This window comes from Pezoporus flaviventris, unplaced genomic scaffold, assembly GCF_033815535.1.
Source record: "Pezoporus flaviventris isolate CSIRO_AGI_PZ_B2104156 unplaced genomic scaffold, CSIRO_AGI_Pfla_v1 ptg000181l, whole genome shotgun sequence".
Lineage (NCBI taxonomy): Eukaryota > Metazoa > Chordata > Aves > Psittaciformes > Psittacidae > Pezoporus > Pezoporus flaviventris.
In genome coordinates, this window is record NW_026892729.1 from 42639 (window position 1) to 98581 (window position 55943).

Consider the following 55943-nt stretch of genomic DNA (forward strand, 5'->3'; position numbering starts at 1 on the left):
TACTGGGATGGGTCACCGGTGCCTTACTGGTTATACTGGGATGGGTCACCGGTGCTTACTGGTTATACTGGGATGGGTCACCGGTACCTTACTGGTTATACTGGGATTGGTCACCGGTGCCTTACTGGTTATACTGGGATGGGTCACTGGTGCCTTACTGGTTATACTGGGATGGGTCATTGGTGCTTACTGGTTCTACTGGGATGGGTCACCGGTGCTTACTGGTTATACTGGGATGGGTCACCGGTGCTTACTGGTTATACTGGGATGGGTCACTGGTACCCTACTGGTTATACTGGGATGGGTCATTGGTGCCTTACTGGTTATACTGGGATGGGTCACCGGTGCTTACTGGTTATACTGGGATGGGTCACCGGTGCCTTACTGGTTATACTGGGATGGGTCACCGGTGCTTACTGGTTATACTGGGATGGGTCACTGGTACCTTACTGGTTATACTGGGATGGGTCACCGGTGCCTTACTGGTTATACTGGGATGGGTCACCGGTGCTTACTGGTTATACTGGGATGGGTCACTGGTGCCTTACTGGTTATACTGGGATGGGTCATTGGTGCTTACTGGTTCTACTGGGATGGGTCACCGGTGCTTACTGGTTATACTGGGATGGGTCACCGGTACCTTACTGGTTATACTGGGATTGGTCACCGGTGCCTTACTGGTTATACTGGGATGGGTCACTGGTGCCTTACTGGTTATACTGGGATGGGTCACCGGTGCTTACTGGTTATACTGGGATGGGTCACCGGTGCTTACTGGTTATACTGGGATGGGTCACTGGTACCCTACTGGTTATACTGGGATGGGTCATTGGTGCCTTACTGGTTATACTGGGATGGGTCACTGGTACCCTACTGGTTATACTGGGATGGGTCATTGGTGCCTTACTGGTTATACTGGGATGGGTCACCGGTGCTTACTGGTTATACTGGGATGGGTCACCGGTGCCTTACTGGTTATACTGGGATGGGTCACCGGTGCCTTACTGGTTATACTGGGATGGGTCACCGGTGCTTACTGGTTATACTGGGATGGGTCACTGGTGCCTTACTGGTTATACTGGGATGGGTCATTGGTGCTTACTGGTTCTACTGGGATGGGTCACTGGTGCTTACTGGTTATACTGGGATGGGTCACCGGTGCTTACTGGTGATACTGGGATGGGTCACCGGTGCCTTACTGGTTATACTGGGATGGGTCATTGGTACCTTACTGGTTATACTGGGATGGGTCACAGGTGCTTACTGGTTATACTGGGATGGGTCATTGGTGCCTTACTGGTTATACTGGGATGGGTCACTGGTGCTTACTGGTTATACTGGGATGGGTCATTGGTGCCTTACTGGTTATACTGGGATGGGTCATTGGTGCTTACTGGTTATATGGGATGGGTCACCGGTGCTTACTGGTTATACTGGGATGGGTCACCGGTGCTTACTGGTTATACTGGGATGGGTCACTGGTACCTTACTGGTTCTACTGGGATGGGTCACTGGTGCCTTACTGGTTATACTGGGATGGGTCACCGGTCCTTACTGGTTATACTGGGATGGGTCATTGGTGCCTTACTGGTTATACTGGGATGGGTCACCGGTGCTTACTGGTTATACTGGGATGGGTCACTGGTCCTTACTGGTTATACTGGGATGGGTCACCGGTGCTTACTGGTTATACTGGGATGGGTCACTGGTGCCTTACTGGTTATACTGGGATGGGTCACCGGTGCCTTACTGGTTATACTGGGATGGGTCACTGGTCCTTACTGGTTATACTGGGATGGGTCACCGGTGCTTACTGGTTATACTGGGATGGGTCACTGGTGCCTTACTGGTTATACTGGGATGGGTCACCGGTGCTTACTGGTTATACTGGGATGGGTCACTGGTCCTTACTGGTTATACTGGGATGGGTCACCGGTGCTTACTGGTTATACTGGGATGGGTCACCGGTGCTTACTGGTTATACTGGGATGGGTCACTGGTCCTTACTGGTTATACTGGGATGGGTCACCGGTGCTTACTGGTTATACTGGGATGGGTCATTGGTACCTTACTGGTTATACTGGGATGGGTCACTGGTGCTTACTGGTTATACTGGGATGGGTCACTGGTCCTTACTGGTTATACTGGGATGGGTCACCGGTGCTTACTGGTTATACTGGGATGGGTCATTGGTACCTTACTGGTTATACTGGGATGGGTCACCGGTGCCTTACTGGTTATACTGGGATGGGTCACTGGTCCTTACTGGTTATACTGGGATGGGTCACCGGTGCTTACTGGTTATACTGGGATGGGTCACTGGTGCCTTACTGGTTATACTGGGATGGGTCACCGGTGCTTACTGGTTATACTGGGATGGGTCACTGGTCCTTACTGGTTATACTGGGATGGGTCACCGGTGCTTACTGGTTATACTGGGATGGGTCACCGGTGCTTACTGGTTATACTGGGATGGGTCACTGGTCCTTACTGGTTATACTGGGATGGGTCACCGGTGCTTACTGGTTATACTGGGATGGGTCATTGGTACCTTACTGGTTATACTGGGATGGGTCACTGGTGCTTACTGGTTATACTGGGATGGGTCACTGGTCCTTACTGGTTATACTGGGATGGGTCACCGGTGCTTACTGGTTATACTGGGATGGGTCATTGGTACCTTACTGGTTATACTGGTTATACGTCACTGGTCCTTACTGGTTATACTGGGATGGGTCAGGATCGATCCCTCCGCTCCCGGTGCGGAGCCGCAGCGCCGGGGCCGGTGCCAGCCCCGTTCCCGGTCCCGGATTGGCTGCCCCGCCCCCCGCCCCCCCCCCATCCTCCGGCTCCTCCCCCCCCCCCTTCCCCCCCCCCCCCCCCCCCCCAAGGGTTTTAACGGCCCCGGGAGGCCCCGGCCCCAACCCCGCAGCCGCCAGCACCGGAACCGCAGCATGGGGGGGGGCCGGGGGTGAGCCCGCACCGGGGACAGCGGGGACGAAGGGACGGGGAACGGGAGCGGCGGGACCATTGGGACACCGGGACACAGGAACGGGAGCAGCGGGATGGGGAACGGGAGCGGCGGATGGGGAACGGGAGCGGCGGATGGGGAAGGGGAGCGGCGGGACACAGGAACGGGAGCTGCGGGATGGGGAACGGGAGCGGCGGGACCATTGGGACACCGGGACACAGGAACGGGAGCGGCGGGATGGGGAACGGGAGCAGCGGGACACAGGAACGGGAGCAGCGGGACCATTGGGACACCGGGATGCGGGGATGGGGACCGGGAGCACCGGGATGCGGGGACACCGGGATACAGGACCGGGAGCACCGGGATGCGGGGACACCGGGATGCGGGGATGGGGACCGGGAGCACCGGGATGCGGGGACACCGGGATACAGGAACGGGAGCCCCGGGACACGGGGATGGGGGAACGGCGACACCGGGGACAACGGGGACACGGGGGACAACGGGGATAGAGGGACACAGGAACGGGAGCCCCGGGACACCGGGATGCGGGGAAGGGGAACGGGGACACCGGGACACAGGGAACACCGGGATGCGGAGATGCAGGGACACAGGAACGGGGACAACGGGGGACAACGGGGATAGAGGGACACGGGGACACAGGAACGGGAGCACCGGGATGCGGGGGACAGGGACAGAGGGGTGCGGGCTGCATGGACACCGGGACACGGGGATGTGGGGACACAGGAACGGGAGCACCGGGATGCGGGGAACGGGGGCACCGGGATCGGGAGCACCGGGATGCGGGGATGGGGACACCGGGATCGGGAACACCGGGATGCGGGGATGGGGACAGCGGGATCGGGAGCACCGGGATGCGGGGATGGGGACAGCGGGATCGGGAGCACCGGGATGCGGGGATGGGGACAGCGGGATCGGGAACACCGGGATGCGGGGATGGGGACACCGGGATCGGGAGCACCGGGATGCGGGGATGGGGACAGCGGGATCGGGAGCACCGGGATGCGGGGATGGGGACAGCGGGATCGGGAGCACCGGGATGCGGGGATGGGGACACCGGGATCGGGAGCACCGGGATGCGGGGATGGGGACACCGGGATCGGGAACACCGGGATGCGGGGATGGGGACACCGGGATCGGGAGCACCGGGATGCGGGGATGGGGACACCGGGATCGGGAACACCGGGATGCGGGGATGGGGACACCGGGATCGGGAGCACCGGGATGCGGGGATGGGGACACCGGGATGCGGGGATGGGGACACCGGGATCGGGAGCCCCGGGATGCGGGGATGCGGACAGCGGGATCGGGAGCCCCGGGATGCGGGGATGCGGACACCGGGATCGGTAGCCCCGGGATGCGGGGATGGGGACACCGGGATCGGGAGCACAGGGATGCGGGGATGGGGACAGCGGGACCGGGAGCACCGGGATGCGGGGATGGGGACAGCGGGATCGGGAGCACCGGGATGCGGGGATGGGGACAGCGGGACCGGGAGCACCGGGATACGGGGATGGGGACAGCGGGATCGGGAGCCCCGGGATGCGGGGATGCGGACACCGGGATCGGGAGCCCCGGGATGCGGGGATGGGGACAGCGGGATCGGGAGCACCGGGATGCGGGGATGGGGACAGCGGGATCGGGAGCACCGGGATGCGGGGATGGGGACAGCGGGATCGGGAGCACCGGGATGCGGGGATGGGGACACCGGGATCGGGAGCACCGGGATGCGGGGATGGGGACACCGGGATCGGGAGCCCCGGGATGCGGGGATGAGGACACCGGGACCGGGAGCACCGGGATGCGGGGATGAGGACACCGGGATGCGGGGATGGGGACAGCGGGATCGGGAACACCGGGATGCGGGGATGGGGACACCGGGATGCGGGGATGGGGACACCGGGATCGGGAGCACCGGGATGCGGGGATGAGTGGGGGGGGGGGAAGGGGGGGGGGGGGAGGTTTGGGGGTCCCTTGGGGTGGGGGGGGAAGCTCAGGGTCCCCCCCGTGTCCTCCGCAGGGCCCCGGCGCTGGCCATGGGCGTCCTCCTGCTCCTGGCTGCGGTGATGGGAGAGGGTAAGGGGGGGGGGGGGGCACCCATGGGTGCTGCGGCCCCAAGGCTGCGGGGGGGGGGGGGGGGGGGGTCGGGACCCCATCACCCCCTCCATGGGTCTCCCCCTCCCCACAGAGCCCTCGAGCACCCTGGGAGCGGCGCTGTCGGCAGAGGGGCAGAGCCCAGGTATGGGGGGGGGGGGGGGAGCTGCTATGGGGTGGGGGCAGAGGGGGGGTGCTGTGGGGCTCATGTGTGACCCCAACCCCCCCCCCCAACCCCTTCTCTTCCAGAGCCCGTGAGCCCGGCCAAGATGGAAGCTTCCGGAGAGAGTGAGCAGCGGGATGTGGGGTGTGGGGTGTGGGATGTGGGGTGTGGGGTGTGGGGTGTGGGGTGTGGGGTGTGGGGTGTGGGATGTGGGGTGTGGGGTGTGGGGTGTGGGGTGTGGGATGTGGGATGTGGGGTGTGGGGTGTGGGGTGTGGGGTGTGGGGTGTGGGGTGTGGGATGTGGGGTGTGGGGTGTGGGGTGTGGGGTGTGGGGTATGGGGTGTGGGGTGTGGGATGTGGGATGTGGGGTGTGGGGTGTGGGGTGTGGGGTGTGGGGTGTGGGGTGTGGGATGTGGGGTGTGGGGTGTGGGGTGTGGGGTGTGGGGTGTGGGGTGTGGGGTATGGGGTGTGGGGTGTGGGATGTGGGATGTGGGGTGTGGGGTGTGGGGTGTGGGGTGTGGGGTGTGGGGTGTGGGATGTGGGGTGTGGGGTGTGGGGTGTGGGGTGTGGGGTATGGGGTGTGGGGTGTGGGATGTGGGATGTGGGGTGTGGGGTGTGGGGTGTGGGGTGTGGGGTGTGGGGTGTGGGATGTGGGGTGTGGGGTGTGGGATGTGGGGTGTGGGATGTGGGGTGTGGGATGTGGGGTGTGGGATGAAGGATGCGGGATGCAGGATGCAGGATGCAGGATGTGGGATGAAGGATGAGGGATGCAGGACCGGGATGCAGGATGCTGGAGCGAGATGCAGGAGCGGGATGTGGTATTTGGAATGCGGGATGCAGAAGTGGGATGTGGGATGCAGGATACAGGATGCAGAAGTGGGATGTGGGATGGAGAAGTGGGATGTGGGATGGAGAAGTGGGATGTGGGATGCAGAAGTGGGATGTGGGACGCAGGATACAGGATGCAGAAGTGGGATGTGGGATGCAGGAGCTGGATGTGGGATGCAGGATGCAGGATGCTGGAGCAAGATACAGGAGCGGGATGTGGATATGGAATGCAGGATGCAGAAGTGGGATGCAGGATATGGGATGCAGGAGGGGGATGGGGAAGCATCCGGGGGGTGCTGGGTGGATGGGGCCCAGCTTTGGGGGGGACGTTGGGGTCTTGGCCCCTCCTGACCCCCCCGGTGTTGCCCCCCCCAGGTGATCTGACCACCTCAGCCCAGCGCCTGGGCACAGGTAGGGGTGGATGGGATGGGATGGATGGGATGGATGGGATGGATGGGATGGATGCGATGGGGATGGGATGGGATGGGATGGGATGGGATGGATGGGATGGGATGGATGCAATGGGATGGATGGGATGGATGGGATGGGATGGGATGGATGGGATGGGATGGATGGGATGGATGGGGTGGGATGGGATGGATGCGATGGGGATGGGATGGGATGGGATGGGATGGGATGGATGGGATGGGATGGATGCAATGGGATGGATGGGATGGATGGGATGGGATGGGATGGATGCGATGGGGATGGGATGGGATGGGATGGGATGGGATGGATGGGATGGGATGGATGCAATGGGATGGATGGGATGGATGGGATGGGATGGATGGGATGGGATGGGATGGGATGGATGGGATGGGGATGGATGGGATGGGATGGATGGGATGGATGCGATGGGGATGGGATGGGATGGATGGGATGGGATGGATGGGATGGGATGGATGGGATGGGATGGGATGGGATGGATGGGATGGATGCGATGGGATGGATGGGATGGGATGGATGGGATGGATGCGATGGGATGGATGGGATGGGATGGATGGGATGGATGCGATGGGATGGGATGGATGCGATGGGATGGATGGGATGGGATGGATGGGATGGGATGGATGGGATGGGATGGATGGGATGGGATGGGATGGGATGGATGCGATGGGATGGGATGGATGCGATGGGATGGATGGGATGGGATGGATGGGATGGGACGGATGGGATGGGATGGATGGGATGCAGGCCCCCCCTGCACTGCACATAGGCCCACGCAGTGCCCGCAGTGCCCCATGGCCTGCACTGGGGTCCCCATCCCCGCATTCCCCCCCCCAGGAGTCACCTCCCTGCGCCTCGAGGACCCCCAGCGCTCGTCCTCCGCCCATTCCGGAGCTCGGGAATCCCACGGCAGCGACTCCTCCAGCCTGGACGCCCTCAACAGCGGCTCCTTCGCCGTGGACACCCTCGCCGGGGGGGGCCGGGGAGGTGGGTGCTGGGGTCCCCATTGGGTGCTGGTGCATGAACTGGGGTCCCCATTGGGTGCTGGGGTCCCCATTGGGTGCTGGGGTCCCCATTGGGTGCTGGGGTCCCCATTGGGTGCTGGTGCATGACCTGGGGGTCCCCATTGGGTGCTGGGGTTCCCATTGGCACCCATTGGGTGCTGGGGTCCCCATTGGGTGCTGGTGCATGACCTGGGGGTCCCCATTGGGTGCTGGGGTCCCCATTGGCACCCATTGGGTGCTGGTGCATGACCTGGGAGTCCCCATTGGGTGCTGGGGTCCCCATTGGCACCCATTGGGTGCTGGTGCATGACCTGGGGGTCCCCATTGGGTGCTGCATCCCCATTGGGTACTGGGGTCCCCACTGGCACCCATTGGGTGCTGCGTCCCCATTGTCACCCATTGGGTACTGGGGTCCCCACTGGCACCCATTGGGTGCTGTGTCCCTATTGTCACCCATTGGGTACTGGGGTCTCCATTGGTACCCATTGGGTGCTGCATCCCCATTGGGTACTGGGGTCCCACACTGGCACCCATTGGGTGCTGTGTCCCTGTTGTCACCCATTGTGTACTGGGGTCTCCATTGGTACCCATTGGGTGCTGCATCCCCATTGGGTACTGCATCCCCATTGGCACCCATTGGGTACTGGGGTCTCCATTGGCACCCACTGGGTGCTGGGGTCCCCATTGGGTGCTGCATCCCCATTGGGTACTGGGGTCTCCATTGGCACCCATTAGGTACTGGGGTCTCCATTGGCACCCATTGGGTCCTGCGTCCCCATTGTCACCCATTGGGTACTGGGGTCCCCATTGGCACCCATTGGGTGCTGGGTAACTACCGACAGCCATTGGGTGCTGCGTCCCCATTGGCACCCATTGGGTACTGGGGTCTCCATTGGCACCCATTGGGTGCTGGGGTCCCCACTGGCACCCATTGGGTGCTGACCCCCATCTCTCGCCCTCCTGCAGGTCCCATCATGGATGTTCCAGCCCAATCCAATGAATCAGAGGAGGGTGAGGCCCCCCCCCGCACCCAGCACCCCCAAACTGGGGCTTGGGACCATCCTGAGCACCCCTGGGGGTGCCCCATTGTTGGGGGTACCCCATTACTTGGGGCTGCAGCATCATTGGGGGTGCCCCATTGCTGGGGGTGCAGTATCATTGGGGATGCCCCATTGTTGGGGGTACCCCATTACTTGGGGCTGCAGCATCATTGGGGGTGCCCCATTGCTGGGGGTGCAGCATCATTGGGGGTGCCCCATTGCTGGGGGTGCAGCATCAGTGGGGGTGCCCCATTGGCCAGAGGTGCCCTATGAATTAGGGGTGCCCCATTACTTGGGGTGCAGCAGTAGCTGGGGGTATCCTATTGCCCCACAAGTGTGGGGTGCCCCATTGTTTGCAGGTGCCCCATTAGCTGCGGGTGCCGCATTACTTGGGGGTGCCCCATAAGTGGAGGGTGTCCAGGGTTGGGGGGGGGGGGGCACCCCCAGTTCTTGCCCCCAGCCCCTCTTTGCCCCCCAGGACTGGAGCACGACGTGGACTCGGAGGAGGCGCTGACGTCCCAAGGTGGGAGCAGGGGGACACTGGGGGGGGGACATTGGGGGTGACATTGGGGGTGACATTGGGGGTGACATTGGGGGTGACACAGATGGGGTGACATTGGGGTGACAAGGAAAGGGTAACACAGGGAGGTGACACAGGGGGGGGACATTGGGGTGACGTGGGGATGGTGACACGGGGGGGTGACATTGGGGGTGACACAGATGGGGTGACATTGGGGGGTGACATTGGGGTGACACAGATGGGTGACATTGGGGTGACATTGGGGGGTGACACAGATGGGGTGACATGGGGATGGTGACACAGGGGGGTGACTTTGGGGGTGACACAGATCAGTGACAGGGGGGTGACATTGGGGTGACATTGGGGTGACACAGGGGGTGACACAGATGGGGTGACATTGGGGGTGACATTGGGGTGACATTGGGGGTGACACAGGGGGGTGACATTGGGGTGACACAGATGGGGTGACATTGGGGGGTGACATTGGGGTGACATGGGGATGGTGACACAGGGGGGTGACTTTGGGGGTGACACAGATGGGTGACACAGGGGGGTGACATTGGGGTGACAAGGAAAGGGTAACACAGATGGGGTGACATTGGGGGTGACACAGATGGGTGACACGGGGGGGTGACATTGGGGTGATATGGGGATGGTGACACGGGGATGGTGACACAGGGGGGTGACTTTGGGGGTGACACAGATCAGTGACGGGGGGGGACATTGGGGGTGACATTGGGGTGACACAGGGGGGGGACATTGGGGTGACAAGGAAAGGGTAACACAGGGAGGTGACACAGGGGGGGGACATTGGGGTGACGTGGGGATGGTGACACGGGGGGGTGACATTGGGGGTGACACAGATGGGGTGACATTGGGGGGTGACATTGGGGTGACACAGATGGGTGACACAGGGGGGGGACATTGGGGGTGACACAGATGGGGTGACATGGGGATGGTGACACAGGGGGGTGACTTTGGGGGTGACATAGATCAGTGACAGGGGGGTGACATTGGGGTGACATTGGGGTGACACAGGGGGTGACACAGATGGGGTGACATTGGGGGTGACATTGGGGTGACATTGGGGGTGACACAGGGGGGTGACATTGGGGTGACACAGATGGGGTGACATTGGGGGGTGACATTGGGGTGACATGGGGATGGTGACACAGGGGGGTGACATTGGGGTGACACAGATGGGGTGACATTGGGGGGTGACATTGGGGTGACATGGGGATGGTGACACAGGGGGGTGACATTGGGGTGACACAGATGGGGTGACATTGGGGGGTGACATTGGGGTGACATGGGGATGGTGACACAGGGGGGTGACATTGGGGTGACACAGATGGGTGACACAGGGGGGTGACATTGGGGTGACAAGGAAAGGGTAACACAGATGGGGTGACATTGGGGGTGACACAGATGGGTGACACGGGGGGGTGACATTGGGGTGATATGGGGATGGTGACACGGGGATGGTGACACAGGGGGGTGACTTTGGGGGTGACACAGATGGGGTGACACAGGGCGGTGACATTGGGGTGACATTGGGGTGACAAGGAAAGGGTAACACAGGGAGGTGACATTGGGGGTGACAGGGGATGAGGGTGACATTGGGGGTGACACTGGGGGGGTGACACTGGGGGGGTGACATGGGGAGGGTAACGGGGAAGTGATATTGGGGGTGACAGGGGAGGAGACACGGGGGGGTGACAAGGATGGGGTGACAAAAGGGGGTGACACTGGGGGTGACATTGAGGGGGTGACACTGGGGGTGACATTGAGGGGGTGACATTGGGGGTGCCACTGGGGGGCTGACCCTGCTCCTCCCTCCCCAGGGCTCTGAGGCATCCGGATGTCTCTGCTGTCACCTCCTCGGCCTCCATCCCCTTCCTGCTGCCCCCCCACCTTGCTCCCTGCCCCACATCCCCAAGCAGCCCCATAGCGGGGCTCACTTGGGGGGAGGGAGGGGGGCATGGGGGTGGCCGGACCCCCCCGTGTCCCCCTGTGGTTGCGGGTGGAGCATCCCCGAACCCCGTGGTACCCAATAAAGGTCCCTGCAGCAGCTCCTGGTCCCCAGTGGCATCGGGGGGGCAGGGATGGGGCTGCCCCACAGCACGGGGCTGGGGGGCACCGGCGCGGCTCCATCACCACCACGGTCCCTTCTCATCCCTCCTTTGGCCATGGGGGGCTCCATGGCCTCCCCAGCCCCACTGCTGGGGGGTGCCACCATCCCCACGGCATCTCCTATCCATCCCCATTGCCCCAGCCCTTGGGTACCACAGCCCCACTGATGGGGGCACCGTCCCCATGGCATCTCCCATCCATCGCCATTGCCCCAGCCCCTGGGTACCACAGCCCCACAGATGGGGGCACTGTCCCCATGGCATCTCCCATCCATCGCCATTAACCCATCCCTTGGGTACCACAGCCCCACAGATGGGGGCACCGTCCCCATGGCATCTCCCATCCATCCCCACTGACCCAGCCCTTGGGTACCACAGCCCCACTGATGGGGGCACCGTCCCCATTGCCCCCACCCTTGGGTACCACAGCCCCACTGATGGGGGCACCGTCCCCATGGCATCTCCCATCCATCCCCATTGCTCCAGCCCTTGGGTACCACAGCCCCACTGATGGGGGCACCGTCCCCATGGCATCTCCCATCCATCCCCATTGCCCCAGCCCTTGGGTACCACAGCCCCACTGATGGGGGCACCGTCCCCATGGCATCTCCCATCCATCCCCATTGCCCCAGCCCTTGGGTACCACAGCCCCACAGATGGAGGCACTGTCCCCATGGCATCTCCCATCCATCCCCACTGACCCAGCCCTTGGGTACCACAGCCCCACAGATGGAGGCACCGTCCCCATGGCATCTCCCATCCATCCCCATTGCCCCAGCCCTTGGGTACCACCGATGGGGGCCCAGCACCATGATCCCAGCCCCGATCCAGCCCATTCCCATGGATCCCCTTGTTTATGGGATGCAGGAGCCGGGTCCTGCCCCTGTCGCATCCCCACATCCCCGGCCCCCCCCTGGAAGCACCGGAGCCGTTCCATGGATGGGGTTGGTTGGGGCCCAAGGCCTTTCATGGATCCATGGACTGGATCCCAGCGCCCCCAATGGGGAAGAACTCCCCAAGATCCCCTCAACTCTTCCCTCTTCCTCCTCTCCGGGCTCCCCTCGGGTACCGGAGCCGCTCGCGCCGCCGGACACCGGGAGGATGCCGGAGCTGATCCCGGTCCCTCGATCCCAAGGGAATCCAATCCCGTGCGGGCTGGGGCTGGGCTGTGCAGAGCTCTTTATATCCAGGTACAGGGCGAGGCCGCTCCGGCGCCAGCCCCACAGAGTCCGTGCTCGCGGCGGCACCGCGGCATTCCCGAGGCCGGGAACAGAACCCGAGCGGAGCCTTGGGCTGGGCCAGACGGGATCCAGCGCTGCTCCTTCCGGCCGCCACCCGCATCGCCGGGGGGCAGGAGACGGGAATGGGGGGGACGGGACCCCTTTCCTTAGGGAAAGCTCAGGATCCCTTAGGGAAAGCTCAGCATCCCTTAAGGAAAGCTCAGGATCCCTTAAGGAAAGCTCAGGATCCCTTAGGGAAAGCTCAGGATCCCTTTCCTTAAGGAAAGCTCAGGATCCCTTAAGGAAAGCTCAGGATCCCTTAGGGAAAGCTCAGGATCCCTTAGGGAAAGCTCAGGATCCCTTAGGGAAAGCTCAGGATCCCTTAAGGAAAGCTCAGGATCCCTTAGGGAAAGCTCAGCATCCCTTAGGGAAAGCTCAGGATCCCTTAGGGAAAGCTCAGGATCCCTTAGGGAAAGCTCAGCATCCCTTAGGGAAAGCTCAGGATCCCTTAAGGAAAGCTCAGGATCCCTTAGGGAAAGCTCAGGATCCCTTAAGGAAAGCTCAGGATCCCTTAGGGAAAGCTCAGGATCCCCTTTCCCAAGGGAAAGCTCAGGATCCCTTAAGGAAAGCTCAGGATCCCTTTCCTTAAGGAAAGCTCAGGATCCCCATTCCCAAGGGAAAGCTCAGGATCCCTTTCCTTAAGGAAAGCTCAGGATCCCCATTCCCAAGGGAAAGCTCAGGATCCCTTAAGGAAAGCTCAGGATCCCTTAGGGAAAGCTCAGGATCCCTTTCCTTAAGGAAAGCTCAGGATCCCTTAGGGAAAGCTCAGGATCCCCATTCCCAAGGGAAAGCTCAGGATCCCTTAAGGAAAGCTCAGGATCCCCATTCCCAAGGGAAAGCTCAGGATCCCTTTCCTTAAGGAAAGCTCAACATCCCTTAGGGAAAGCTCAGGATCCCTTAAGGAAAGCTCAGCATCCCTTAGGGAAAGCTCAGGATCCCCTTTCCTTAAGGAAAGCTCAGCATCCCTTTCCTTAGGGAAAGCTCAGGATCCCTTTCCTTAAGGAAAGCTCAGGATCCCCATTCCCAAGGGAAAGCTCAGGATCCCTTAGGGAAAGCTCAGGATCCCTTTCCTTAAGGAAAGCTCAGCATCCCTTAGGGAAAGCTCAGGATCCCTTTCCTTAGGGAAACCTCAGGATCCCTTGGGGAAAGCTCAGGATCCCTTAAGGAAAGCTCAGGATCCCTTAGGGAAAGCTCAGGACCCCCATTCCCAAGGGAAAGCTCCCCCATTCCTCACTCTCCCCCCCCCCAGCAGCCTCCCCCCGGCCGCATCCCGTTCCCCCCCCTTTCCACAGGCGCATCCCATGGGATGCTGCTGTCCGGCCGCCGCTGCGGGGTGTGGGGGGGGGGGAGATGTGCAGGGTCCAAAGCCGGTTCCGAGCCCTTCCCGGTGCCAGGATGAGGCCCCGCAGGCCGGGGCTGTGCAAAGCAAGGCCTGGGATTCCCTTTGGGGCCGAGGCGATTCCCTAGGAGACAGCGGGGTCCTTGGGCTTGGCCTCGGGCCCGGCCAGCAGGGAGAGGGCGGGATCCTCCGGGTACCCCTCGCCATCCGGGCCATAGGGACCCTCGCCCAGCTCGAAGAAGATGGGAAGGTCCCCGGAGCCCACGTCCACGGCGCTGGAATCCACCAGGAAAAGGGGCTGGGCGGTGTAGTGCACGAGCTGCTTCCCTATGGAGAGAGGGGAAGGATGGGATGGAGCATCCCGAAGGACTTCCTTCATCCCGCACCAGCATCCTCAGGGGAACCATGGGATGGAGCATCCTGAAGGACTTCCTTCATCCCGCACCAGCATCCTCAAGGGGAAGGATGGGATGGAGCATCCCAAAGGACTCCCTTCATCCCGCACCAGCATCCTCAGGGGAAGGATGGGATGGAGCATCCTGAAGGACTTCCTTCATCCCGCACCAGCATCCTCAAGGGGAAGGATGGGATGGAGCATCCCAAAGGACTCCCTTCATCCCGCACCAGCATCCTCAGGGGAAGGATGGGATGGAGCATCCCGAAGGACTTCCTTCATCCCGCACCAGCATCCTCAGGGGAACCATGGGATGGAGCATCCCGAAGGACTCCCTTCATCCCGCACCAGCATCCTTGGGGGAAGGATGGGATGGAGCATCCCGAAGGACTTCCTTCATCCCGCACCAGCATCCTTGGGGGAAGGATGGGATGGAGCATCCCGAAGGACTCCCTTCATCCCGCACCAGCATCCTCAAGGGGAAGGATGGGATGGAGCATCCCGAAGGACTCCCTTCATCCCACACCAGCATCCTTGGGGGAAGGATGGGATGGAGCATCCCGAAGGACTCCCTTCATCCCACACCAGCATCCTCAGGGGAAGGATGGGATGGAGCATCCCGAAGGACCCCCTTCATCCCGCACCAGCATCCTCAGGGGGAAGAAGTCCCAGGATCCCATCAATTCTTCCCACCCCATCAACTCTTCCCTCTTCCTCCTCCCATCCCATCGACTCTTCCCTCTTCCTCCTCCTCCCTTCCCATCAACTCTTCCCTCTTCCTCCTCCTCCCATCCCATCAACTCTTCCCTCTTCCTCCTCGTCCCATCCCATCAACTCTTCCCTCTTCCTCCTCCCATCCCATCGACTCTTCCCTCTTCCTCCTCCTCCCTTCCCATCAACTCTTCCCTCTTCCTCCTCCTCCATCCCATCAACTCTTCCCTCTTCCTCCTCCTCCCATCCCATCAACTCTTCCCTCTTCCTCCTCCTCCCTTCCCATCAACTCTTCCCTCTTCCTCCTCATCCCATCCCATCAACTCTCCCCTCTTCCTCCTCCTCCCATCCCATCAACTCTTCCCTCTTCCTCCTCCTCCCATCCCATCAACTCTTCCCTCTTCCTCCTCCTCCCACCCCTCCCTCCCTTGTCCCAGCCCCTCTCCAGGCTCCCTGCAGGACCCTTCAGGCTCTGGAGCTGCTCTCCTCCAGGCTTCATCCTGCTCCATCCCATCATCCCCACCGCAATTCCCACTGGACCCCGGGATGCTGCCGGTACCTGCGTCCGCTGCGCCGGCCTCGCTCTCCGTGGGTTTCTGCTGTTCCTGGGATGAAAGGAGATCCTGGATCTGTGGGGCAAGAGTGGGGATCTCAGCGCCCAGCCATGGACCCCAGGCACGCTCAGCACCCCCAGGTGTGCTCCGAGGAGATGCTGAGGTCCTCAGAGGTTGTGGGGAGCCCCGAGGGATGGGGATGCTCCTGCTCCCGGCGTGCTTCCATGGATCCCCTCAGGGAACCCTGGAATGCCTTGGGATGGAGGGAGCTTAAAGCTGGGGGTGCTCTCAGCCCCTGTGTCCAACCTGGGATGGAGCACCCCAAACCTCTCCCTTCAACCCATGCCAGCGCCCCAGCACCCTCATGGGAAAGAACTCCCCAAGATCCCATCGACTCTTCCCTCTTCTTCCTCATCCCATCCCATCAACTCTTCCCTCTTCTTCCTCCGCCCATCCCATCAACTCTTCCCTCTTCCTCCTCATCCCATCCCATCAACTCTTCCCTCTTCTTCCTCCTCCCATCCCATCAACTCTTCCCTCTTCTTCCTCATCCCATCCCATCGACTCTTCCCTCTTCATCCTCCTTCCATCCCATCAACTCTTCCCTCTTCTTCCTCATCCCATCCCATCAACTCTTCCCTCTTCCTCCTCATCCCATCCCATCGACTCTTCCCTCTTCTTCCTCATCCCATCCCATCAACTCTTCCCTCTTCTTCCTCATCCCATCCCATCGACTCTTCCCTCTTCTTCCTCATCCCATCCCATCAACTCTTCCCTCTTCCTCCTCATCCCATCCCATCAACTCTTCCCTCTTCTTCCTCATCCCATCCCATCGACTCTTCCCTCTTCTTCCTCATCCCATCCCATCGACTCTTCCCTCTTCATCCTCATCCCATCCCATCGACTCTTCCCTCTTCCTCCTCCTCCCATCCCATCAACTCTTCCCTCTTCCTCCTCCTCCCATCCCATCCCTCGTCCCAAGCCCCTCTCCAGGCTCCCTGCAGCCCCCTCCGGCCTCCCCTTCCGCAGCAGAGGGGCAGCCATGGGGCCAGCCCCATCACCCCACAGATCACGGCCTGCTCCGGCTCTTGGGAGGAGCATCCTTGTCCGGCTGCTGATGCCCAAGGACCCAGCCCTATGGCTTCGGGAAGCCTCCCATCCGCATCCCTGCTCCATCCCATCACCCCCGGAGAACCTAAGCTCATCCACAGGCACCTTCCTGGGAAGTCCATGGAGCTCCCCGGAGCACTCAGCCCCCCCCCGGCACGGCAATGAGCTATGGGGCAGCCCCGGTGTCCGTGGGCCGGGCTCCATCCCGCATCTCCTCCCGCGCACCACGGGGGGTGCTGAGCAGCTCAGGACCCCTGTGCTGTCCCCCCCCCCGGTACTCACGCTGGCCAAGCTGCTGTCCAGGTCGGGCAGGTTCATGTCCGTGACCGTCATGGAAGGGCTGAAGAGCTGCCGAGAGGGAAGAGGGCTCAGGGCCGGGAGAGGAAGGAACCGCGGTGGGACAGGGACATGGCCGGCTGGAGCCAGCGTGGGGGGGAAGCAGGGGAGGGAGGACCCAGCCGGAGATCCGGTTGGAGATGTCCAACCCATCCATTGGAGATCCGGTTGGAGAGGTCCAACCCATCCATTGGAGATCCGGTTGGAGAGGTCCAACCCATCCATTGGAGATCCAGTTGGAGATGTCCAACTGATCCATTGGAGATGTCCAACCCATCCATTGGAGATCTGGTTGGAGAGGTCCAACCCATCCATTGGAGATCCGGTTGGAGAGGTCCAACCCATCCACTGGAGATCTGGTTGGAGAGGTCCAACCACAGTCCAGTTGGAGATCCAGTTGGAGATGTCCAACTGATGCAGTTGGAGATCCAGTTGGAGATGTCCAACCCATCCAGCTGGAGATGTCCAACCAATCCATTGGAGATCCAGTTGGAGATGTCCAACCCATCCAGTTGGAGATGTCCAACCAATCCATTGGAGATCCAGTTGGAGAGGTCCAACCCATCCACTGGAGATCTGGTTGGAGAGGTCCAACCACAGTCCAGTTGGAGATCCAGTTGGAGATGTCCAACTGATCCATTGGAGATGGCCAACCAATCCATTGGAGATCTGGTTAGAGATGGCCAACCAGTCCAGTTGGAGATCTGGCTGGAGAGGTCCAACCCATCCACTGGAGATATGGTTGGAGAGGTCCAACCACAGTCCAGTTGGAGATCTGATTGGAGATGTCCAACTGATCCATTGGAGATAGCCAATCAATCCATTGGAGATCCAGTTGGAGATGTCCAACTGATCCATTGGAGATGTCCAACCAATCCATTGGAGATCCAGTTGGAGATGTCCAACTGATCCATTGGAGATGGCCAACCAATCCATTGGAGATCCAGTTAGAGATGTCCAACCCATCCAGTTGGAGATGTCCAACCAATCCATTAGAGATCCAGTTGGAGATGTCCAACCAATCCATTGGAGATTCAGTTGGAGAGGTCCAACCAGTCCAGTTGGAGATGTCCAACTGATCCATTGGATATCCAGTTGGAGATGTCCAACCCATCCGGTTGGTGATGTCCAACCCATGCAGTTGGAGATGTCCAACCCATCCGGTTGGAGATGTCCAACCCATCCATTGGTGATGCCCAACCCATCTGGTTGGAGACGTCCAACCCATCCATTGGTGATGCCCAACCCATCTGGTTGGAGATGTCCAACCCATCCATTGGTGATGTCCAACCCATCCATTGGTGATGTCCAACCCATGCAGCTGGTGATGTCCAACCCATCCGGTTGGAGACGTCCAACCCATGCAGCTGGTGATGCCCAACCCATCTGGTTGGAGACGTCCAACCCATCCATTGGTGATGCCCAACCCATGCAGTTGGAGATGCCCAACCCATCCAGCTGGAGATGTCCAACCCATCCATTGGTGATGTCCAACCCATCCAGCTGGAGATGTCCAACCCATCCATTGGTGATGTCCAACCCATCCATTGGTGATGCCCAACCCATGCAGTTGGAGGTTTCCAACTGACCCAACTGGAGGAGCCCCTGGTCCCCGCGGGCCCGGACCGGAGGCGCTCTGGAGCTCCCGTGGGAGCAGGACTCACATCCAACAAGGCGCTCGTGTCCACGCTGAAGCCGTGCGTGCTCAGCATGGTCTGGAGGTTGTCCAGGTTGGAGTCGATGGTGTCCAGGTGGTCGTTGAGCTCATTCCTGGCCACAGGAGAGCGGGGCCGGGGGTCAGGGAGGAGGAGCCTTCCCCCCGGCCCCCAGCCCCAGCCCCTGCAGGCCTCCTCCCTCCCTCCATCTCCTCCGCAGGAGCCTTGGGACCCTTCCGCCCCGGAGCTCCATGGATGAGGAGCCCGAACGGATGAGACCCGGACGGCCTATGGGTTCCTATGGGTTCCTATGGGTTCCTATGGATCCCTATGGATTCCTTATGGATTCCCTATGGATTCCTATGGGTTCCTATGGGTTCCCTATGGATTCCTATGGGTTCCTATGGGTTCCTATGGATCCCTATGGATTCCTTATGGATTCCCTATGGATTCCTATGGGTTCCTATGGATCCCTATGGATTCCTTATGGATTCCCTATGGATTCCTATGGGTTCCTATGGGTTCCCTATGGATTCCTATGGGTTCCTATGGATTCCTATGGGTTCCTATGGATCCCTATGGATTCCCTATGGATCCCTATGGATTCCCTATGGATTCCTATGGATTCCTATGGGTTCCTATGGGTTCCTATGGATTCCTATGGATCCCTATGGGTTCCTATGGATTCCTTATGGATTCCTATGGATTCCCTATGGATTCCTTATGGATCCCTATGGATTCCCTATGGGTTCCTATCGATTCCTATGGATTCCTTATGGATTCCCTATGGATTCCTTATGGATCCCTATGGATTCCCTATGGGTTCCTATGGGTTCCTATGGATCCCTATGGATTCCCTATGGATTCCTATGGGTTCCTATGGATTCCTATGGATCCCTATGGATCCCTATGGGTTCCTATGGATTCCCTATGGATTCCTATGGGTTCCTACGGATCCCTATGGATTCCCTATGGATTCCTATGGGTTCCCTATGGATTCCTATGGATCCCTACGGATTCCCTATGGGTTCCTATGGATTCCCTATGGATCCCTATGGATCCCTATGGATTACCCCAGCTTTGGGTAAGCACCAAACCTCCTCCCCATCACCTCCTGGTTGTGGATCCAGGACAAAGGGAACAAACCCTCACCCCTAAAGCAACTTGGGGGGGGAAGTTCCACAGGGATCGCAGCTGGCCTGGAAACCCCTTCCCATCGGGATGGGCAACAGGGACACGTTTGTTCCTCAGGAGATGGGGCTTCCGGGAAGGATGGAGAGCACCAAAGCTGCTGCCATGATGTATCCGGGGGAGGGGGGATAACGCTTCCCACTGCATCCCAACCTGGCCATGGCCCTGCCTGGATGCAGGCAGCTCCCAAACATGTGGTGGGACACGAGGGAAGAGGCACCGTGGTCCCATGGGAATCACCGCCCACTTGAAGGGCAGGATGAGGCCAGCGGGGAAAGACATCCCATAAACCCTTGTGTGGCCCCGAAGCCAGCAGCTCGGGGGGCTGCTGCTCCCGTTCCCCAACCCAGGAAGAGCGTGGAAAGGCAATGGGAATGTGGTCCCCCCCTCCCCTTCCCGGCCAGCATCACCTCAAGGGATGGGAAGAGCTTCAGGTCCCGTTGGCCACAGCTGCCTTGAGCGGGCCAAGGAGGGAGGGAGCTCTGGATCCGTAGGGATGGGGGTCAGGGAAGGTCCCTGCTGTGCTCCCTTCCCCTTGGGATGCTGACCCCCGCCGTGCTCCCCAATGGAGCGAGGAAGAGGAAGGAGCAGGAGCTGGTCCCAAGCTCGGGGGAAAGGCCAACGGCTCCGGGTCATGGGAGCATGGAATGGGATGGGTTGGGATGCTGCAGACCCCGAGCAGTGCCAGCAATGGGGCAGCCCCCCGGGGCCCACCATGGGGAAGGAGCTCATCCCGGGCTCGCTCCTCACACCCATGGCCCCAGCCCCACACATGGAGCTAGCAAGGAAACCCTTCAGCTCACAGCCCCCTTGGCTCCTGGCAAGGGCCCCCTGAGGCTCCTCAATGGGGGGGTTTGGGTCCCCCCGCTCAGGTATTCCCATCACAAAGAGCCCCTTTCATCCCCGGAGCCGGCGCTCCTCAAAGGCTGCTGCTCCCATGGGGCACAAAGGAGACCTTGTGATGGGGTGGGAGGCTCACAAAGAGGCCATGCAAGCCCTCATGGAGGGGGGGTTTGGGGCTCCCCTTCTCTGATGAAGCAGGGAAGCACCGGAGCGTGGTACCCGGTGATGGAGAGCCAGGGAGGCTGGGCTGATGCCAACCTCATGTTTAACCAGGCCAAGGGCAAGGTCCTATAGCTGGGGGGTTGGGGGAGCCATCCCAGGGCCCAGCTCCAGGTTGGGAACAGAAGAGATCCAGAGCAGCCCAAGGAGGTGCTGGTCCATGAGGAAATGAACAGGAGAAGGGTTCAGTGGGAGCTTGAGCCCAGAAAGCATCCGTATCCTGGGCTGCATCCGAAGGAGAGGGACCAGCAGGGCCAAGGAGGTGATCCTGCCCCTCTGCTCTGCTCGGGGACACCTCACCTGGAGCACTGGGTGCAGTGCTGGGGTCCTCAGGACGTGGGGCTGGTGGAACAAGGCCAGAGGAGGCCACGAGGATGCTCAGGGGTGGGAGCAGCTCCTGTATGGAGCCAGGCTGAGAACGTTGGGGCTGTTGAGGTTGGAGAAGAGGAGCTGGGGGAGACCTCAGAGCAGCTTCCAGTGTGTGAAGGGGGCTATAGGGATGCTGGGGAGGGACTCTTCATTAGGGACTGCAGGGACAGGGCAAGGGGTAACGGGTTCAAACTGAAACAGGGGAAGTTTAGATTGGATCTAAGGAGGAAATTCTTTCCTGTGAGGGTGGTGAGGCACTGGAATGGGTTGCCCAGGGAGGTTGGGAATGCTCCATCCCTGGCGGTGTCCAAGGCCAGGCTGGACAGAGCCTTGGGTGCCATGGTTTAGGGTGAGGTGTCCCTGCCCGTGGCACGGGGTTGGAACTGGCTGAGCTTCAGGTCCTTTCCAACCCAAACTGTTCCATGGTTCTATGCACTGGGAGCACTTCCCGCCCCCCCCCCCCCCCCCCCCCACATCCCAGGGAAGCAGGAAACCCCTGGGAATTCCAAGGGAATTCCAGGTCTGGTGTCCCAGGATCCGGGCACGGGGCTCCTGTGGCTCCCACAGGGAGCAAGGGATGCTTGGGGAGCTCCGAGCTCACTGAGGCCTCATTCCCTAGCAGGGAGCTGGGACCATGGGAGGGGTTCTCCTCCAGCTCCAACCCCTGCCAGGGCAGGGACCCCTTCCCCTGGAGCAGGGTGCTCCGAGCCCCTGGGTCCAACCTCCCAAAGAGCAGTTGGGATCCCAAGCTCCCTCCCATGGGAATGTGGAGGGCAGCTGGGATGGGCAATGCAGAGGCCAGGGAGGGACAGGGCACGCTCGGGGCAGTGATTCCAAGGCACCTCCACCTGAGCCCCATTGAGCTGAGCCGTGGGTCAGAGGAGGGGGTTCTGCCCCTCTGCTGTGGGGGGACCCCACTGGGACACTGAGGGCAGCCCTGGAGGATGCTGCGAGGGCTGGAGCAGCTCTGCCCTGGAGCCAGGCTGGGAGCAGAGAAGGGGAGAGCTGAGAGCAGCTCCAGGGCCTGAAGGGGCTGCGGGGAGCCTTGGGACAAGGGAGGCAGGGATGGGAGGAGGAGGAAGAGGGAAGAGTTGATGGGAGCTTGGGGAGTTCTTCCCCATGGAAGGGGTTGAAGGGAGAGGTTTGGGATGCTCCATCCCTGGCAGTGCCCAAGGGCAGCTTGGACACAGGGGCTCGGAGCACCCTGCTCCAGGGGAAGGGGATGGGCTTGGAGCTGGAGGAGCCTCAGCCCTGGGGCCTGGCCTGGTCCATACCCCCCACCCCCGGGCCCCACAGGCACTCACTTGTCGAGGCAGGCGACGCTGAGGCACTTGGGCTGCGGCTGCGTGGGGCTGGCGCTGGCGGCAGCCGCGGCGCTGGGCTCGGGCTCCTGCAGGAAGGAGTCGATGAAGGTGGAGGGGAAGAGCGGGGTCTCCAGGGCAGGAGGCTGCCCGGGGCTGGCCTCCTCTACCTGGGGGCTGCGGCTGGGGCTGGGGGGCTCCTCCTTGATCCGCACCACGGGGCTGCTCCTGCAACACAGGGGTAACGGTGAGCAAGGGAAGCCTCATGGAGCTATAGAACATCCCCTAACCCCCCCCAGGAACCAGCTGTGAAGGAGCATCCCTGCTCTGAGCCTGAGCCCATGCAGCATCATCACCAAGGGTGCCAGGACATCGTCAGCACCAAGGGTGCCAGGACATCGTCAGCACCAAGGGAGGTACCAGGACATCATCACCACCAAGGGTGGGTACCAGGACATCATCACCACCAAGGGTGGGTACCAGGACATCATCACCACCAAGGGTACCAGGACATCATCACCACCAAGGTAGGTACCAGGACATCATCACCACCAAGGGTACCAGGACATCATCACCAACAAGGGTACCAGGACATCATCACCAACAAGGGTACCAGGACATCATCACCACCAAGGTAGGTATCAGGACATCATCACCACCAAGGGTACCAGGACATCATCACCACCAAGGTAGGTACCAAGACATCATCACCACCAAGGGTATCAGGACATCATCACCAACAAGGGTACCAGGACATCATCACCAACAAGGGTACCAGGACATCATCACCACCAAGGTAGGTACCAGGACATCATCACCACCAAGGGTACCAGGACATCATCACCACCAAGGGTACCAGGACATCATCACCATCAAGGGTACCAGGACATCATCACCACCAAGGTAGGTACCAGGACATCATCACCACCAAGGGTACCAGGACATCATCACCAACAAGGGTACCAGGACATCATCACCACCAAGGGTACCAGGACATCATCACCACCAAGGTAGGTACCAGGACATCATCACCACCAAGGGTACCAGGACATCATCACCATCAAGGGTACCAGGACATCATCACCACCAAGGGTACCAGGACATCATCACCACCAAGGGTATCAGGACATCATCACCAACAAGGGTGCCAGGACATCATCACCAACAAGGGTACCAGGACATCATCACCATCAAGGGTACCAGGACATCATCACCACCAAGGTAGGTACCAGGACATCATCACCACCAAGGGTACCAGGACATCATCACCACCAAGGGTACCAGGACATCATCACCATCAAGGGTATCAGGACATCATCACCACCAAGGGTACCAGGACATCATCACCACCAAGGTAGGTACCAGGACATCATCACCACCAAGGGTACCAGGACATCATCACCACCAAGGGTACCAGGACATCATCACCATCAAGGGTACCAGGACATCATCACCACCAAGGGTACCAGGACATCATCACCACCAAGGGTACCAGGACATCATCACCATCAAGGGTACCAGGACATCATCACCAACAAGGGTACCAGGACATCGTCACCACCAAGGGTGCCAGGACATCATCACCACCAAGGTAGGTACCAGGACATCATCACCACCAAGGGTACCAGGACATCATCACCACCAAGGGTGCCAGGACATCATCACCAACAAGGGTACCAGGACATCATCACCACCAAGGGTGCCAGGACATCATCACCAACAAGGGTACCAGGACATCATCACCACCAAGGGTGCCAGGACATCATCACCACCAAGGTAGGTACCAGGACATCATCACCATCAAGGGTACCAGGACATCATCACCACCAAGGGCATCAGGACATCATCACCATCAGGGGTATCAGGACATCATCACCAACAAGGGTACCAGGACATCATCACCACCAAGGGTACCAGGACATCATCACCACCAAGGGTGCCAGGACATCATCACCACCAAGGGTACCAGGACATCATCACCACCAAGGGTGCCAGGACATCATCACCACCAAGGTAGGTACCAGGACATCATCACCATCAAGGGTACCAGGACATCATCACCACCAAGGGTACCAGGACATCATCACCACCAAGGGTACCAGGACATCATCACCACCAAGGGTGCCAGGACATCATCACCACCAAGGGTACCAGGACATCATCACCAACAAGGGTACCAGGACATCATCACCACCAAGGGTGCCAGGACATCATCACCACCAAGGGTACCAGGACATCATCACCATCAAGGGTACCAGGACATCATCACCAACAAGGGTATCAAGACATCATCACCATCAAGGGTATCAGGACATCATCACCACCAAGGGTACCAGGACATCATCACCATCAAGGGTACCAGGACATCATCACCATCAAGGGTATCAGGACATCATCACCACCAAGGGTACCAGGACATCATCACCATCAAGGGTACCAGGACATCATCACCATCAAGGGTATCAGGACATCATCACCACCAAGGGTATCAGGACATCATCACCACCAAGGGTGCCAGGACATCATCACCACCAAGGGTGGGTATGAGTGACCACATGGGCTATGTTGGGGTGAGTGTTCCTGGCACGGCAGGCAGTAAATGGCTTCTGTGGGTGATTCAGCCCCACAGGGGAAGGGCCAATGCCAGGAACAAGCCAGAAAGAGGAGGCAAAAAGGAGCTGGGAGACCCCAGGGAGCCTGGAGAGGGGCTTGGGACAAGGGAGGCAGGGATGGGATGAAGGCAATGGCTTTAACCTGACAGAGGGGAGATGGGGATGAGCTCCTGGGGAAGGATCAGAGAACCATGGGATCAGCTGCGTTGGAAAAGCCCTTTAAGCTCACCCAGTCCAACCATTCCCAGCCCTGCCAAGGCCATCGCTGCCCCATGGCACTGAGGGGGTGTGAGCACTCGCAGGGCCGGTGCCTGCAGCCCTGCCCCGGGCAGCCTCTTCCAATGCCTGAGCACCCTCTGGGGCAGGAATTGTTCCTCAGCTCCATCTAACCCTGCCCTGGGGCAGCTTGAGGCCGGTTCCTCTTGTCCCATCCCTTGCTCCTTGGGAGCAGAGCCCAGCCCCTCCTGGCTCCATCCTCCTGGCAGGCACTTGGAGGGAGCCATCAGGTCCCCCCTGAGCCTTCTCCACACTAAACCCCCCAGGTCCCATCCCACCCATCCCATCCCATCCATCCCATCCCATCCCATCCCATCCCATCCCATCCATCCCATCCCATCCATCCCATCCATCCCATCCCATCCCACCCCATCCCATCCCACCCCATCCCATCCATCCCATCCCACCCCATGCTCCCCGCAGCTCCCAAGCGATGGAAGAGGAAGGTACCTGCCGTCGAGGCTGCCGCTGGGGGATGCTGAGGGGCTGGACTGGGCGAGCTCGGTCACGTCGGAGATGATGGGACCGGAGTTGGCTGAAGAATCCGGGGAATAGAGGTTGGAGCCACTGTATGCTGGGGAAGAAGCCTGCAATGACAATCACAGCAGTCCCAGCGTGAAGCACCGGGCACAGACCGGGCACTGCCCCAGGCTGGGAGGTGGAGCAGGAGGAAGCACATCACAACAGCCCCAAACCCCATGGGAGAAGGCATCCAGGGGGCCAAGGGGATTCCAGGTTAAAGGATGCACCCTGGGAAAACAGGGGGGGGAAAGTAGGGAACATCATGGTCCATCCTTGAAGTGAGTGCGGGTCTCCCATTCCCTGCTGTGCTGGATTAAAGGAGCTTTGGGATCGCAGGGAGACCATGGGGCCCTCAGCTCCCTCCTTCTTGAATTCCTAAGGGATAACCCCAAGGGATTGCATCTCATGCACAGCAGGAACACGGGGGATGCTCTGCAGGCTCTGTGCTGCAGGGTGGAACATCCCGCTCTGCTCCTGCCCCACCAGTGGCAGCGGAATTCCTGCCTGGATAAACCAGGGAGCACCGGTGGGAGCCACTCCAGACACAGCTCTGGGTGGTGGCTTTTGGGACACCAATGGCTTCTGCGTGTCCAAGGGTGGATTCGGGAGCACAGAAAGGGGAACCAGGAGGTGGCAGGAGCTGCATGGATGTGATGGCAGGAGCTGCATGGATGTGATGGCAGGAGCTGTATGGATGTGAGGGCAGGAGCTGTATGGATGTGGTGGCAGGAGCTGTATGGATGTGATGGCAGGAGCTGGAGGGATGTGATGGCAGGAGCTGTATGGATGTGATGGCAGGAGCTGTATGGATGTGATGGCAGGAGCTGGAGGGATGTGATGGCAGGAGCTGCATGGATGTGATGGCAGGAGCTGTATGGATGTGGTGGCAGGAGCTGCATGGATGTGATGGCAGGAGCTGTATGGATGTGATGGCAGGAGCTGCATGGATGTGATGGCATCAGGGATGTGATGGCAGGAGCTGCATGGATGTGATGGCATCAGGGATGTGATGGCAGGAGCTGCATGGATGTGATGGCAGGAGCTGCATGGATGTGATGGCAGGAGCTGCATGGATGTGAGGGCAGGAGCTGCATGGATGTGAGGGCAGGAGCTGCATGGATGTGATGGCATCACGGATGTGATGGCAGGAGCTGCATGGATGTGATGGCAGGAGCTGTATGGATGTGATGGCAGGAGCTGTATGGATGTGAGGGCAGGAGCTGTATGGATGTGAGGGCAGGAGCTGTATGGATGTGAGGGCAGGAGCTGTATGGATGTGAGGGCAGGAGCTGTATGGATGTGAGGGCAGGAGCTGTATGGGTGTGATGGCATCAGGGATGGGATGGCAGGAGCTGGAGGGATGTGATGGCAGGAGCTGCATGGAGGCAGTGCCAGGAGCTGGAGGGATGTGATGGCAGGAGCTGCATGGAGGCAGTGCCAGGAGCTGCAGGGATGTGGTGCCAGGAGCTGCATGGATGTGGTGGCAGGAGCTGCATGGATGTGATGGCAGGAGCTGCATGGAGGCAGTGCCAGGAGCTGCAGGGCTGTGGTGCCAGGAGCTGCAAGGATGTGGTGGCAGGTGCTGCATGGAGGCAGTGCCAGGAGCTGCAGGGATGTGGTGGCAGGAGCTGCATGGAGGCAGTGCCAGGAGCTGCAGGGATGTGGTGGCAGGAGCTGCAGGGATGTGGTGGCAGGTGCTGCATGGAGGCAGTGCCAGGAGCTGTAGGGATGTGATGGCAGGAGCTGCATGGAGGCAGTGCCAGGAGCTGCAGGGATGTGATGGCAGGAGCTGCATGGAGGCAGTGACAGGAGCTGCAGGGATGTGGTGGCAGGAGCTGCATGGAGGCAGTGCCAGGAGCTGCAGGGATGTGATGGCAGGAGCTGCATGGAGGCAGTGCCAGGAGCTGCAGGGATGTGATGGCAGGAGCTGCAGGGATGTGATGGCAGGAGCTGCATGGAGGCAGTGCCAGGAGCTGCATGGAGGCAGTGCCAGGAGCTGCATGGAGGCAGTGCCAGGAGCTGCAGGGATGTGATGGCAGGAGCTGCATGGAGGCAGTGCCAGGAGCTGCATGGAGGCAGTGCCAGGAGCTGCATGGAGGCAGTGCCAGGAGCTGCAGGGATGTGATGGCAGGAGCTGGAATCAGGCAGCCTCAGCAGGAGCGAGCCGGAGCACCTGCTCTTCCCATCCCTGGGACAATGCAGCAGGAGCTGGAATTGCTCCCGGGGCGGCTGCGGATGCAGTTGAGGATCAAAGGCCCTTTGAAGGAAGAGATCAGAGGAGGGGAACACAGAGCTCCCAGCCAGGGTGGTCCGAGGGCAGCGGGGAGCCAGGAGAGCCCTCATCCCTCCAAGGGCTCCGGCTGCTGCCCACAGCCGGCCAGGGAACGGCCTGGATCCACCTGCGTGGCTCCTCAGGGCACGCACGGACATGGACCAGGTCCAAGAGAGCCTCTAAAATGGGACCAAGGCCACCACAGGGCGGGATGTGGGGGGCTGAAGTGAGGGGAGCAGGAGGGACCAGCGCCCAGCGCCTCCCTCCTCCCCATCAGCTCCAAGCGATGGGGATGCTGCAGGGCACGGGATGAGGCTTCGCAGACCTTGTGGTACCCAGAGGACACAGCCCTGGGCTCCCTGGGGGGCAGTTTGGGGCACCCAAAGCATCGTGTGGTGTCCCAGCAGGGTTTAGGGGGAGCCTGGTGAGGGCTCGGGGCCTGTGTGAAGGGGTTTGTGCCTCAAGAGGATGGGAGGGCCCAGACTTGTGGGATCACGGGATGGGTTGGGATGAAGGGAGCTGAAAGCTCCTCCAGCTCCAACCACAGGCAGGGACCCCTTCCCCTGGAGCAGGGTGCTCCGAGCCCGTGTCCAACCTGGCCTTGAGCACTGCCAGCAATGGGGCAGCCCCAGCTCCCATGGGCAGCCCTCAGCATCCATTGGGAAGGATGCTCCGGAGCATCCATCTCCAGAGATGCGGGAAGAGCCGAGAGCAGCTCCAGAGCCTGAAGGGGCTGCAGGGAACCCGGAGAGGGGCTTGGGGCAAGGGATGGAAGGGATGGGATGAGGGGAATGGCTCCAACGGCTCTTGGGCAGCAGCAATTCCCATGAGGATGGGGGGGGGAAGCCTGGCATGGGTCGAAGGGCTTGATCCGCGGGTCCCTCCCCATGGATCCCTGGGTCCGTGGCCCCCCTGCAGGGGCAGGGTACTCACTGTGTACGGGGAGGAGCCGTGGACGTGCTCCAGGGAATACTGGCGGCTGTACTTCGGCATGGAATGTGCTGAGCTGCCGTCGTTGAGCATCAGGGGGCTGCAAAGACATCGCCAAGGCCCGGGCTCACCGCGCCGCCGGGGCACGGCTCCTGCACCCACCTAAGGTGGGACACAGGGCACGGGAGGCATGGAGCGGGTCAGGATGAGGCCGTCCCATGGAGGAGCAGGATGAGCCCCTGGCTGAGCTGTGCAATTCAATGGAGCACCAATGGGAAAGGCGCTGGCAGCACCATCCAGCCCCACGGGACGCAGGGGATGAGGAACGGGCACAGGAGCTGCCACTTCCCACATGGACGAGGGGAGAAACATCATGGAATGAGGCTGGGAATGACCTTCGAAGCTCATCCAGTCCAACCATTCCCAGCCCTACCAAGGCCACCACTGTGCCAGGGCACTGAGGGCCTCGTCTCCATGGGATGGAGGCAGGGATGGGGCAACCCCATCTTCCTGCTCCGGTGCCTCACCCAAGGAGCCCATCTCATGGGATGGATGGGATGGGATGGGGTGAGCAGGACCTGCTCAGCTCAGTGGATTTGAGGTGAGGGACAACAGGAGAACCACCCCTAACCACGAGGAGAGCAAAGGAATTGTGCTACTGGGATAAACCCACGTCACTGGGATCGGCTCCAAGCAAATGAAGCCGGGGCTGCCCTTAACCTCTGAGGGCATTGGGATGGTGATGAGCAAGGGGCAACCCAACCACAGCAGGTCCGGGGCTGCTCTGGATGCTCCAATGCTGCCCCTTTAGGGTAACACCAGAAGTAAGAGGGAATCTCCCTGGGGAGCTGGACCGTCACACTTACATCTTCCTCTTCACTCCGAGGATGCGGTTGGATTGAACCAAGGAGATCAGGAACTGGATGAGCTGTGGGGAGGAGAAAGGGCAACAGCCTGTGATGGGGGGCACAGAACTGGGGCAGGAAATGCTCTGGGACCGTTTGCAGAGCTGAGCTGGGCATGGGGAGTGCACAAAGGTGGGTGCTGCCAGCCAAATCCAGCCTTTTCCCACTCCTGGCAAAGGGAAGGCTCAAAATGATGCTTTAAACTGGATTAATGCCACTGCATCCCATTGATGCTGAGCTGGGCACGGGGAGTGCACAAAGGTGGGTGCTGCCAGCCCAAATCCAGCCTTTTCCCACTCCTGGCAAGGGGAAGGTTCAAAATGATGCTTTAAACTGGATTAATGCCACTGCATCCCATTGATGCTGTGCTGGGCATGGGGAGTGCATAAAGGTGGGTGCTGCCAGCCCAAATCCAGCCTTTTCCCACTGCATTCCCATCATCTGCTGGCAAAGGGAAGGCTCAAAATGAGGCTTTAAACAGGATTAATGCCACCCCATCCCATTGATGCTGAGCTGGGCACGGGGGACATGGGGAGTGCATAAAGGTGGGTGCTGCCAGCCCAAATCCAGCCTTTTCCCACTGCATTCCCATCACCTCCTGGCGAGGGGAAGGAAACACAGCGCTCAAAGTGATTCTGAAAGAGGATTAAGGCCGTGGCATCCCATTGAGGCACCCCTCACCCCCTCCCCACCACCAGAGGGTCCCGATCCATGGGGAAAAGCGGGATTTACCTTATTGACCACCTTCTGCTGCTGAGCGTGCTTCTGCCTCAGGCTGGCCACCTCCCTCCACAGCGCCTCGTTCTCACTGCAAGGGAAGCAGCAGGCACCTGAGAACCCCAGCAGGGATGCGGGCACTTCCCAGCTCCAGCATCATTCCCAGTCTCCACGCTCGGGAAGGCTTCCTTGCCATCGATTCCCACACGGGTAAGGGGATGGAGCCCAGCTCCAAAGCCACCCCATGGCCCTGTGGGGTGATCCCTGACCTGGCTCGTGTGCTCCCGGTGTGGTTCCATACATCCTCTCTCCTGTATCATGGATTCATGGGATGGGTTGGGATGAAGGGAGCTTCAAGCTGCTCCAGCTCCAACCATGGGCAGGGACCCCTTCCACTGGAGCAGGGTGCTCCGAGCCCCTGTGTCCAAGCTGCCAGGGATGGAGCATCCTGAAGCTCTCCATTCCACCCACCCCAGTGTCCCAGCACCCTCATGGGGAAGAACTCCATCCCGATATCCAAGCTAAATCCCCTCTGTTTCACTGTGAACCCATCACTTCACCCCACAGGCTCTAATGCAGTATTAAACCCATCAAGGGCCACCAGTGGGAGGTGCCCATGGAACTGGAGCAGCCTTAAGGTCCCTTCCAAACACAAACCATTCCATGGATCCGTGATTATCCGGATGGAGCAGCGCCGGGTACGGGGTTGGGGGGGGAACCAGGACCAGGTAGCACTTGGCTGGCCCCACAGCCCCACAGCCTCTGCTCCGAAGGGACAAGTCCCTGCTGCAGCTCATCCCCAGCTCCGGGATGATCCCAGAGGAGCAGCCGCTGATGAGGGGCAGGTGCAGAGCCGGGTCCTGGGATCATGGCAACGCTTCGGAGCTCCCTTTAATCACCCCCCATAGCCAATGGCTCCTCACCCACCACAAACCAGTATAAAGGGGCTGGGGCTGCTCCCGGCCCAGTTTAACCCAGTGGGAGCTGGTGTCCAGCTGCTCCCATCCCGCTGCCTAATGAGCAGTGACCACGTCGGCCCCGGCTCAGGTGGGACGGAGCAGCCGGGCCAGCTCCGTTCCCATTCCCATTCCCACCCTTGGGAATGCTGCAGCTCTGCTCCACGGGCTCGGATGTCCCGGAGCCGTGGTCAGCTGGCGAGGGCTGCGGAGAGCCGGGATAATTTCCATGCATCCCAAAATCCCTGCTGGGGCCCGCAGCCTCCGCGCGTGTAATTGGCAGCTGGTGCATGGTGGAGCGGAGCTGCTTGCAGCTGCAGCCCCCGACACGAGGCAGCCCTTTAGGAATGCCTTGGGAATGCTGCGGGAGCACCGAGGGCTCCTTGGCTGGCAGCTCCGCTCCCTCCCCACCTCGCAGTGGGGCACGGGATGGGGGGGAACGCTTGTTTGGTTGGATGTATCCGCAAGCGGGAGCCTGGTTCAGGAAGGATTCCTGATGGGGATGCTGCGAGGGCTGGAGCAGCTCTGCCCTGGAGCCAGGCTGGGAGAAGAGAAGGGGAGAGCTGAGAGCAGCTCCAGGGCCTGAAGGGGCTGCAGGGAGCCTTGGGACAAGGGAGGCAGGGATGGGAGGAGGAGGAAGAGGGAAGAGTTGATGGGAGCTTGGGGAGTTCTTCCCCATGGCAGGGGTTGAAGGGAGAGGTTTGGGATGCTCCATCCCTGGCAGTGCTCAAGGGCAGCTTGGACACAGGGCTCGGAGCACCCTGCTCCAGGGGAAGGGGATGGAATTCATCCCAACCCATCCCCGTGCTCTACCTGATGACACACGTCCGAGCTGTGCCAGCTGCAGGGTGGCACAAACAATGGGTCACGGTCGTCACACTGGGAATCATGGAATAGCCAGGGATGGGAAGGAGCAAAGGAAGCCAGCTCCTGGGGGTTAGCAGCGTGGCCCCGAGGAGGGCAGGAGCTCACCCCCTCCCCATGGCAGAGCAGCAGCTGGGACGGAGCCATCCATCTCCAGCCAAGCGTGGCTTCCCCCCTCCCCTGCAGTGCGGGGAGCAGGGATGCTCCCACCTCCTTCCCGGGAATGGGGAGGCTGGTTGTGAGCAGCACACACGCTGCTCCCCTCCCAGCACCGTGATGGATGAGCACCGCCTGCCTGAGGGAGATAAGGGATGCCTGGCACCAGCTCTCCCCCCCCCACCTTTTCCAGCCAAGAACCACCTGGATCAAACTGGGAGCACTGGGATGAGTGGGGGGGGGGGCAAAGCATGGGTGTAAATGGGGGCACCACAGGGGATCCTGCCCCTCTGCTGTGGGAAGGGGAGAGCTGAGAGCAGCTCCAGAGCCTGAGGGGAACCCGGAGAGGGACGAAGGATGCAGGGATGGGCCAAGGGGAATGGCTTTAACCTGCCCGAGGGGAGGCTGAGCTGAGCTCTGAGGCAGGAGCTCTTCCCTGGGAGGGTGCTGAGGTGCTGGCACAGGGTGCCCAGAGGAGCTGGGGCTGCCCCATCCCTGGCAGTGCTCAAGGGCAGGATTGGGACTGCTCAAGCTGCAACCTCCCCTTTAGGTCTTAACCCAGAGAGCTTCTGCCCCTGGGTCGGGGGTACTGATGGTGATGGAGAGGGCCAAGAGCTTCCCTTGGGTACCAGGGAGCAGGAAGATGCTGGTGCTTGGCAAAGCACCATCAGGCCCCCGCTTGCACTTGGTTACGGCACCGAGCCCTTGGCAGAGCAAAAGTGGGGGGGAACAAGATCCGAGAGGGAAAACTCACCGGGAATAACGGGATCATTGAGTGGTTTGGCTGAACTCAACACAGAACAGTTCGGGTTGGAAAGGACCCTGAGCTCACGGAGGTCCAAGCCCCCAGAGGATGTCCTGGTATCTCAGACAAGAGCACACTGGAAAGGAACTTGGGTTGGTTTGGATAACATTTGCTCTCCTGTCCAAGCACTTCTTGCTCCAGGCTCTTGATTCCCTACTTGCACCCAGTCAAATTCCCTGTGGCTTTTGGCACTGGCACAGGGTGCCCAGAGAAGCTGTGGCTGCCCCATCCCTGGCAGTGCTCAAGGCCAGGTTGGACACAGGGGCTGGGAGAGGAAAAGGGGTTGGGGGCGGATGAGACTCGGGTCCTCTCCATCCCAAACGCTTCCATGTGACCCTGGAAGCACCCAGGACAACAGGAAGCGGCTCCTGGGGACGGGGACGCCGGTGACAGGGAAGGGAATGGCTCCACAAAGCACGGCTCAAAGGACAAAGGGGAAGGAACAGGCAGCAACTGTTCCCTGTGCCTCCTGCTCCGAGGCCGGAGCCATCAGCTGCCAGAGCCCCCCAAACAAAGGGATGCGTTCTCCAGCCGCGGCATCATTAGGATGCGGAGCCCGGCTCCTGCATCCCAGGAGCCAGCGGGTGCAGCACACAAAGAGGCAGAGCTCTACTGAGGACCATCAGGGTCGAGCATCCCCTGGAGCTCGGGAAGCCCCAGCAGCAGGGACACAGCCCTGCCGGGCCCTTCGCCATCAGAGCACCGTGGAATGAGCCGGGATGGAAGGGAAGGGCAAGCGTTTGGGTCCAAGCCCCTCCTGGCAGGAGCAGAGCTGGAGGATGAGCAGCTTCCATTCAACACCTTGTAATTGTAGAGGCCTCACTGCACACCTCAGTAATTCCTGGGTTGAATCCCGACTCTTTCCTGCAGTGCCTGTAAATGATCCCTTTCAGAACCCCAGACTGGGTTGGGTTGGAAAGGAGCTTAAAGCTCATCCGCTCCCAACCCCTGCCAAGGGACCCTGTGCCACCAGAGCAGGGTGCTCCGAGCTCCATCCAACCTGGCCTCGGGCACTGCCAGGGATGGGGCAGCCCCAGCTCCTCTGGGCACCCCATGCCAGCGCCCCAGCAGCCTCCCAGGGAAGCAGATTCCCAAGAGCTCATCCCAGTCTCCCCAGTTCGCTGCTCCCCAAGTCAATGGAAGGATGCTGACAGGGAAGGGGCCTCCCCCCTCCTGCCCTGGGTAGGGTTTGAGGCTCAGCCCCACAGAACCCCTCTTCCCAGAGCCCTCTGAGGAGCCAAGCAGTGCAGATGAGGCCTCAACAGGGCAGGACCATGCAAGAGTGATGCAGGCATGGACCACAGGCTCTGCAGGGATGTAAATCACTGCATCCCAACTGCCCCATCCAGGGCTGATCCCTGCATGGACCACAGGCACTGCAGGGATGTAAATCACTGCATCCCAACTGCCCCATGCAAGGGTGATGCAGGCATGGACCACAGGCACTGCAGGGATGTAAATCACTGCATCCCAACTGCCCCATCCAGGGCTGATCCCTGCATGGACCACAGGCTCTGCAGGGATGTAAATCACTGCATCCCAACTGCCCCATGCAGGGGTGATCCCTGCATGGACCACAGGCACTGCAGGGATGTAAATCACTGCATCCCAACTGCCCCATCCAGGGCTGATCCCTGCATGGACCACAGGCTCTGCAGGGATGTAAATCACTGCATCCCAACTGCCCCATCCAGGGCTGATCCCTGCATGGACCACAGGCTCTGACAGGGATGTAAATCACTGCATCCCAACTGCCCCATCCAGGGCTGATCCCTGCATGGACCACAGGCACTGCAGGGATGTAAATCACTGCATCCCAACTGCCCCATCCAGGGGTGATCCCTGCATGGACCACAGGCTCTGAGAGGGATGTAAATCACTGCATCCCAACTGCCCCATCCAGGGCTGATCCCTGCATGGACCACAGGCACTGCAGGGATGTAAATCACTGCATCCCAACTGCCCCATCCAGGGCTGATCCCTGCATGGACCACAGGCTCTGCAGGGATGTAAATCACTGCATCCCAACTGCCCCATCCAGGGCTGATCCCTGCATGGACCACAGGCTCTGCAGGGATGTAAATCACTGCATCCCAACTGCCCCATCCAGGGCTGATTCAGGCATGGACCACAGGCACTGCAGGGATGTAAATCACTGCATCCCAACTGCCCCATCCAGGGCTGATCCCTGCATGGACCACAGGCTCTGACAGGGATTTAAATCACTGCATCCCAGCTGCCCCATCCAGGGGTGATCCCTGCATGGACCACAGGCTCTGCAGGGATGTAAATCACTGCATCCCAGCTGCCCCATCCAGGGCTGATCCCTGCATGGACCACAGGCCATGGGATGAGCCTGAAGCTGCTCCGTCCTCAGAGCCACATCCACACCTGCAGGAGCCCTCTCCTGAAGGGCAATGGGAGCGATTTCATTGCCCAGGGAATCCTGGGATGGGTTGGGATGAAGGGAGCTTAAAGCTCCTCCAGCTCCAACCCCTTCCCCTGGAGCAGGGTGCTCCAAGCCCCTGGGTCCAACCTGGCCTCGAGCACTGCCAGGGATGGGGCAGCCCCAGCTTCTCCCTTCAAACCCATCCCAGTGTCCAGTCAACCCCAGCAGGAAGAACTTCCCAAGACCCCATCTCCATCCCTTCCTTCCAGCTTAAAGCCCGGCTCCTGCAGCACACGGGGAGCCGGGACAATGGAAACCCTCAGCACGGATTCAGGCTGCTGGAGGAGCCCACTCCAGGCACAGACATTCCACGCTCCCGGAATCCCACCCCGAGCATTCCCATCTATTTTAGGAGGGAATTGAGCCCCAGAGCCAGACCATTTGTTATTTCCAGATGGGAAGCAGTGAACTGAGAAGCACAACCCCCCCCTTGAACCTGCCTGATGGAGGCTGTGGGGAGCAGCACCGCAATCAATCCCGATCCCGCTGCTTCCAGTGGGAACAGGCAGTTAATGACAGCGGGAGAGCAGGGAGAAGGGGCAGCACAAGGCAGATGCTGCCCCATGGCCCAGAGGGAAAAGGCTCTTTCCGTGCTCCGACATCAGGTGGCAGTGGCACGGGATGAGGCCCCCGAGGACAGGATTCCAGGGGCAGCGGAGCGTGGAGCATGGAGCATGGAGCACGACTGCCTCCAGGAGAGCGTGCTGGGAACGGGCCTGGCCCGCTCAGCATCAGCATCATCAGTCCCAGTGCTCAGAGCCGAGGATCCCATCCGGTCCCATCTCCCCATGGGAAGCACCCGAGCTGCCCAGAGCGGCACAAGGAAGGCTTTGAGCAGGGACCAACCATGCAGGGGTGCAGGAAGCTGCTGCCTGGAATGCTCTCCTAGTGTTCCATAGGGTTTATGGGCAGGCTGGACCACGAGCTGCCCCCTTTGCCTGTGTCCTGCACGGGATCCATTGGGATCTTCCCTGTCGGCTTCTGAGCTGCTCTGCCCTGGAGCCAGGCTGGGAGAAGAGAAGGGGAGAGCTGAGAGCAGCTCCAGGGCCTGAAGGGGCTGCAGGGAGCCTTGGGACAAGGGAGGCAGGGATGGGAGGAGGAGGAAGAGGGAAGAGTTGATGGGAGCTTGGGGAGTTCTTCCCCATGGCAGGGGTTGAAGGGAGAGGTTTGGGATGCTCCATCCCTGGCAGTGCTCAAGGGCAGCTTGGACACAGGGGCTCGGAGCACCCTGCTCCAGGGGAAGGGGTCCCTGCCCTGCCCCTTCCCACCCAAGGCATTCCATGGCTCCATGAAGCTTTGCTATCCCAATGCCAAGCAGCACAAAGCGCTGGGATGGAGCCACCGGGGCGCTGAGCTCCTCGGGATGAGGAGGAAGGGCCCACGTCTGCCCATAAACTGCCCCATAGATGAGGAGGAAGGGCTCACATCTGCCCCTAAACTGCCCCATGGATGAGGAAGGGCTCACGTCTGCCCATAAACTGCCCCATGGATGAGGAAGGGCCCACGTCTGCCCATAAACTGCCCCATGGATGAGGAAGGGCTCACGTCTGCCCATAAACTGCCCCATGGATGAGGAGGAAGGGCTCACGTCTGCCCATAAACTGCCCCATGGATGAGGAAGGGCTCACGTCTGCCCATAAACTGCCCCATGGATGAGGAGGAAGGGTTCACATCTGCCCATAAACTGCCCCATGGATGAGGAGGAAGGGCTCACGTCTGCCCATAAACTGCCCCATGGATGAGGAGGAAGGGCTCACGTCTGCCCATAAACTGCCCCATAGATGAGGAAGGGCCCACGTCTGCCCATAAACTGCCCCATGGATGAGGAGGAAGGGCCCACGTCTGCCCATAAACTGCCCCATGGATGAGGAGGAAGGGCTCACATCTGCCCATAAACTGCCCCATGGATGAGGAAGGGCTCACATCTGCCCATAAACTGCCCCATGGATGAGGAAGGGCTCACATCTGCTCATAAACTGCCCCATGGATGAAGGCCTGGAGTCAAAGGTAGGGTGGGATGTGCAGGGCAGGGCAGGGCAGGGCAGGGCAGGGCAGGGCAGGGCAGGGCACGCTGCGGGCCTGGCTCAGCAGCAGCCCCTTGCACGTCCCCATTGCACGCCCCATTGCACGTCCCCATTGCACGTCCCCATTGCACGTCCCCATTGCACGTCCCCATTGCACGTCCCCATTGTATGTACCCATTGCATGTCCCCATTGCACATCCCCCATTGCACGTCCCCATTGCACATCCCCCATTGCACATCCCCCATTGCACGTCCCCATTGCACGTCCCCATTGCACGTCCCAATTGCACGTCCCCATTGCACGTCCCCATTGCACATTCCCATTGCACATCCCCATTGTATGTACCCATTGCACGTCCCCATTGCACATCCCCCATTGTATGTCCCCATTGCACGTCCCCCATTGTATGTCCCCATTGCACGTCCCCATTGCACGTCCCCATTGCACATCCCCCATTGCACATCCCCATTGTATGTACCCATTGCACGTCCCCATTGCACGTCCCCATTGCACGTCCCCATTGCACGTCCCCCATTGCAAGTCCCCATTGCACATCCCCCATTGCACGTCCCCATTGCACATCCCCCATTGCACGTCCCCATTGCACGTCCCCATTGCACGTCCCCCATTGCACATCCCCATTGCACATCCCCATTGCACATCCCCATTGCACATCCCCCATTGCACGTCCCCATTGCACGTCCCCATTGCACGTCCCCATTGCACGTCCCCATTGCACGTCCCCATTGCACGTCCCCATTGCACGTCCCCATTGCACGTCCCCATTGCACGTCCCCATTGCACGTCCCCATTGCACGTCCCCATTGCACGTCCCCATTGCACGTCCCCCATTGCACATCCCCCATTGCACGTCCCCATTGCACGTCCCCATTGCACGTCCCCATTGCACGTCCCCATTGCACGTCCCCATTGCACATCCCCCATTGCACGTCCCCATTGCACGTCCCCATTGCACGTCCCCATTGCACGTCCCTGCCCGTGGCTGGGGCTGGAGGAGCTTCAAGCTCCCTTCATCCCAACCCATCCCATGGCTCCGTGACTCTCAACCCGTGCGGTACCACGCAAGGGATGGGGACTTAACAGCAAGACCCTGCTGGAGCTGGAGCTGGAGCTGGGCAAGAGGCTTCTGTTGGGTGCCTGCCAGGGCCGGCTCCGAGCGGGATCCTCAGCTGGAAACCCAGCCCCTTCCACGTGGGAAAAGCACGAGGAAACGTTTGGCTTGGCCGAGGCCCTGCTCCAGGAGCGAGGAAGCAGAACGGGAGCCAAGAGCAACCGGGGCTCAAAGCCGAGCACAAGGAGCGACTGCTCCCTGCTGGGTGATGGAGGGAGGGATGGAGCCGAAGCCGATCCCGATCCCGAGCGCTGGGGCCGGGCTTTCCAAGCTGGGTCCCAATGACTGCTCCCTGCTGGGTGATGGAGGGAGGGATGGAGCTGAAGCCGATCCCGATCCCGAGCGCTGGGGCCGGGCTTTCCAAGCTGGGTCCCAATGACTGCTCCCTGCTGGGTGATGGAGGGAGGCATGGAGCCGAAGCCGATCCCGCTCCCGAGCGCTGGGGCCGGGCTTTCCAAGCTGGGTCCCAATGCTCCCTGCTGGGTGATGGAGGGAGGGATGGAGCCGATCCCGATCCCGAGCGCTGGGGCCGGGCTTTCCAAGCTGGGTCCCAATGCTCCCTGCTGGGTGATGGAGGGAGGGATGGAGCCGAAGCCGATCCCGATCCCGAGCGCTGGGGCCGGGCTTTCCAAGCTGGGTCCCAATGCTCCCTGCTGGGTGATGGAGGGAGGGAGGGATGGAGCTGAAGCCGATCCCGCTCCCGAGCGCTGGGGCCGGGCTTTCCAAGCTGGGTCCCAATGACTGCTCCCTGCTGGGTGATGGAGGGAGGGATGGAGCTGAAGCCGATCCCGATCCCGAGCGCTGGGGCCGGGCTTTCCAAGCTGGGTCCCAATGCTCCCTGCTGGGTGATGGAGGGAGGGATGGAGCTGAAGCCGATCCCGATCCCGAGCGCTGGGGCCGGGCTTTCCAAGCTGGGTCCCAATGCTCCCTGCTGGGTGATGGAGGGAGGGATGGAGCCGATCCCGATCCCGATCCCGAGCGCTGGGGCCAGGCTTTCCAAGCATGCTTCCGGGTGGAATTCCAATAATTGGAAAGAAACGAGGAGGGAAAAGCACTGGGAGGGAGGCAGCAGCGATGCCTGGAACGCGAACCCGCGCTGGGAGCGGGATCAGGCGGCTGGAGGCCATGGAATCATGGAACGGGGTGGGATGAAGGGAGCTTAAAGCTGCTCCGAGCTCCATCCAACCGCGCCTTGGGCACGGGCAGGGATGGGGTCGTGTTGAGCTCCTCCTCCCCCAGCACCCCGGGTCCTGCTCCGCAGGCTCCAGCCTGGATCCGTGCTGGGGTTGCCTGGGAAGCCCAAAGGGATGGGCTGGAAGGAGGCGTCCGGAGCAGGTCCGAACCCGCACTCGGGGCCTCGATGCTCGCCTGCACAAGGGGGTTTGGTCCTGGTGTGCTGCAAGGGATTTCACCTGGGGGGAACGAGGTGAAAAAAAACAGGCAAAATAGGGAAAAACGGGGCAAAAAAAAGGTAAAATAGGCAAAAAAAAGGAAAAAAAAGGGTAAAAAAGGGTAAAAAAAGCAAAAAAAGGCAAAAGAGGGCAAAAAAGGCAAAATAAAACAAAAAAAGGCAAAAAAAGGGAAAAAAAGTAAAAAAAAAAGGCAAAAAAAAGAAGGCAAAAAAAAAAGGCAAAAGAAGGCAAAAGAAGGCAAAAAAAAAGGTAAAAAAGGTGAAACAAGGGCAAAAAAAGCCATTTTCAGACAGTGAAATATCCACAGAGGCAGCTGAGGAGAACACAGGAGCCAAACCAAGCCCAGGGACACAATCCCAGCACCAATCCTGGGTCTCCATTGGGATGTGCAGCAGCAGGGACACAATCTCAGCACCAATCCTGGTTCTCCATTGGGATGTGGAGCAGCAGGGACACAATCCCAGCACCAATCCTGGGTCTCCATTGGGATGTGGAGCAGCAGGGACACAATCCCAGCACCAATCCTGGGTCTCCATTGGGATGTGGAGCAGCAGGGACACAATCCCAGCACCAATCCTGGGTCTCCATTGGGATGTGCAGCAGCAGGGACACAATCCCAGCACCAATCCTGGTTCTCCATTGGGATGTGGAGCAGCAGGGACACAATCCCAGCACCAATCCTGGGTCTCCATTGGGATGTGGAGCAGCAGGGACACAATCCCAGCACCAATCCTGGGTCTCCATTGGGATGTGCAGCAGCAGGGACACAATCCCAGCACCAATCCTGGGTCTCCATTGCAGCAGCAGGGACACAATCCCAGCACCAATCCTGGGTCTCCATTGGGATGTGCAGCAGCAGGGACACAATCCCAGCACCAATCCTGGTTCTCCATTGGGATGTGCAGCAGCAGGGACACAATCCCAGCACCAATCCTGTGTCTCCACTGGGATGTGGAGCAGCAGGGACACAATCCCAGCACCAATCCTGGGTCTCCATTGGGATGTGGAGCAGCAGGGACACAATCCCAGCACCAATCCTGGGTCTCCATTGGGATGTGGAGCAGCAGGGACACAATCCCAGCACCAATCCTGGGTCTCCATTGGGATGTGCAGCAGCAGGGACACAATCCCAGCACCAATCCTGGCTCTCCATTGGGATGTGCAGCAGCAGGGACACAATCCCAGCACCAATCCTGGGTCTCCATTGGGATGTGCAGCAGCAGGGACACAATCCCAGCACCAATCCTGGTTCTCCATTGGGATGTGGAGCAGCAGGGACACAATCCCAGCACCAATCCAGGTTCTCCATTGGGATGTGGAGCAGCAGGGACACAATCCCAGCACCAATCCTGGGTCTCCATTGGGATGTGCAGCAGCAGGGACACAATCCCAGCACCAATCCTGGGTCTCCATTGCAGCAGCAGGGACACAATCCCAGCACCAATCCTGGGTCTCCATTGGGATGTGCAGCAGCAGGGACACAATCCCAGCACCAATCCTGGCTCTCCATTGGGATGTGCAGCAGCAGGGACACAATCCCAGCACCAATCCAGGCTCTCCATTGGGATGAGCTTTGCTCTTCCCACACCATCACAAAGCCATGGGATCAAGCAGGCTGGAAAAGCCCTTCAGGATCATCCAGCCCAACCCTTACCCCAGCACTGCCAAGGCCACCCCGACCCATGGCACGGAGAGCCTCAAAGGGAAAAACCTCCTCATATCCAGCCCAAATCTCTCCCCTGTTCCCCTTTGAGCCCACATTTCAGTGTGAACCCTAAAGCTATGCAGAGCCCACACAAGACCCAAGTTCCTCCTGGCTCTGCTGGATGGGGAAGCAGGAAGAATGAAGCACCCCCAGGCATCCTCCTCGGGATGAAGGCTGCCCAAAGGCAGGCTCGCAGCACCCAATGGGCTCCCAGCAGTGCAAACCCAGTGAAGGGGTCAAGAGGAGCTTTGGGAGGCTGGTACCCAGCGAGTACCATCAGTGGTGCCCATGCATGCTCCATGCCAAAGGAGCAGCCCGAAGGCACTCGGGAGCCCTGGGATGCTCTGCTGGGTGCTCTCATCCTCACAGAGGGACACGAGCCTGGGTGTTTCACCTCAAACCTGCCACAGGGCTGCCAAAGGCACAGAAAGCAGGGAAGCAGGGAATGGGTTGGGTTGGAGGGAGCTCCTCCAGCTCCAATCCGTGCCGTGGGCAAGGACCCCTTCCATTGGAGCAGGGTGCTCCAAGCCCCTGTGCCTTGAGCAGGGATGGGGCAGCCACAGCTGTGCCAGTGCCAAAATCCATCGGGAATTTACCTGGCTGCAAGCAGGGAATCAAGAGCCCGGAGCAAGAAGCACCAGGACAGGAGAGCAAATGTTATCCAAACCAACCCAAAGACCCTGCTGTGGTACAGGACGAGAGCCAGGTGTGCCCCAAGGCAGGAAAACCCAAAGGCCGTGCCAGGGAGCTCCCAGCACCACGCACTGACACTGCAGATCCATCCCTATGGAAGGACAGGAAGGTCCTGAAGCCTTCCCTCAAGGCAGAGCTGTTCTCCAAAGCATCTTTACCCCGTGGCTGGGGTCACCGGCCTGCCTGCTCTCACACCAGGTCCCTCCACCACCCCTTCCTAAGCAGAAAGCACCCTAAATCCCAGGCTGTACCCTGGGACAAGCAGAGGTTGGGATGGAGAAGAAGCCTTCTCTCAGAGAAGGAGAGAAAGCACTGGGCAAACTGGTCTGCACTGGTCCAACCCCCCCACCTCCACACATACATACTGCTTCATGGCGATCAGCTTGGAGTCCATGCTCTCCTGCTTCCCCTTCATCACCTGGATGTCAGTCAGCAGCTTGGTTACGTTGTCCTGCTGGACCTTTATGTCCTCGTTCTTGATGCTGGATACCTGGAGGCAGAGGAGAGGGCGCTGATGCTGAGCCCCCGGGAGCTCAGGGATGCTTCAGCCCGACACTGAGCCGCATCCATCACCCCCAGCTGCGCCCACCCCAGGAGCCTGGGCCGAGGCTGAACCCAGCCACCTGCAGAGCAAGCTCATTCCTGCTCCAAAACAGGGAATTCTCTCCCAGTCTGAGCAAACCCAGGTGCTCCTGGCCCAGGAATGCAGCGTCCAGGTCAGAGCTGTGCGCTTACACAGACCTTGCGACAGGGAGCAGACCCAGATGCTCTCAGGCAGGGCAATGCCGCAGCCCAGGGAGAGCATCGGCGCTTGAGAGGCTTCTCCCACCCTCTGAAGGCCTCTGCTGGGTGCACTGAAGGGAATTCTCATGAGCAGCAATGCAGGAAGAGCTGCTCCAAGGAGGAAAACGGGGAGCACAAACACCAAGAGCCCCCTTGCAGAGGTCCCCCATCACCTCCGCTGCAAGCGTGGAAGCAGGCGAGGAGAAGGCTCCGAGCAGAGGGGTTTCACTGCTCTCATAAAAGGAGCACTGAATCCCAGCCTGGTTTGGCTGGAGGGACCTTACAAGTCCAGGGGAAAGGACTGAGTGTGAAAGGAGCTCAGTCACTTGTGCTCATGGGGAATGCCCTCGAGAAGTCCCAGAGGAAGACTCCAAAGCTCAGCAGTGGCTGGGAAGAGCCCCCATGCGCCCAGGTCTGGTGGGATGTGCGTGAGGAACACGGCACTGACCCCAAGGGATGGGGAAGCTGACACGGAAATGAAAGGCAGGGAGGATGGAGGAGCTCTGCCTCAGTCCCAGCACCCGGAGGCTGCACCTTGGATCCTGTGCTCGGCTCCGGGCCCCTCACTGCAAGAGAGACCTTGAGGTGCTGGAGTGGGGCCGGAGAAGGGAATGGAGCTGGAGCAGGGCCTGGAGCACAGGGGTGATGGGGAAGGGCTGAGGGACCTGGGGGGTTCAGATGGGGAAGGGAAGGCTCAGGGGGGACCTGATGGCTCCCTCCAAGTGCCTGCCAGGAGGATGGAGCCAGGAGGGGCTGGGCTCTGCTCCCAAGGAACAAGGGATGGGACAAGAGGAACCGGCCTCAAGCTGCCCCAGGGCAGGGTTAGATGGAGCTGAGGAACAATTCCTGCCCCAGAGGGTGCTCAGGCATTGGAAGAGGCTGCCCGGGGCAGGGCTGCAGGCACCATCCCTGCGAGTGCTCACACCCCCTCAGTGCCATGGGGCAGCGATGGCCTTGGCAGGGGTGGGAATGGTTGGACTGGGTGAGCTTAAAGGGCTTTTCCAACGCAGCTGATGCCATGGTTGTACGTCAGCCTTGGAGCACACCAAGGCTTTTTGGAGCAGTTCAGCTGAAGCTCACCCCAAAGGATCTACAGCAGTAACTTACGCTGGTTACTTTCCTCTTGATGTTCTCCAGGAGGTGCTCCTGCCCTCGGATGAAGTAGGGATGCTGGAACTCCGTGTCGTCTTTCTCTGGCTTCACCAGTCCTCCCTGCTCAATGTGGACAACCTTGCGAAAGCCATCTGAAAAGCAAAGGGGAGGCAAGTGAAGCAAAGCTTAACGGGCTGAGTCTGAACTCGAGGAAGCAGAAGCAGGCAGAGGTCACCCTTGGGCTCCATCCCCGTGCCACTGCCTTCTAAGAAAGCCCATCCTGAAAGGGGATATGGAATGAGAAACCCTTCCTGAGGCTGATGGAGCTGAGGCAGAGGCTTCTGCTGAGCCTGCTGCAAGGTCCAGCTCTGGGGCAGCAGCACCAGAGGGACCTGGAGATGCTGGGGTGAGTCTGGATGAGGCCATGGGGCTGGAGCCAGGCTGGGAGAAGGCTCCTGAAGGGGAGAGCCGAGAGCAGCTCCAGTGCCTGAAGGGGCTGCAGGGAGCCTTGGGACAAGGGAGGCAGGGATGGGAGGAGGAGGAAGAGGGAAGAGTTGATGGGAGCTTGGGGAGTTCTTCCCCATGGCAGGGGTTGAAGGGAGAGGTTTGGGATGCTCCATCCCTGGCAGTGCTCAAGGGCAGCTTGGACACAGGGGCTCGGAGCACCCTGCTCCAGGGGAAGGGGACCCTGCCCTGGTAGGGGTTGGAGCTGGAGGAGCTTTAAGGTCCCTTTGCACCCAAGCCATCCCCTGATGTTGAGGTTCTCGATGCCCTCACCCTCACGCCAAGGCCCTAAACTGTGTTTGTAACCACTCTACAGCACCCAAAGAATCCCATCCCGCAGGGTTTTCCCCATTGCACCCCACAATAAATCCCATCCCGGTTCCAAGCAGCTCCCTGAGCTGCGGGCACAGGCACCGCTCCCTGCTATGCCCACTGCTGGTCAGCGGGACAGCCTCCTGGCTGGGTGATGGTGCAGTCCTCTGCTGCACACGGGGGGAAGGGGCAGAATTCCACAGGCTGGGAATTCCAGCCTCGGGAGCGGAGGGAGAAGCTCTGCACTGAAGCCTTGAGCCGGGATCATCCCTAAGAACTGAACGCCCCGTTCCGGAGGCTCTTCATGAGAGCTGGTGTTGAAAGGCAATGAAACCCTCATCCCTCCTAATCCCATTGGAATGCCCTCTGCAGCCCACATCTGGAGCATTCCCGTTAATCCCTCCACGTGGGAGGGGGTGAGAGGCGTCCTCCTCGTCCCTGTTATCCCTGGATGCACGGGAGGAAGCAGCGGCTCTGGGTTAATCCCACAGCATTCCCAAGAGCTGCAGGGAGGAGCTGCTGCGAGTGCGGGCTCCCATCAGGCAGCCCTCGAATTCCTCCGGGGTTAGAAGGGGAAAAGGGGATGGAGCAGCCTGGAAACACGGGGAAAGAGGGGGGAGGAACCGGCAGGGGGGAGAGGAGAGGAAGATGCTGGGGGGGGAACACACTGGAGGGAAGGGATCCAGAGGGAATGCAGAGGTGGGAACCTCCTGGGGCTCAACAAGGGCAAGGTCCTGGCCCTGGCTTGGGGCCATGGACCCAGGCTGGGGAGAAAGGGGGGAAACTGAAGGGAGGGATCACGGCTCCAGGGATACAGTCCTGATGTTTGCAAAGGAACAAATCCTCCCCCGGCACCCCCAGGGGCAGGATGTGAGTGGGGGATTCCAGCTGCAGGCAACAGCTCCGGGTCAGACACACGCAACCAACTCCTGCTTCCCCATCCTTCCCTGGGGAGCGCAGGGATGCCAGTGCCTGGAGCCTTGGCAAAGAGCTGCGCAGGATGAGGCCCAGCACCGAGGTGCTCCTCCAGCCCCGCAGCAGAGCACTGAGGGTGCTGGGGCACTGGAAGGGCTTGAAGGGAGAAGCTGGGGCTGCCCCATCGCTGGCAGTGCTCAAGGGCAGGTTGGACACAGGGGCTCGGAGCACCCTGCTCCAGGGGAAGGGGAAGGGCTTGGAGCTGGAGCAGCTTGAAGCCTCTGTTTGGTAGAGTTCAAGCAGGGCTGGCTCCACACCTCCAGCACTGATGTCCCCTCGAGGACACGAGCAGAAGACAAACAAGGTGTCCCATGTGGGGGGGCTGTCCCCAGGAAGCAGCCCCCAGGAGCCAGCATGGCAAAAGGACTGATGGATCCCCTGTGGTAACCAGGGAGTGTCAGAGGAACCCAAGAGCCTCAAGTGGCCTGGATGCAGGAGGAGATTCCAGGGCTGGATGCTGTTATTGCCCCCCACATCCCAGATCCCCTGTGATAATCAGGGAATGCCAGAACCGAAGAGCCTCAAGTGCCCTGGATGCAGGAGGAGATCCCAGGTCTGGATGCTGTTATTGCCCCCCACATCCCCTGTGATAATCAGGGAATGCCAGAGGAACCCAAGAGCCTCAAGTGCCCTGGATGCAGGAGGAGATTCCAGGTCTGGATGCTGTTATTGCCCCCCACATCCCAGATCCCCTGTGATAATCAGGGAATGCCAGAACCCAAGAGCCTCAAGTGCCCTGGATGCAGGAGGAGATTCCAGGTCTGGATGCTGTTATTGCCCCCCACATCCCCTGTGGTAATCAGGGAATGCCAGAACCCAAGAGCCTCAAGTGCCCTGGATGCAGCAGGAGATTCCAGGTCTGGATGCCACCACTTGGTCCCCCCCCAGAAGGGGAGTGGGATGCAAATGGAACTCCCAGAGCATTGGAACACTCGGAGCCATGGAGCACACACCAGGAGGAAGCCCAGCCTCGGCCCAGGAGCTACTTACACATGTTGAGCTGCCGCACGAAGCTGGCCATGTTGTTGTGTTTGAAGTACTTTGGGAGCACCTCCTTGGCAAACTGGCCCTGGTCAAACACATGGAAGCTGCTTCCACTCTGCCGGAGAAAGAGGGGAAAGGGAAGGGGATCAAGCTCTGGTACACAGACAGGGAGAAGCACCCCCCCCCACCCCACGTCGTGGGGGCATGGAATGGGTTGGGTTGGAGCTTAAGGAGCAGGGTGCTCAGAGCCCCTGGGTCCAACCTGGCCTTGAGCACTGCCAGGGCTGGGGCAGCCCCAGCTCCTCCTTTCAGCCCATTCCAGTGCCCCAGCATTCGTGGAACCTCAGCTGGTCACAGCCCAGTGAGGCCAAATGAAGCCAGGGGAGCCAGGCTGAGGTCAAACACCAACAGCCACCAGTAACCGTCCTGCTTTCACTGGGGTAGGGTTGAACCACGACACAAACCAAGGCAATCCCGTATCCTTGAGAGGAGGGTCAGACCAAGACGTGCCTTGCTGTGGAAGGGAAGAGGCTCCATCCTGCCTGTTAAGTGCCTGCTATGGGTTGATGGAGGAAGCAGGACAAGGGAGGGGGAGCCATGGAAGCCTGAGGTGCTTTGGGTCCTGGGGGCTGAGCTTGAGTGGGGCCTGGCAAGCACTGAGTGCTGGAGCAGGGTGGGGATCCACGGGAGCCACTTCCCCATCAGCTCCTGGCAGCCAGAGCATCCACACCACAGCAACCAGAGGGGATTTTCCCTCCTGGCAAAGAATTCCAGCGGCGTTTTCCCAACCTGGATTTCCTGCTGTGACCCAGTCCTGCTCCGGAGCCAGCCCCTGCTCAGCTCCCCCCTTGTATGAGCACCACGCAGGGCGCTGGAGGAGGACCAGGGAGTGCAAGGGAAGAGCAGCAGGGCCAGGCCAGGCCGGGTGGGATGGGGCCTCCAGAGCTCCCCTTTAACGTGGGGGGAGATGGCTCTGCTCCTGGCAGGGGCTGGACTGGATGAGCTGCGAAGGCCCCTCCTAACCCAAAGTATTCCATGATTCTGATCCAGTTCCCAATGGGTGCTCCGAGCCCCCGTGTCCAGGCATGGGGCAGCCCCAGCTTCCGTGGGCACCCTCACAGGGAAGAGCTTCCCAAGATCCCACCCAACTCCTCTCCCTCTTTAAGGTCCCTTCCAGCACCCCCATTCCATGGATCTCTGGACTCCAGGGATGAAATTCCCCTTCCCCACGGGCTCCCTTCAGTCCCTGCCCCGTTCCAGCTGCAGGGTGATGGAAGGAGCATCCCGCTCCAGCCCAAACCTCCCCCATGGCAGCTCAGTCCCTGGGGCCCAGCACAGGGCTCTCTGAGGATGGACCCCCGGGGAGCTCCCCCGCATCCTGTGGGGCCCGGCCGCATCCTGCGTGCGCGCCATGGGGGGAAGAGATGAGCTTTAGCACGGGGGGAAGGCTCCAGGGTGAAGCTGCAGCAGCAGGGGAGGAGGCAGGGAGGCTCCCACCCCCTCAGAGGCACATCCCTAAAGCCCCAGCAGAGCCAAGGTCAACGCTGCTGAGCTAAGGCCAGGAGCTGCTCCAGCAGCCAGGGACCAGCCCCTGCACCCGAGAGCATCCCCCTCACCTGGGCCTCGGCGCTGGGAAGGGAATGGGCTCTTCAGGGCAGGCTCCACGGTGCTGAACCCCATGGAAGTACAAGGAGGAGGCATAGAATCATAGAATGGTTGGGGTCGGAAAGGACCTGAAGCTCAGCCAGTTCCAACCCCCTGCCATGGGCAGGGACACCTCACCCTAAACCATGGCACCCAAGGCTCTGTCCAACCTGGCCTTGGACACCGCCAGGGATGGAGCATTCCCAGCCTCCCTGGGCAACCCATTCCAGTGCCTCAGCACCCTCACAGGAACGAATTTCCTCCTTAGATCCAATCTAAACTCCCCCTGTTTCAGTTTGAACCCGTTACCCCTTGTCCTGTCCCTGCAGTCCCCAATGAAGAGTCCCTCCCCAGCATCCCTATAGCCCCCTTCACACACTGGGAGCTGCTCTGAGGTCTCCCTCCAGCTTCTCTTCTCCAGGCTCAACGGCCCCAACGTCCTCAGTCCAGGTCCCAGCAGGGCTCCGCTGTGCTGATAAACCCCTCTGGTGTGGGGGGGCCATGGGGTGCAGCAGGTGCGGGAGCTCAGCTCACAGGGTGTAAAAGCAGCACACAAGTGTGGCTGTGGATCTGAAGCAGCTTGGAGCAGGGCATGGAATGGTCCTTGAAGCTGATCCAATTCCATTCCCTGCCAGGGCAGGGACCCCTTGCACCGGAGCAGGGTGCTCCAAGCCCCTGTGTCCAACCTGGCCTTGAACACTGCCAGGGATGGGGCAGCCACAGCTTCTCTGGGCACCCTGTGCCAGCGCCTCAGCACCCTCACAGGGAAGAGCTTCTGCCTCAGAGCTCAGCTCAGCCTCCCCTTGGGCAGGCTCAGGCCATTCCCAACGTCCCCTCAAGTCTCCTGCTCACGGCTGGAAACACGGCACAGAGCTGGGGGGTTCAGATGGGGAAGGGAAGGCTCAGGGGGGACCTGATGGCTCCCTCCAAGTGCCTGAGAGGAGGATGGAGCCAGGAGGGGCTGGGCTCTGCTCCCGGCCGCCCTCCTCGTGCCCCCAGCGCAGGGGAGGCCCCGGTGCAGGCGCGGCTTTACCCGGTCCCTCCGGGGCACTCACCGGGCTCCAGCAAATCAACGCGTCCGTGTCCGGGTCCTCCACGAGCGTCCAGAGCTTGGTGAGGAAGGCGGGCACGTTCCCCCCGCCGGGGGCCGCGGCCCCGGGGCCTTCCATGGCGGCGGCGGAGGCCTCAGAGCGCCCGGGAGCCGCCGCGGAGCCGGGCCGCGGCCTGCGTACGGAGCGCACCGGATCCCAGCATGGCCGCCGCCATCTTGGGACGCCCCTCTGCCGCCACGGCGCATGCGTGGCACCGCCCACCCGGCGCGCCGGTGGGAGGGGACACGCGCGCGTAGACGCTGTCCTGCGGGAGCCCGCTTTGCGCATGCGCGGCAGCACAGGCGCCTGCGCACGGCTGCGGCGAGGGGGTGACCTCTGACCCGCGCGCACGTGGTGCTTCGGTCGGCGGCGGAGGGGCCATGGCGGAGGTAGGGGCGCGTTGCCATGGGGACGGGGCCTGGCCGAGGCCTGGGGGGCTGGCTGTGGGGTTGGTTGTGGGGCTGGCTGTGGGACTCGCTGTGGGGTTGGCTGTGGGGTTGGTTGTGGGGCTGGCTGTGGGACTCGCTGTGGGGTTGGCTGTGGGCCTCGCTGTGGGGCTCGCTGTGGGGCTCGCTGTGGGGCTGGCTGTGGGACTCGCTGTGGGGCTGGCTGTGGGGTTGGTTGTGGGGCTGGCTGTGGGACTCGCTGTGGGGCTAGCTGTGGGGCTGGCTGTGGGGCTCGCTGTGGGGCTCGCTGTGGGGTTGGTTGTGGGGCTGGCTGTGGGACTCGCTGTGGGGCTGGCTGTGGGGTTGGTTGTGGGGCTGGCTGTGGGGTTGGTTGTGGGGCTGGCTGTGGGGCTCGCTGTGGGACTCGGTGTGGGGCTGGCTGTGGGGCTCGCTGTGGGACTCGGTGTGGGGCTGGCTGTGGGGCTCGCTGTGGGGCTCGCTGTGGGGCTGGCTGTGGGGCTGGCTGTGGGGCTGCCTGTGGGGCTGCCTGTGGAGCTGGCTGTGGGGCTGCCTGTGGGGCTGCCTGTGGAGCTGGCTGTGGGGCTGCCTGTGGGGCTGGCTGTGGGGCTCTCTGTGGGGCTGGCTGTGGGGCTGGCTGTGGGGCTCCCTGTGTGGCTCGCTGTGGGGCTGGCTGTGGGGCTGGCTGTGGGGCTAGCTGTGGGGCTCGCTGTGTGGCTCGCTGTGGGGCTGGCTGTGGGGTTGGTTGTGGGTCTGGTTGTGGGGCTGCCTGTGGGGCTGGCTGTGGGGCTGCCTGTGGAGCTGGCTGTGGGGCTCTCTGTGGGGCTGGCTGTGGGGCTGGTTGTGGGGCTGGCTGTGGAGCTGGCTGTGGGGCTGGTTGTGGGGCTGGTTGTGGGGCTGGCTGTGGAGCTGGCTGTGGGGCTGGCTGTGGGGCTGGTTGTGGGGCTGGCTGTGGGGCTGGCTGTGGGGCTGGCTGTGGGGCTGGCTGTGGGGCTGCCTGTGGAGCTGGCTGTGGGGCTGCCTGTGGGGCTGCCTGTGGAGCTGGCTGTGGGGCTGGCTGTGGGGCTGGCTGTGGGGCTCTCTGTGGGGCTGGCTGTGGGGCTGGCTGTGGGGCTCGCTGTGTGGCTCGCTGTGGGGCTGCCTGTGGGGCTGCCTGTGGGGCTCGCTGTGGGGCTGGCTGTGGGGCTGGGAGCCGGCCCCCATGGCCCCGCCGGGCCCTGACCCCGCTCCGGCCCCGTCCGTTCCAGCCGCGTCCATCGGCGGGCAGCGAGGAGCTCACGGAGAGCGAGGAGAGCGAGTACTCAGGGCTGGAGGACTCCGGCTCCGACAGCACCGGCTCCGAGGAGGAGGAGGAGGAGCGGGAGGAAGGCCCCGGCAGCGGCTCCCTCCCCCGGACACCGGTAACGGCCTCAGAGCGGCGGGGAAGGGGGGGAGGCTCCGGTTTGTGCCTGGAGGAGGAGGAGCGGGAGGAAGGCTCCGTGCCCATTCCCAGCCCTCCTGTCCCCCCTCCCCACGGCCCCGTCCCTCCTCCCTCCCGTGCTGATCCCCCCCCCGTTCTCCTCCCCCCATATCCCGTGTCCATCCCCCCCCCCCCCCATGTCTCCATCCCCTCTCTTGTGTTCATCCCTGCACTCCTGGCCTTGGGAATACCCCAGGCAGGTCCCAGGCAGATCCCTGCGTGCTCCCAGCTGTCAGGATCCATCAGATCCCTGCGTGCTCCCGGCCATTGGGATCCATCAGATCCCTGCGTGCTCCCAGCTCTCAGGATCCATCGGATCCCTGCGTGCTCCCGGCTGTCAGGATCCATCAGATCCCTGCGTGCTCCCGGCCGTTGGGATCCATCAGATCCCTGCGTGCTCTCTGGATCCATCAGATCCCTGCGTGCTCCCGGCTCTCTGGATCCATCAGATCCCTGCGTGCTCCCGGCTGTCAGGATCCATCAGATCCCTGCGTGCTCCCGGCTGTGGGGATCCATCAGATCCCTGCGTGCTCCCGGCTGTCAGGATCCATCAGATCCCTGCGTGCTCCCGGCTGTGGGGATCCATCAGATCCCTGCGTGCTCCCGGCCATTGGGATCCATCAGATCCCTGCGTGCTCCCAGCCCTTGGGATCCATCAGATCCCTGCGTGCTCCCAGCTGTCGGGATCCATCAGATCCCTGCGTGCTCCCGGCTGTTGGGATCCATCAGATCCCTGCGTGCTCCCGGCCATTGGGATCCATCAGATCCCTGCGTGCTCCCAGCTCTCAGGATCCATCAGATCCCTGCGTGCTCCCGGCCATTGGGATCCATCAGATCCCTGCGTGCTCCCGGCTGTTGGGATCCATCAGATCCCTGCGTGCTCCTGGCTGTTGGGATCCATCAGATCCCAGCGTGCTCCCAGCTATCCGGATCCATCAGATCCCTGCATGCTTCCGGCTGTTGGTATCCATCAGATCCCTGCGTGCTCCCAGCCATTGGGATCCATCAGATCCCTGCGTGCTCCCAGCTCTCTGGGTCCATCAGATCCCTGCTTGCTCCCAGCTGTCAGGATCCATCAGATCCCTGTGTGCTCCCGGCCATTGGGATCCATCAGATCCCTGTGTGCTCCCGGCTCTCTGGATCCATCAGATCCCTGCGTGCTCCCAGCTGTCAGGATCCATCAGATCCCTGTGTGCTCCTGGCCATTGGGATCCATCAGATCCCTGCGTGCTCCCAGCTCTCTGGATCCATCAGATCCCTGCGTGCTCCCAGCCATTGGGATCCATCAGATCCCTGCGTGCTCCCGGCTGTTGGTATCCATCAGATACCTGCGTGCTCCCAGCTATCCGGATCCATCAGATCCCAGCGTGCTCCCGGCTCTCTGGATCCATCAGATACCTGCGTGCTCCCAGCTATCCGGATCCATCAGATCCCTGCGTGCTCCCATCTCTCTGGATCCATCAGATCCCTGCGTGCTCCCAGCTATCCGGATCCATCAGATCCCAGCGTGCTCCCGGCTCTCTGGATCCATCAGATCCCTGCGTGCTCCCAGCTATCCGGATCCATCAGATCCCTGTGTGCTCCCATCTCTCTGGATCCATCAGATCCCTGCGTGCTCCCAGCCATTGGGATCCATCAGATCCCTGCGTGCTCCCAGCCATTGGGATCCATCAGATCCCTGCGTGCTCCCAGCCATTGGGATCCATCAGATCCCTGCGTGCTCCCAGCTGTCAGGATCCATCAGATCCCTGCGTGCTCCCAGCCATTGGGATCCATCAGATCCCTGCGTGCTCCCAGCTGTCAGGATCCATCAGATCCCTGCGTGCTCCCAGCCATTGGGATCCATCAGATCCCTGCGTGCTCCCAGCTATCCGGATCCATCAGATCCCTGCATGCTCCAGGCTGTCGGGATCCATCAGATCCCTGCGTGCTCCCAGCTCTCCGGCTCCATCAGATCCCTGCGTGCTCCGGGCTGTCGGGATCCATTGGATGTGTTTGGATGACGGGCAGCAGCTTTCCCAGCTCGGGAGTGGGAATTCAGTGGGAAGCTCCTCGTGTGCCTGGGCAGGAGCTCCCGGAGCACCTCGGGCCCATAGGCTGTCTCCATTGGGATGCCTCCGGTGCCATCCATGTATCCCACCATGGGATGCTTCCTGCTTCCCCTGCTTCCTGCTTCCCTTGCTTCCTGCTTCCCTTGCTTCCTGCTTCCTGCTTCCCTTGCTTCCTGCTTCCCTTGCTTCCTGCTTCCCTTGCTTCCTGCTTCCCTTGCTTCCTGCTTCCCCTGCTTCCTGCTTCCCCTGCTTCCTGCTTCCCCTGCTTCCTGCTTCCCCTGCTTCCTCCTTCCCCTGCTTCCCTTGCTTCCTGCTTCCCTTGCTTCCTGCTTCCCTTGCTTCCTTCTTCCCTTGCTTCCTGCTTCCTGCTTCCCTTGCTTCCTGCTTCCCCTGCTTCCCTTGCTTCCTGCTTCCCCTGCTTCTTGCTTCCCTTGCTCCCTGCTTCCTGCTTCCCTTGCTTCCTGCTTCCTGCTTCCCTTGCTTCCTGCTTCCCCTGCTTCCTGCTTCCCTTGCTTCCTGCTTCCTGCTTCCCTTGCTTCCTGCTTCCCTTGCTTCCTGCTTCCCTTGCTTCCTGCTTCCTGCTTCCCTTGCTTCCTGCTTCCCCTGCTTCCTGCTTCCCTTGCTTCCTGCTTCCCTTGCTTCCTGCTTCCCCTGCTTCCTGCTTCCCTTGCTTCCTGCTTCCCCTGCTTCCTGCTTCCCCTGCTTCCTGCTTCCCTGCTTCCTGCTTTCCTGCTTCCCCTGCTTCCTGCTTCCCCTGCTTCCTGCTTCCCCTGCTTCCTGCTTCCCCTGCTTCCTGCTTCCCTTGCTTCCTGCTTCCCCTGCTTCCTGCTTCCCTTGCTTCCTGCTTCCCCTGCTTCCTGCTTCCCCTGCTTCCTGCTTCCCTGCTTCCTGCTTTCCTGCTTCCCCTGCTTCCTGCTTCCCCTGCTTCCTGCTTCCTGCTTTCCTGCTTCCCCTGCTTCCTGCTTCCCCTGCTTCCTGCTTCCCCTGCTTCCTGCTTCCCCTGCTTCCTGCTTCTGCTGCTTCCTGCTTCCCCTGCTTCCTCCTTCCCCTGCTTCCTGCTTCCCCTGCTTCCTGCTTCCCCTGCTTCCTGCTTCCCCTGCTTCCTTCCCTGCTCCCTGCCGAGTCCCCGGTGCCACCGGAGCAGCCCTGACGGGTTCCTGGCGTCACCCTTCGAGCTCAGCCTCCCGGTGCAGGGCCCCGGCATTCCCGTTGGGAGCAGCTGGGCCGCGGCTCTGCTCGGCCCCGGCGCTGCCGTGGAGGGAAGCAGAGCTCCTGGGATGCTGGAGGTCACCAAGAGGAAACGGGATGGGACAAGGACGGGGTCTGCCATAGAGAGGGCTGAGCTCCTGCTGGCAGGCAGCTGGTGCTGGAGCCTCCGCCCGTGCCCGCTCCTGCATCCCAGAGGCAGCTGGGATGGAGCCGCTCAGTTCAGCACCTCCTTGTTCCGCCTGGATTGAGGCTTTGCAGCGCTGGCTGACAGCGCTGCCCTCGGGAGACGCTGCCCCTGCCGCTCTGTGGCCCCACGGACAGCGCTTGTGGCACTCCGGCTCCATAAAGCGCCTTCGTGGCTGGGGGATGTGGAGCATCATCCTGGCGGGGAGCAGGAGCAGGAGCACGGCTCTGGAGGGCTGCCTCAGCATCCCATCACCACCATGGAGCTGCTGCGAGGGCTGGGGCAGCCTGCGGAAGGGAAG

General features: G+C 60.9%; 1 protein-coding gene across 2 annotated transcripts; it reads right to left on the reverse strand.

Moving 5' to 3' along the window:
• Positions 1–13960: 13960 nt before the first annotated feature.
• On the reverse strand, positions 13961–50418 carry HSF1 (heat shock transcription factor 1). 2 transcript variants are annotated; one of them, XM_061440905.1, is made up of 14 exons: positions 50300–50418; positions 47607–47715; positions 44841–44977; positions 43316–43440; positions 30769–30844; positions 29998–30059; positions 29135–29231; positions 25858–25994; positions 22690–22747; positions 22523–22608; positions 18606–18711; positions 16888–16953; positions 15501–15570; positions 13961–14163 (listed from the first exon to the last, which is right to left on the reverse strand). In XM_061440905.1, exons 1-14 carry the CDS (start codon positions 50411–50413, stop codon positions 13961–13963), a joined length of 1446 nt encoding a protein of 481 aa, XP_061296889.1. In that variant the 5' UTR covers positions 50414–50418. The 2 variants fall into 2 exon arrangements, with proteins under 2 accessions (XP_061296889.1, XP_061296888.1); XM_061440904.1 differs by having other exon boundaries at positions 22523–22747.
• Positions 50419–55943: the final 5525 nt, after the last annotated feature.

Excerpts from the sequence above, each read along its gene's own strand:
- HSF1 (XM_061440904.1), bottom strand. The coding sequence starts at position 50,413 with ATGGAAGGCCCCGGGGCCGCGGCCCCCGGCGGGGGGAACGTGCCCGCC. Across the intron at positions 25,995-29,134 it reads ACGGCTCCTCCCCGTACACA|GCTTCTTCCCCAGCATACAG; the intron begins GTGAGTACCCTG and ends TTGTCATTGCAG. Across the intron at positions 15,571-16,887 it reads TGGACAGCAGCTTGGCCAGC|ATCCAGGATCTCCTTTCATC; the intron begins GTGAGTACCGGG and ends CTTGCCCCACAG.